This window comes from Salmo salar, unplaced genomic scaffold, assembly GCF_905237065.1.
Source record: "Salmo salar unplaced genomic scaffold, Ssal_v3.1, whole genome shotgun sequence".
NCBI lineage: Eukaryota > Metazoa > Chordata > Actinopteri > Salmoniformes > Salmonidae > Salmo > Salmo salar.
Window position 1 is genome coordinate 797,626 of NW_025550944.1, and position 72,089 is coordinate 869,714.

The 72,089-nt window shown below is 46.0% G+C and overlaps 1 protein-coding gene across 1 annotated transcript; it reads left to right on the top strand.

The window, feature by feature from the left end:
- The first annotated feature begins 5,670 nt into the window (after positions 1-5,670).
- Positions 5,671-33,696, top strand: b3gnt2b (UDP-GlcNAc:betaGal beta-1,3-N-acetylglucosaminyltransferase 2b). Its single transcript, XM_045714159.1, has 6 exons — positions 5,671-6,071; positions 21,946-22,080; positions 24,498-24,649; positions 25,124-25,133; positions 26,813-27,361; positions 29,825-33,696. The coding sequence occupies exons 3-6, from the start codon at positions 24,531-24,533 to the stop codon at positions 30,389-30,391; spliced, it is 1,245 nt and encodes a 414-aa protein (XP_045570115.1). The 5' UTR covers positions 5,671-6,071; positions 21,946-22,080; positions 24,498-24,530; the 3' UTR covers positions 30,392-33,696.
- Positions 33,697-72,089: the final 38,393 nt, after the last annotated feature.

The window sequence follows — 72,089 nt, forward strand, 5'->3', positions numbered from 1 at the left end:
CACACCTGTATTAACGAGAGAATCACTGACATGATGTCAGCTGGTCCTTTTGTGGCAGGACTGAAATGCAGTGGATTTTTTGGGGGGGATTTAGTTCATTTGCATGGCAAAGAGGAACTTTGCAATTAATTGCAATTCATCTGATCACTCTTCATAACATTCTGGAGTACCGTAATTTCCGGAGTATTGAGCGCACCTGAATATAGGCCGCACCCATTGAATTAAATTTGTTTTATTATTTTGAACATAAATAAGCCGCACATGTCTATAAGCCGCAGGTGCCTACCGGTACATTGAAACAATTTAACTTTACACAGGCTTTAACGAAACACGGCTTGTAACAAAAATAAATAGGCTTTAACGAAGCACGGCTTGTAACAAAAATAAATAGGCTTTAACGATACACGGCTTGTAACAAAAATAAAAAATTAGCAGTAAACAGTAGCCTACCAAGAAAGTCATTGGTCACTATCTTCCTCCTCCTGTGCACTGAAACCACTGAAGTCATCGGTGTCGGAGTTGAATAGCCTCAGAATTGCTTCATCCGACATTGGATCGTTTTCATTGTCGCTCTCGTCACTGTTTGACCTTAACCCGTTCGGCAATTTCATTGGTCTAATGAAAGCTTCAAGCCGGCAAAAAACTGAGCACGTCACAGAATGTGTTTTTTTGGAAGAATTTTTTTTTAAAGCGGGAATAATCCATATATTAGCCGCGTCATTGTTTAAGCCGCGAGGTTCAAAGTGTGGGAAAAAAGTTGCGGCTTATAGTCCGGAATTTACGGTATATGCAAATTGCTATCATACAAACTGAGGCAGCAGACTTTGTGAAAATTAATATTTGTGTCATTCTCAAAACTTTTGGCCACGACTGTACACTTGCCTCTCCCATCTGGACTAGAGGAACACCTAGTGTTGTGCCCCCCTGTGGTGCGGACGGGGAATGACACTTTGAGGCGTCAGCCACGGCCCACAACCAGCATATTTAGGCTGCAGCAAGCTAGGCTGCAGTGCCTCGCCCCGCACCTGAAGCCACTCAGCCTTGTTAGGCTGCAGTGCCACGCCTCGCACCTGAAGGCGCTCAGCATTGTTAGGCTGCAGTGCCACACCCCACACCTGAAGCCACTCAGCCTTGTTTGGCTGCAGTGCCACACCCCACACCTGAAGCCACTCAGCCTTGTTTGGCAGCAGTGCCACACCCCACACCTGAAGCCACTCAGCCTTGTTAGGTTGCAGTGCCACACCCCACACCTGAAGCCACTCAGCCTTGTTAGGCTGCAGTGCCACACCTCGCACCTGAAGCCACTCAGCCTTGTTAGGCTGCAACACACCTGGGGCTTATAAGGGGATGTTTCAGTTCAGCACAGGAGAAGCTCTTGGCTAGATGCTGAGCTTGCCTGACATTTGGCGGAAGCCCACGGGCATGAACTTATGACTGCAGAAAAGCCGGAAAGGACAATCGGTTGGATATCAGCCCAGCTATTTAGTCTTTTAAGTTAAGTTCCAGCCTAAGTTAAGTTTATCCCCTGTGTGTGGGAGTGTTTCGATTGACAGTTTTTTTTATCATCCTTGTTTTAAACCCTTTTATTTGTATAAATAAGGCAGCCTAGCTTGGTTTAAGATGTGGTTCTGTGTTGAACCTCTTGTCATTGTTCACAAAGATTGTCTATCATATTGACAAGATGGTCAAGTGACCGCTCTAACAATGGAAATGCATGTCCTCAAAGATGGAAGGGAAGAGGTGGGATCATTCTAGCCAATGTGAGGGCAGATGTTCATGTAGACAGGCCATAGAGATGGCGGATTCATCTTTGTATCTGTGCCATTATAGTGTCTGACAGCATGGGCAGTGTCATTAGAGGCCATCTCCAATTTTAAAGTAGTACATTTTCTTCATTGGTTGATTGCTCCCAACTCAGGAATCTCCACCCAGTTGACTACTTTAAAATGGTGGAAGCCCTCTATGGCAATGTCCATGTTAAAACAGGTTGTATCTATGAGTCCTCAATCTCTATGATAACCGACACTCTGATAGTCTTTTAAAAAGTTGCTAAAATGCCATGTGTCCACTTATATCAGTGCATTTGTAACAACTTTATATTCGATCAAATAAGCCTCACGTAGCAAATCTGTGAGTAAATAGAGCCGAATATATAAAAAGTAATCTTGTCCAAGAGAGATTGGCATAGTTATCAAAATGTCACAACAGAGTAAGCCTATACCAAACACTGTACTTATTTTAAGGGGGCAGACCTTACCGTGAGGGACGGGGGCAGACCTTACCGTGAGGGACGGGGGCAGACCTTACCGTGAGGGACGGGGGCAAACCTTACCGTGAGGGACGGGGGCAGACCTTACCGTGAGGGACGGGGGCAGACCATACCGTGAGGGACGGGGGCAGACCTTACCGTGAGGGACGGGGGCAGACCTTACCGTGAGGGACGGGGGCAGACCTTAGCGTGAGGGACGGGGGCAGACCTTAGCGTGAGGGCCGGGGGCAGACCTTACCGTGAGGGACGGGGGCAGACCTTACCGTGAGGGACGGGGCAGACCTTACCGTGAGGGCCGGGGCCAGACCTTACCGTGAGGGCCGGGGGCAGACCTTACCGTGAGGGCCGGGGGCAGACCTTACCGTGAGGGACGGGGGCAGACCTTACCATGAGTGGTCTTGAGCTTTATCCAAAGTATTTGCTTTCTATTTTGCAACTGATAATGTTTTTGTTGTGAAAATAACACAGGATGAGATGATAGTTCAACAGTCTTGGCGTAAATAAATAACTAAATAGACAATTAGAGTTTGTGCATATTGTCGAAATATGTTGTTTAATATAAGGCCTTGAGAAATTGAAAAGGATATCTTTAAAAAACTGTGCTTAAAAACTTGACTGAAATTGAAAAGCGTAAAATCCTTGGAGAGATTTGTCTCTGAAATGAAAGACAGTAGTGAAAATTCACAAGAAAGGTCTGTTGTTGCCCTCGTGTTGTGCAGCTGTGGCTCAGAGACCCAGAAGGGAGTATGCCCTCAGCACAGACTTCTTCCCCCAGAAGGTGCTCTCTGATTGGGGAAGCAGAGCGGGGGTTCCCCCCCTGCTGTGGGCCTGCCTACTACCCATGATGAATGAGAGAGAGAGAGAGAGAGACCCATCTGCCTAAAGGAAAAACCCATCTGCCTCAAGGAGAAACTCCCTCAAAACACACACACACACACACACACACACACACACACACACACACACACACACACACACACACACACACACACACACACACACACACAGACACACACACACACGAGTACTGAGAGTAGGCGTAGGCCTACTGTAAATACACAACTAATACAAACAGCCACACATAGAGGGTTGGTTGTTTAGCAACAAAACCGCCGCCTGTGTAACTTTGGGGCAAACCAGATGGGGTTGGCTTAGACTGCTGACAACATGTCAACTATATTTAGTCTCCTGTGTTTATTGAAAACATAAATCAAGTTGCACAATGAGCACTTGTTGTCTCTCAAATACATCGTTACAATTGTTGGTTAGCTAGCTAGCGAATTTTAGCCATTAATCAAACCACCTCAAAACAAGATGGGGCGGCAGGTAGTCTAGTGGTTAGAGAGTTGGGCCAGTAACCGAAAGGTTACTAGATCGAATCCCTGAGCTGAGAAGGTAAAAATCTGTCGTTCTGCCCCTGAACAAGGCAGTTAACCCACTGTTCCTAGGCTGTCATTGTAAATAAGAATTTGTTCTTAACTGACTTGCCTAGTTAAATAAATGTTAAATGAAGAACAAGATAAAACTAGCTGAATCGAGCCACTTACGATTCCCCACATGCCACTTTCTTGTCATTGTTGCTAGCTGTCTGGCCATTTAGAATTACAACACCACACGGCAACACCACATTTACATTTGTCTTTTTAAATGACTTGAAAGTGTCATTTCGATGTTAATGAGGCACCGAACTAATCAGGGACATTTGCATGATGGATGAGCATGTCATTGAGCTGGTATCACTGTAAATCTTTAGGCTATTGTCAATGTACAATATAGCTACTGGTCCTGGAATAAAACACACACAGGACTGCACGTTTTCTACCTGTATTTTTCGTCTGTATGTCCTTGTATATGTTAGATGATGTGTATTTATGTGTGCACAGAGCCACAACCAACATTTCCCCACAGGGATAATAAAGGCATTGTATTTTTTATAGACACATTCAAAACTGTCTAGTAGAGAGATGTGGTCTTCCAATCAGTCAGTGTGGTTTTGACAGAGGTGTTGTCTAACTGAAAATAACACCTACTTACTTTTCATATAGCAGTACACCAGAGGGTTATGACTGCTTCTCAAATGGCACCCTATTCCCTAATTAGTGCACTACTTTTGACCAGAGCCCTATGGCACCCTATTCCCTAATTAGTGCACTACTTTTTACATGATCCCTATGTGACCTGGTCAAAGGTAGTGCACTATATAGGGAGCCACGACCCACGTGTTCCCCCCACCACCACATTAGCATGACAGAGATAGTCATCGTAGCACACTGAGCATAGTGAGCACAGCCACGTGAATTTCAACATGTCCCTGTTCAGAGAGAGAGAGAGAGAGAGAGAGAGAGAAGGGGGGGAGGGGTGAAAAGAGAGCGAAAGGGAGAGAGAGAGAGTGAGAGAGGGGAGAGAGAGAGGGAGGAGGGAGAGGGAGGGAGTGAGAAAGAGAGAGGGGGGAGAGTGGGCGGAGAAAGAGAGGGGAGGGAGGAGAGAGAGGGGGAGAGGGCGAGGTGGGGGGGAGAGGGAGGGAAGAAGTGGGGGGAGAGGGAGGAGAAAGAGGGGAGGGAGGAGAGAGAGGGGGAGGAGGAGAGAGAGAGGGGGAGAGGTGGGGGAGAGAGAGGAGAAAGAGAGAGAGGGGGAGAGGTGGGGGGAGGGAGGAGAAAGAGAGGGGAGGGAGGAGAGAGGGAGGAGAAAGAGAGGGGAGGGAGGAGAGAGAGGGGAGAGGAAGAGGTGGGGAGGAGAAAGAGAGGGGTGGCCTACAACTTTATTTGGTGCTGTTCTAAAATCCCAGTGTGTTGCATGCTTTGGATTTGTTCTACCTGGGCATTACTTTGCGGTGAGGTACATGTAGTAAAACCACAGAACAAGTTGCTCGTGTGTAGCTTCGTTCTTTTTGTTGTGATGCCGGCCATGGAGTGTGAATACTAACGCCTCGATCACACCTACAGTGTCCTTGCGTTTTGGTACACCAGAAGTACATTCATTTCCAATGGAACGCTGTGTTAGCCTTGCAGCGTTGCAATGCAGAGGCAGTTGCAGTGCTTTCTGTGAGGTGCATACATTGGATTTATCTAACGTATGCATCAAATTGTGTGCGTAGACAGCTTGACAGAAATGGTAGCAGAAGGTGAATGTTGAACCTTTGTTGCCCACATATCCAGATGACGCTGCATACCATTTTGCGCAAAAACACTGTCGGTGTGATCAAGGTGTATGTAAAATGTAGTTTATGACGATAACCTGTGTGAATGCAGCATTAGCCTAGCACATATGTCCCTATAACAAATTATTACATCAAGGTATTTTTACTAAAACTCACTCCATCATTTTTGTTTTACTGCCTTTTGAATAAAAAAAAACAGTTTTTTTCCAACTCCTGAGGAGGTAAATAGGCCGAACAAAGGCAACGTCATACCTTTATTTAGGAGGAGTCTGGTTTTCCAGCAGTCAATCAGCAAATCTGTGTCACTGGTGCGAGTAGGAAGGGTAAGGAACTCCCGATCACACAATCTAAACTCGAAATTGGAATAAACATCGTTTGTCCTCAAGGTATTAGTGAACATTTCGCTTAAAATGTGAAGTAATCAACGGCGGGCTTGTAGCCTATTAATCATTGGACGATACGTCTACGGAAAGTTTGAACGCTACCTTTTACAGCACGGATGTCAGATGCGCCATCTCCATGCGCTACAGGGTTGCAGTTTTCTGAAGAAGTGAGAAGGAGAGTTTTCGGTTTTTTGGGGGGCGACTTGGAGACAATTCACTTCATGATGAGAGAACGAACCTGGGTTTAGGATTCAAAGACAAGGTAGCTATGATTGTTTACGATTATTAATGTGATTTATCAGCCATATTGAGAGTTTACTAATGTAGTTTCTCCAATATCCAGTCTGAACATTTAGTTTTTGTCAAACGTATTTCTGATCGCTTGACGCACGTCTTTGCTCTCTCCGTCCATTTCTGTTGAAAACCCGGAGTTCGCTTGTGCGTTGTGGTTGCAACTCAAACATATGCTATCTGGGGAAATCAGTCATATGGCCAAATATTTTCCTAAGTTAATACGCAGAAGTCTCGTTGACTTCATGGGCGTATTGTAAGTTTATTCTACTAAGTACGATAAAGAGGAGGAGCATAATGAAACCCGTAGTGGAAATTCCCTGCCTACAATAAGTAGTCTACGCTTCTAAAATACTGTCGAAACCGGCTGTAGAGTGAGTGGATTATCAACAGTCACTCACCAGATGGACAGTTCAGAGGGCAGCGAGTAGGACACAGATCGCTCACATAGAAAACCAACGTACAGAACCGTAAACAACAGGAGAGACCAGACAGACGCTCTATAGGCTACATTTCTATCGTCAGAATGTTGCATCCCACACAATAAGCAGCAGTAGTTTCGAGAGTTCAGGATCATGAAATGACGTTACTGTAGTAGACTGAGTGTCTTTGGTGCAGTGACTACAGAACTAAGATAATTTGTTGTTGTATAAACAGGCACAGTTCTATACATATAATCTCCTAAAATGTGCACCCCGTTGCCACAGTTTAACACCCAAATTGTCTGTTTTTTATGTTCTGTATAGGTTTCAATGGGGAATATCCCTTTTAGAGATAATATAGCATTGTCTTTTGGTGCCATTTTTAGGACCAAGGTCATTTTGTAACTTTTGAGTCAACCATTACAACTGGAAGGGCCTGGTCGTTTGGGGGAGTGTCTTGCATAAGTATCCAGGTTGGAATAGACTTGACACATATGTACCTAGTTACAAACCCAGAGTGGAAGTCCACTAGAGTGGATGTGCTGCATGAAGGGAGCTGTGTATACTGGTAGACAGAGACAGACTGATCTGCTACAGAGGTAGAGACGGAGACAGACTGATCTGCTACAGAGGTAGAGACGGAGACAGACTGATCTGCTACAGAGGTAGAGACGGAGACAGACTGATCTGCTACAGAGGTAGAGACGGAGACAGACTGATCTGCTACAGAGGTAGAGACGGAGACAGACTGATCTGCTACAGAGGTAGAGACGGAGACAGACTGATCTGCTACAGAGGTAGAGACGGAGACAGACTGATCTGCTACAGAGGTAGAGACGGAGACAGACTGATCTGCTACAGAGGTAGAGACGGAGACAGACTGATCTGCTACAGAGGTAGAGACGGAGACAGACTGATCTGCTACAGAGGTAGAGACGGAGACAGACTGATCTGCTACAGAGGTAGAGACGGAGACAGACTGATCTGCTACAGAGGTAGAGACGGAGACAGACTGATCTGCTACAGAGGTAGAGACGGAGACAGACTGATCTGCTACAGAGGTAGAGACGGAGACAGACTGATCTGCTACAGAGGTAGAGACGGAGACAGACTGATCTGCTACAGAGGTAGAGACGGAGACAGACTGATCTGCTACAGAGGTAGAGACGGAGACAGACTGATCTGCTACAGAGGTAGAGACGGAGACAGACTGATCTGCTACAGAGGTAGAGACGGAGACAGACTGATCTGCTACAGAGGTAGAGACGGAGACAGACTGATCTGCTACAGAGGTAGAGACGGAGACAGACTGATCTGCTACAGAGGTAGAGACGGAGACAGACTGATCTGCTACAGAGGTAGAGACGGAGACAGACTGATCTGCTACAGAGGTAGAGACGGAGACAGACTGATCTGCTACAGAGGTAGAGGGAGGAAGACTGATCTGCTACAGAGGTAGAGGGAGGAAGACTGAAGCTAACACAAGCTGTGAACCAGGGTTCCTAAACAAGGATAACCTGGGAAGACCCACATACGCTGAAGGTGAAACCAACGTCATAGTGCTGCTAACAGCTTCACTTCCTCCACTGTCTCCCTTAGTGGGATCAAACCAGTAGTTCTCTGACTGCCCTCCTTCACAACGTAGCAACATGTCATGCTATAGAAAAGGACCCAATTTGCTAGTTCCGTTAGCAACATTTCTAGTTAGCTGTGAAGTGGTCTGACAGCATGTTCTTATCTCCGTTCCAAAGGCAGACCCAGGTATATGTAGCGGTGATGTAGTAGTCTGGTGTGTTTAGGGCTGAAGAGACACCCTGACTGACACAGTGTGTCAGTGACGGGCTGACAGCAGCCGGGGACAGGTAGTTCCAACAGCCCTTGTGTCCTCATGCAGCTGGAATAGTGCCTTTTAGGGCGGGGCAGCTGGCTGCACTTCCATGGTCAACTGACTCAAATTCAGGAATTCAACATGATGAAGCAAAGGCAATTAACACCTGACAGAGAGAATATTGTCAGGGTTCTGTCTCTCTCACACACACACACGTTATGTTCTTCTATCCTCGTGGGGACCTCAAATATATTTCCATTCCAAATCCTATTTTCCCTTACCATAACCTAACTCCTAAACCTAACTCTTAAAGCTAACCCCTGGGAAATGTCAGCACGAGGGTTAATTTTCCTTATTTTACTATCCTTGTGGGGACGTTGGGGGATTTTATGTCCCAGAACCAGCAGACACACACACACACACTCCTTTTGTAGAGACTACTGACCTAGTGTCTGAAGTGTTGTCCAGTAGAGGTGCAGGTATCTGTGTAAAACACCACAGTAGGACTTTGGTCAGACGTTTTTAATCCAAAGATACTTCAAATAGAGTAGTGAGTGTGTCCATTTTTATCATGTGATCACCTGAGGGAATTGAACCCTTGACCTTTGGCTGCTAGCGCCACTCAGGACCACATGAGTACCACCAATGGGGCTGGGCGATATGGCCCAAATATCAGATTTGTCTTTATTTTGACTGTGGCGGTATGTTACTCTGTTCTTGTTTCTGAGTTAGTTTTATGACTAGTGCATGGACCCTAGAAGGGAAACAAATGAATTATACGTGTTTTTAAATGGTATTTCTCCATGCTGATGGGTTTTCCACTCAACCACGCTAGGACAGAACTGACAGTTAAGTAGTCCAATTAGTTGGACTTTTCAGATATTTACCACTGTATAAAAATACCATTTTCTAGAGGGTATTGAACCAACCTGTAGATCATACCTGTATACTGGGATTCATGATATATGGTATTCCTTGTATGTGGCTTTATTCCTGTGTATTTTATTCCTCCTGTTGTTCTTTGGGAAGGACTCATAAGGAAAGCATTTCTCGGTAATGTCTACACCCTTTAGATTCACCACGTGACAAATACAATTTTTATTACATTTAATATATTGCCAAGCTCCAGCCACCACTGTGTGCTCCTATCTGACTGCCATCCATAGAAGGCTTTGGCTATGCTGCACTAGATTGAGAGGGATGCTAACTGGATCAAACTGGATTTCTGCACCAGTCAGGTAGAGTATCCTAATGAGGAACACAGTGTGACCCGTTTTAGTTGTATTATATCAGACTAAAGGAACAGGGAAGTTTTAAAACGCCTGGTCAATCATCATCATTATAGCCCCATGTCGTTCCTCTTTTATACACGCAGACACACACACAGACACACACACACACAGACACACACACACACACACACACACACACACACACACACAGACAGACAGGAAGTAGGAACGGTTAGAACAGGACGTTTGGTGGCCGTTCTACTTGAACCAACCATCCTTATTGTTCTTAGAGACGACATATATGAGCTGTGTGTCTCGTCTAGAGTCCTGAAACACAGACACCTGTGAGGAGAGAGATGATGCTAGGAAATCCTGCTTCCGTGTGTTCTGGTAGAGAGGGTGTGGGAGAGTAACCTACAGTAACATGTCTTGTAAATGTTCATTTGAAAGGTGATTTTTTGCATTAGTCCAACCAACGTCTTCTAACAGGTTTTATCCAGTGGCTGTTGAGTGTCGTGTTTGACTGGCCTTCTACTCACTCACTCTGACTACTTCTGGGGCTGGGTTGAGGCAGCAGGATGTGTTTTGGAAAACACAAACACATTAGGAAGTGCAGTCAACACACCCTTTAAAAATGGCCAGACATGCTGCACAGAAGTTGCACAAACTGTGACAGCACACACACAAACACTTACTGGGCAGATCAGGCCACACACACCTTTGGAGCGGAGACAGTGTCAGCTATATCTGAAGTGTGATAGATGTATTGTGTGTATCCCAGGCTTGGTCCCAAATGGCATCCTATTCCCTAAATAGTGCACTACTTTTGACTAGGGCTCTAGGGCCCAGTTCCCTAGAACACGTGCACTGAGTGTACAACACGTTAACGCCTTCCTAATATTGAGTTGCGCACCCCCCCAGAACAGCCTCAATTCGTTGGGGAATGGCCTCCACAAGGTGTCTAAAGCGTTCCACAGGGAAGCTGGACCATGTTGACTCCAATGCTTCCCACAGTTCTGTCAAGTTGGCTGGATGTCCTTTGGGTGGTGGACCATTCTGGATACACATGGGGAACTGTGTGAAAAATCCAGCAGCGTTGCAGTTCTTGACACAAACCGGAGCGAGCGCCTGGCACCTACTACCATACCCTGTTCAAAAGCACATCATGTAAATTCCAGACTATACTCCAACTTTTTTCCCAGGCTTTGAACTTCGCGGCTTAAACAATGACGCGGCTAATATATGGATTTTTCCCGCTTTCAAATTTGTGGGTCCTGACAGCGTGGAGCATTGTCAAAAAATCCACTATCATCAACAGGTTTCGAAAGGCTGGACTGCTGCTTGTTGAAGAGGGCTCAGCGGGGGATTTGCCTCCGGATGAAAGTGACGAGAGTGACAATGAAAACGATCCAATATCGGATGAAGCAATTCTGAGGCTATTCAACTCCGACACCGAAGGAGATGGTTTCAGTGCACAGGAGGAGGAAGATGGTGACCAATGACTTTCTTGGTAGGCTACTGTTTACTGCAAATTTATTTTTTGTTACAAGCCGTGTTTCGTTAAAGCCTGTGTAAAGTTAATTTGTTTCAATGTACCGGTAGGCAACTGCGGCTTATAGACATGTGCGGCTTTTTTATTTTCAAAATATATATATTTTTTAATTCAGTGGGTGCGGCTTATATTCAGGTGCGCTTAATAGTCCGGAAATTACAGTACATCTTTAGTCTTGTCCATTCACCCTCTGAATTACACACATACACAATCCATGTCTCAACTGTCTCAAGGCTTTAAAATCCTTCTTTAACCTGTCTCCTCCCCTTCATCTACACTGATTGAAGTGGATTTAACAAGTGACATCAAGAAGGGATCATAGCTTTCACCTGGAGTCAGCTAGTCAGTGTGTCATGGAAAGAGCCGGTGTTCCTAATGTTTTGTCCACTCAGTGTCTAGTCCCCTAGAGATCACTGTTGCATCAACTTGCAAGGTGCCCATAACCATCTTTGGCCTCTGAAGTTGTTGAAGGGATGACTATTTCAGTTTGACTATTTCAGTTTGAGTGTTTCCTGGTCAGGTTTCCCGGTCAGCAAACTTCAGCCTTATGTAATTTTATATTGTATACTATGTTTTTACTAACATAAGTTATGAGCCCATGTAATTGTTTTATTTATTTGTTAATAATTGTATATATTTTTTACTTAACCAACAATGCAGTTAAGAAAACTGTTAAGGGCTTGTAAGTAAGCATTTCACTGTAGGGTCTACACCTGTTGTATACGGCGGCTGTGACATAACGATTTGATTTAAGTATTTAACATTAAATAATTTCTGGGATATCACGTGATCTCTTTCCCGGAGCTGATGGGCAGAATTCCAAAGGTTTTCTAGCACATTCCAGGAGTGTATGACTGCTTGTTGTGGTCTGTGTTTCTAGGAATACCATTGGGCCATGTCTGTACAATATTATGTCGTGTGTGTGTGTGTATTACTCTTGGTACATTTTTTTAAAAGACAAACCTTTTATTTTGTAATGGATAAAATGCCATCAAATTATTGTCCATATTAATCACAACTGTTCAGATGTAACGTTTAAAAACCGTTTTCCGAGACCATGAACATTTTGTTATAACGAGTTCTCATTACCGTAACATGTTCATAACCTGGATTAAATTTTTTTATTATTTATTTTTTAAACTATTATTCGTATAAAGATTGTTCTGTGAATGAACTCATCTGGATTGACTGACCTTCATGTCTTAAAGTAATGATGGACTGTCGTTTCTCTTTGCTTATTTGAGCTGTTCATGCCAAAAAGACTTGGTCTTTTACCAAATAGGGTTATCTTCTGTATACCACCCCTGCCTTGTCACATTTTTCTAGCTCAGTAAAGTTACTTTCAGATGATTTGACCCTGAAATGTGAAATATGGCATTATCATGGATATTTACTTCCATTGGGTTTGTTCTGTAACTTGTTGTCGAGGGTGCTTGTTGCACCCTCGACAACTACTATGATTATTATTATTATTTGACCATGCTGGTCATTTATGAACATTTTAACATCTTGACCATGTTCTGTTATAATATCCACCCTGCACAGCCAGAAGAGGACTGGCCACCCCTATAGTCTGGTTCCTCTCTAGGTTTCTTCCTAGGTTTTTGGCCTTTCTAGGGAGTTTTTCCTAGGGAGTTTTTCCTAGCTCACCGTGATTCTTTCAGATGCATTGCTTGTAGGCTGGGTTTCTGTACAGCACTTTGAGATATCAGCTGATGTACGAAGGGCTATATAAATACATTTGATTTGATTTAAATGCAACAGAGCTGGAGACAGTGACCAGGTAAACAACACCTAAGTATGGATTTCTGTAAACCAATATGTCCTTTGTGTGACCCCAAACAGTTAGAGGTGCTGACTAACAGAGTCAACTGTAGACTGTTAAAATAGACCCCGACAGAGGGTCAACTGTAGACTGTTAAAATAGACCCCGACAGAGGGTCAACTGTAGACTGTTAAAATAGACCCCAACTGTAGACTGTTAAAATAGACCCCGACAGAGAGTCTACTGTAGACTGTTAAAATGGACCCCAACTGTAGACTGTTAAAATGGACCCCGACAGAGGGTCTACTGTATAAGCTGCCAGTCATTTGTTCGGTTAATCTCCAATGTTTCAGCATCATCTTGTAGTCATCTTTTGAATTTCTGTGTAATGTCCCCGTTAACACAGTTTATATCAACGTTTTGTCAGATGTTTTCTGACCTCAACACTAGTGTTTATTTACTATTTAACCTTTAACTCGCCAAGTCAGTTAAGAACAAATACTTATTTACAATGACGGCCTACTAAAAGGCAAAAGGCCTGCTAAAAATATAGGACAAAATACACATCACGACGAGACGACACAACACAGCATTGGTGACAACACAGCATTGGTGACAACACAGCATTGGAAACAACACATGACAACACAGCATCATGGCAGCAGCAACACAACATGGTAGCAGCACAAAACAGGGTACAAACATTATTGGGCCCAGACAACCGCACAAAGGGCAAGAAGGTAAAGACAATTCATCATGCAAAGCAGCCACAACTGTCAGTAAGAGTGTCCATGATTACACTTAAGACTCAATGTCAAGAAGAGTCCACTTCGCAGGTCAACAATTACAACGTTGTGCTATATGCCTCAACACCCAATGAGGGATAAGATGAGCGCCACAAATCAGGAAATGACCTGGTGCTTATCTTTTCTAATCATTTAGGAATGTTGACACACAGCTGCATCTACTAAACAGATCGTCTAGGATGAGGACATTTGTTGACAGATCACCTTTTTTTTTAGTTCTGGAAACATAAAACGCTTGATTTAAGTGTATGTATTGTATTTTAAAGCCTCTAAATCAGGGAGGGCAACTTTTATAGGCCCACGGATCAATTTCCATAAACGGGTCCCCCGACCCTTGGAACTCAGTTAGAATAGTAGAATACACCAAGTGCCATTTAGAAATGTTTGTTCATCAGCAGCTTTTCTCTTATGTCAGTCAGTCATGTCAGTCAGTCATGTCAGCTAACATGTTTCTGTTGTTTATTGGTCAGTCAGTCAGGTCAGCTAACACGTTTCTGTGTTTATTGGTCAGTCAGTCAGGTCAGCTAACATGTTTCTGTTTATTGGTCAGTCAGGTCAGCTAACACGTTTCTGTTTATTGGTCAGTCAGTCAGGTCAGCTAACATGTTTCTGTTTATTGGTCAGTCAGTCAGGTCAGCTAACATGTTTCTGTTGTTTATTGGTCAGTCAGTCAGGTCAGCTAACATGTTTCTGTTGTTTATTGGTCAGTCAGTCAGGTCAGCTAACACGTTTCTGTTGTTTATTGGTCAGTCAGTCAGGTCAGCTAACACGTTTCTGTTGTTTATTGGTCAGTCAGTCAGGTCAGCTAACACGTTTCTGTTGTTTATTGGTCAGTCAGTCAGGTCAGCTAACACGTTTCTGTTGTTTATTGGTCAGTCAGTCAGGTCAGCTAACACGTTTCTGTTGTTTATTGGGTCAGTCAGGTCAGCTAACATGTTTCTGTTGTTTATTGGTCAGTCAGGTCAGCTAACATGTTTCTGTTGTTTATTGGTCAGTCAGGTCAGCTAACATGTTTCTGTTGTTTATTGGTCAGTCAGGTCAGCTAACACGTTTCTGTTGTTTATTGGTCAGTCAGGTCAGCTAACACGTTTCTGTTGTTTATTGGTCAGTCAGGTCAGCTAACACGTTTCTGTTGTTTATTGGTCAGTCAGGTCAGCTAACATGTTTCTGTTGTTTATTGGTCAGTCAGGTCAGCTAACATGTTTCTGTTGTTTATTGGTCAGTCAGGTCAGCTAACACGTTTCTGTTGTTTATTGGTCAGTCAGGTCAGCTAACACGTTTCTGTTGTTTATTGGTCAGTCAGGTCAGCTAACACGTTTCTGTTGTTTATTGGTCAGTCAGGTCAGCTAACACGTTTCTGTTGTTTATTGGAGTCAGTCAGGTCAGCTAACACGTTTCTGTTGTTTATTGGTCAGTCAGGTCAGCTAACATGTTTCTGTTGTTTATTGGTCAGTCAGTCAGGTCAGCTAACATGTTTCTGTTGTTTATTGGTCAGTCAGTCAGGTCAGCTAACATGTTTCTGTTGTTTATTGGTCAGTCAGTCAGTCAGCTAACATGTTTCTGTTGTTTATTGGTCAGTCAGGTCAGCTAACACGTTTCTGTTGTTTATTGGTCAGTCAGGTCAGCTAACACGTTTCTGTTGTTTATTGGTCAGTCAGTCAGTCAGCTAACATGTTTCTGTTGTTTATTGGTCAGTCAGGTCAGCTAACACGTTTCTGTTGTTTATTGGTCAGTCAGGTCAGCTAACACGTTTCTGTTGTTTATTGGTCAGTCAGTCATGTCAGCTAACACGTTTCTGTTGTTTATTGGTCAGTCAGTCATGTCAGCTAACACGTTTCTGTTGTTTATTGGTCAGTCAGTCATGTCAGCTAACACGTTTCTGTTGTTTATTGGTCAGTCAGTCAGGTCAGCTAACACGTTGCTGTTGTTTATTGGTCAGTCAGTCAGTCAGGTCAGCTAACACGTTTCTGTTGTTTATTGGTCAGTCAGTCAGTCAGGTCAGCTAACACGTTTCTGTTGTTTATTGGTCAGTCAGTCAGTCAGGTCAGCTAACACGTTTCTGTTGTTTATTGGTCAGTCAGTCAGTCAGGTCAGCTAACACGTTTCTGTTGTTTATTGGTCAGTCAGGTCAGGTCAGCTAACATGTTTCTGTTGTTTATTGGTCAGTCAGTCAGGTCAGCTAACATGTTTCTGTTGTTTATTGGTCAGTCAGTCAGTCAGGTCAGCTAACACGTTTCTGTTGTTTATTGGTCAGTCAGTCAGGTCAGCTAACACGTTTCTGTTGTTTATTGGTCAGTCAGGTCAGCTAACACGTTTCTGTTGTTTATTGGTCAGTCAGCGTCAGCTAACACGTTTCTGTTGTTTATTGGGTCAGTCAGTCAGTCAGCTAACACGTTTCTGTTGTTTATTGGTCAGTCAGGTCAGCTAACACGTTTCTGTTGTTTATTGGTCAGTCAGGTCAGCTAACACGTTTCTGTTGTTTATTGGTCAGTCAGGTCAGCTAACACGTTTCTGTTGTTTATTGGTCAGTCAGGTCAGCTAACACGTTTCTGTTGTTTATTGGTCAGTCAGCGTCAGCTAACACGTTTCTGTTGTTTATTGGTCAGTCAGGTCAGCTAACACGTTTCTGTTGTTTATTGGTCAGTCAGGTCAGCTAACACGTTTCTGTTGTTTATTGGTCAGTCAGGTCAGCTAACACGTTTCTGTTGTTTATTGGTCAGTCAGGTCAGCTAACACGTTTCTGTTGTTTATTGGTCAGTCAGGTCAGCTAACACGTTTCTGTTGTTTATTGGTCTAGTCAGGTCAGCTAACACGTTTCTGTTGTTTATTGGTCAGTCAGGTCAGCTAACACGTTTCTGTTGTTTATTGGTCAGTCAGTGAGGTCAGCTAACACGTTTCTGTTGTTTATTGGTCAGTCAGAGTCATGTCAGCTAACACGTTTCTGTTGTTTATTGGTCAGTCAGGTCAGCTAACACGTTTCTGTTGTTTATTGGTCAGTCAGTAGGTCAGCTAACACGTTTCTGTTGTTTATTGGTCAGTCAGTCAGTCAGCTAACACGTTTCTGTTGTTTATTGGTCAGTCAGAGTCAGCTAACACGTTTCTGTTGTTTATTGGTCAGTCAGGTCAGCTAACACGTTTCTGTTGTTTATTGGTCAGTCAGGTCAGCTAACACGTTTCTGTTGTTTATTGGTCAGTCAGGTCAGCTAACACGTTTCTGTTGTTTATTGGTCAGTCAGTCGTCAGCTAACACGTTTCTGTTGTTTATTGGTCAGTCAGGTCAGCTAACACGTTTCTGTTGTTTATTGGTCAGTCAGGTCAGCTAACACGTTTCTGTTGTTTATTGGTCAGTCAGTCAGGTCAGCTAACACGTTTCTGTTGTTTATTGGTCAGTCAGTCAGGTCAGCTAACACGTTTCTGTTGTTTATTGGTCAGTCAGGTCAGCTAACACGTTTCTGTTGTTTATTGGTCGGTCAGTGTCAGCTAACACGTTTCTGTTGTTTATTGGTAAGTTAGTCTTGTAGTGCTGAGGGATTAACCAACCTCTCTTTTGGCGGGGAGGGGTTATTAAACAACTAATTGACTGACATCGGTTCCGTTACTTGAATTCCATTTAGTTGTTTGTGTTGAGCCCAGCGCTTGATTTCATTCAGCAGAGCAAGTCAAGAACGATGTGGGACGCTGGGCTGAAGGGAGTTGTTTTCATTAAGCAAATATTCACCCTAGTTCAGTGTAGAAACTTTTTAATTCAATACAATGACCATAATCCATTGCAGCAGTTTTTCCTAGCTCAGAGAGGACGAGGCGACCCGAGAAGACGAGGCGACCGAGAAGTTTCACTCTCGCCAAAATCTGTCCTAAAAAAGCCCAATGCGTTTCTATAGGCTTATAGTGGACATACATTTGTCACCTGCCTTTGGTTAACTTCCAGGATACGTCCACCATATTGCTTAGACCGTCACGTGATTAACTTCCAGGATACGTCCACCATATTGCTTAGACCGTCACGTGATTAGCTTCCAGGATACGTCCACCATATTGCTTAGACCGTCACGTGATTAACTTCCAGGATACGTCCACCATATTGCTTAGACCGTCACATTATTTCCTATAAGTCCAGATGGAGAAGAGAAGAAGCCACTTTTGACTGATGCACAATGGGAGAATCTCAATTGCATACTCCTCCCGTCCTCTCATACTCTCTCTCCTGGCTTCCTTCTCAAAACCCATTGGAGGAGAAGGTCAGAGGGGAGAGACATCTGGCTTTCTCATCCAATGGGTTTTTGAGGAGCAGAGAAGACTTGTCTGACTGGACAACTCTCCTAACAAGCTTCATTCAGCATGACATTCTGCTTAGGCTCCACTTGCATTGCACACTATGAAAAATGATATTTGGCATTTTAAACTACTCCCTTTTTTATTTTTTATTCTTCATCAGTCAACAGTCTGAGCAGTATTATAGTCAGAGGTAATGAGGGTGTGTGTTTGAGTTAGACTTCCTTCCTGCTGTTATCTTGTATAATTGTTTAATGAGGTCTATGGCTGCGACTCCAGTCTTCAGACTGATTTAGGGCTTATTCAAATTGAACAGAGTTCTAGCAGAGGCACCGTGATGAGATTCAAATGTACATAATATTTACATCAACATTTCAATTTACATTAGCAACGGACTGCCGAGAGAGAGTTTGGGAGCTTGGCAACGGACATTCTTGCACTGTAGTTTAAAATGTAATGTAAATATCCCAGTAACGTAGGTAACTAGCCAGTAGCTAAGCATGCTAACAACAAACTATTCCACTATGCAAACAACTTTTCATCTCAACCATATTACACTCTTGAATAACGCAACAATTCACAAGCATGTGCAAACAATTAAAGGGTTTATATTCCTGTCGCTAACGTTTACACTCATTACTTTTTAGCTTCAAGACGAGAGCACAGTTACTACAGCGAACAATGTCTTCATCAAGTAACGTTAGCCGATCAAAAATGAATGATTAACTCCCCCTCTCATATCAAATTTATTTTTAAAGCCCTTCTTACATCAGCTGATATGTCAAAGTGCTGTACAGAAACCCAGCCTAAAACCCCAAACAGCAAGCAATGCAGGTGTAGAAGTACGGTGGCTAGGAAAAACTCCCTAGAAAGGCCAAAACCTAGGAAGAAACTGTCCTCTTCTGGCTGTGCCGGGGTGGAGATTATAACAGAACATGGCCAAGATGTTCAAATGTTCATAAATGACCAGCATGGTCAAATAATAATAATCATAGTAGTTGTCGAGGGTGCAACAAGTCAGCAACTCAAGAGTAAGTGTCGGCTTTTTCATAGCCGATCTTTGAGAGTATCTCTTCCGCTCCTGCTGTCTCTAGAGAGTTGAAAACAGCAGGTCTGGGACAGGTAGCACGTCCGGTGAACAGGTCAGGGTTCCAGCAGGTCTGGGACAGCAGGTCTGGGACAGCAGGTCTGGGACAGGTAGCACGTCCGGTGAACAGGTCAGGGTTCCATAGCCGCAGGCAGAACAGTTGAAACTGGAGCAGCAGCACGGCCAAAACCTAGAAAGAAACCAGGAGAGGAACCAGGCTATGAGGGGTGGCCAGTCCTCTTCTGGCTGTGCCGGGTGGAGATTATAACAGCACATGGTCAAGATGTTCATAAATGACCAGCATGGTCAAATAATAATATTCACAGTTGTCGAGGGTGTAACAAGTCAGCACCTCAAGAGTAAATGTCAGTTGGCTTTTCATAGCCGATCATTGAGAGTATCTCTACCGCTCCTGCTGTCTCTAGAGAGTTGAAAACAGCAGGTCTGGGACAGGTAGCACGTCCAGTGAACAGGTCAGGGTTCCATTGCCGCAGGCAGAACAGTTGAAACTGGAGCAGCAGCACGGCCAGGTGGACTGGGAGGACAGCAAGGAGTCGTCATGTCAGGTAGTCCTGAGGCATGGTCCTAGGGCTCAGGTCCTCCGAGAGAGGGAAAGAGAGAAATACAAATATAAATTACAGTAGGCCTACCTTACAACATTAGAACAAACCAGGCTTCATTTTTATCAATATCATGCAAGTCATTACATATGGTAAAGTAAGCTCTGACTGAAAGCGTGGGTAATTCGGTGTGAGTTGACAGCTGTTTTCCACGGCTCACTGCAGCCAGACAAAACACAGGTGACTCTTTTTTTTTTTTTTTTTTAAGCTACTGCAAAAATGTCAGAATGGAGCAGGCTGTTACTGCAATTTCAGTTAAAATCTCAATAAAACAACTCTCATATCTATACATTTTCAGCTGTTTCAAAAACCTTTACTCTGCTATTAAGATTTTTACTGTAGGAGTGTTGTGCTCAATGAGACCGTTCTGTTTCCGCTGCCCTGCTCTGAGGGGAGTGACTGGAGGAAGGCTCACCCATAACCTCCGGAGGTAGTAGTCGAGACGGAAGAAATGCTCAAGTTTACGTTACAGTAATGTGTCTCGGGTCTCCAGAAAGGACTAGTCGACTATTTTACAACTTGACGTTAGATGGTTCGTCATCCTGAAGGTAGTAGATGAACCAGGAGAAACTGTCATCCATGGTTCAGTTCTCTTTAAACAGTCATTACCAACTTCAGCTAACTTTAGCCACCGCTAGCTAACAATCCATGGACATGATGGGGGCATGGGGGGGACAACTAGGTGGGGACTAGAATGGAAATGGGTCTTTGCCTAAATTCACAAAACATCTCAGGGGGGGTGTCTGCCTCACTGCCATCAGTCTGACAGTGTGTGAATAGTGTTGTCCACTCTACACATTTTGGTGTGCTGACACAAACCTAGACCTCGGCCTACGTCTCTGTCACCCTTCGTCATTTGTGGACCTCGCTCATCTCTTCATACCATACTTATACACATGTATAGTAGGGTTATACACACATACACACGTACAGTAGGGTTATACATATACACAAACATAGTAGGCTTTAGGCCTGGGCGGAATACCGGGGTATTTGGAAATGGCCAAAGGAAAGATTTGTCCAATACCGTCAATAATGTTAAGTATTTCTTTTAAAGTATTATTTTTATAATTGTGAGTGCTTTTTAAGTAAATACCTGAAGTCAGCTTGTGAAATACTTTAGGAGATAAAGAAGATTGTGTCCTTCATTTCACGGATCAGTATTTTTCATTATGAAGCTTAGCGCCAATCCCCCGTCATGTGGTGTTTGTTTACAAGCAGACAACGAGAGACCGGAGCCTTGACACTCACTGTTGTGATGTAGTTACATTACGTTAATGGTTAATGCTAATGTTTGCCAGCTAGATTAGTTGATAACTGTCTAAAATGTGCTAAATGCTCTGCAGTTGTGCATTTTGGATTGCTAATTTAGTAGCTAGTTAGCTATCTAGCTAAGTGGTTAGCTTCTTCCAAAATCAAGTTTCGCTTGGTAACAGCAGATTATCCCCTCCTGGATCAAGAGCCTTCCTGTCTAGTTGTTTTGTGTGTGTGTGCAGCAATCTGTGAGTAGCATATTTGAGTTCCTTGTATAACTTTGAGCTGGGATGTCTGTCCTGCTAATCATTGCGCTCATTACCATTTAGTTAGCATTCTCTATGGGATTTTACATCACTTGTTAGCATTGCTAACCTTTGGATTACAGTAGCACCCCCTAGTGTTCAGTGCCGGTATTACCGGATATCCCATTATGGCACAAGGTCGGTATGACAGTCTGGATACCTCCCAAGCCTAGTAGGGATTAACATGGGTAACAGGATCACGGGACTGTCCTGGGGTCACTTTTCACATGTCCCACAGTGTGTGAGCTGCTGCCTGCTTTTTGTTCTTACTGATCCTTCTTGTTTGCTCAGAAAGCCAATAAGTTAATGATTATCACAGTTCTCTGTACCCCGCTTGTAGAGCATGAGAACAGGACCGTCATGCAACATGTCTAGGTGGCACTGAAATGGAGTCCACAGAATGTCTGATTGTCAATAACGGAAGCCCTCAGCAGGGGTAGAATGAAAGAAATGATGCAACAAATCCACAAGGCAAGACTCGTCTGAGGCCTTGGGTGGGAATAATATTTGCCTCGCTTAGTTGTGAACACGGTGTGTCTCCTACTGTTTCCTGGTCGTCTCTATTGTGAGGTGTTGACACCCAGCTGGTCTTTCTGTTCCTGGTCGTCTCTATCGTGAGGTGTTGACACCCAGCTGGTCTTTCTGTTCCTGGTCGTCTCTATCGTGAGGTGTTGACACCCAGCTGGTCTTTCTTTCCTACAGGTTGCTGCCACACCCCTCCCCCCTATGTGTCCCATTGGCTGCTGTTCCCCAGGGGGTGGGACTCAGTATGGGTTAAGAGCTGTGAGGCCAGACTGAGAGGACAGTGAAGGCTGACACACTCCACCCGCCGCACAGGTAAGACCTACTCCCGTTACACACAGAGAGAGACTCCACCCGCTGCACAGGTAAAACCAACTGTTATGCTCACTCACACACATACTGCCTGAAACACACTCCACCTACACAGGTAAAAGAACAGTAGGCAGTCAATGCAATAAAGATTGCTTGTGTACTATAGGTGTGAGGGGAGGATGGCTGAGAGGGAGAGAATGAAGAAGAGAGGGAGGATGAGAGGACACAGGGGGACCTGAAGGCACTGGTGCAGAATTGTTGCTAGGAGGCAGCAGAACTGAAACACAAGACGGTGAAAGGGTAGAATGAGGGAGAGATGAGGAAGCAAGATAAAGGACACCTGGAAGTAGTGAGAGGAAGAAATCAGAAATAGAGGAGGTAAAGAAGAGAAGGGGGGAGGATTATGGTGGGTTAGAGGTCATTGTGTTTCATTGAGAGAAGGCCTCTGAGAAGGGTTAGAGGGGGAGAGAGAGAGCCTGCTTTCAGCCTTGCTCAGCTGGGTTGTTCTGCTCATTCCAACTCCAATAGCAAGAGAAGAAGGTAAGTATTTAATTTAGTCAGAACAGGAATCCTGTCTTTTTGTGATGCCCAGGTGGTGACCAGGTCTTAGCAGCAGTTCAATACAACACTATGTTCATGTCAACAAAATCAAAGCAAACATTTAGCCTCAGCATAAATGCAAATGATTCGCCCATTTGAGCATTTCACTGGTGTCAGTGCAGACAATAACTAGTAGATGTAGTAACCCGGTGATGGTGTCAGTAGAGACAATAACTAGTAAATGTAGTAACCCGGTGATGGTGTCAGTAGAGACAATAACTAGTAAATGTAGTAACCCGGTGATGGTGTCGGTAGAGATAATAACTAGTAAATGTAGTAACCCGGTGATGGTGTCAGTAGAGATAATAACTAGTAGATGTAGTAACCCGGTGATGGTGTCAGTAGAGACAATAACTAGTAAATGTAGTAACCCGGTGATGGTGTCAGTAGAGACAATAACTAGTAAATGTAGTAACCCGGTGATGGTGTCAGTAGAGACAATAACTAGTAAATGTAGTAACCCGGTGATGGTGTCGGTAGAGACAATAACTAGTAAATGTAGTAACCCGGTGATGGTGTCGGTAGAGACAATAACTAGTAAATGTAGTAACCCGGTGATGGTGTCAGTAGAGACAATAACTAGTAAATGTAGTAACCCGGTGATGGTGTCAGTAGAGACAATAACTAGTAAATGTAGTAACCCGGTGATGGTGTCAGTAGAGATAATAACTAGTAAATGTAGTAACCCGGTGATGGTGTCAGTAGAGACAATAACTAGTAAATGTAGTAACCCGGTGATGGTGTCAGTAGAGACAATAACTAGTAAATGTAGTAACCCGGTGAAAAGGGAGTGGGTCTATAAGGGTATAACTCTGTTTTGAAAAGCCAAAATCTCCAGGATCCCATCCTCTCTTATTCAACCTGTTGAGTCACTCTGAGATGAGGTCCAGATTAGTGAGGGGTGTTTAGGGGAGAGGGGGAGGTTTAGGGGGAGGGGTGTATGTGTGTGTGCCCCCACATCCTTGTGGTTATGATTCCACCTTGGTTGGCTGTATCAGCTGTGGTCTTGCAGGGTTGGAAGCCAAACCTGCACAGCCAGTATCTGTCTTAGGTTGTGCAGTTGTCATCAGTCAGACCAGGACCACAGATTAGGATCATGAGGGCTCTCTGGAATATAAAGCACATGATCAGTGATTTGCTGCCTAGCAACATTGAATTTCCCTAAATAAACTTTCCAACTGTCCTGAAAGACTTTCTGGCCATTTCAAAATAAATATTTCAAATGTTCACTGTCCCAAAAGTCTCCATCTTAGAGTCAAGCAGAGTTTGAATAAATTGTAGATTTGAATAAACAAGTTGTAGATTTGCAGTCTGCATTAGCAACTTCAGCTGAATGGTAATCAGTCTGTGAAAATGGTTAAAGACATTCTGGAGCGTTGATTCTTAGACCCGTGTTCTCTTGAAGTGATGCCTAAAAGTAGAAGGAAATGTGGGCTGTTTGTAGTCATGTGTTTTTACACTAACTGGTCATATTAACTGAGGGGAGACTTCCATCCTATAAAATGTTTTAATGAAGAGTTGACCACTAATTAGTGTGTGTTAAGCATTTTGTTGCATTGTGTATATGACAAATAAAAAACTTTAATGTGTCCCTCGTCTCGCTCTCCCTCGTCTCGCTCTCCCCTCTCCCTCGTCTCGCTCTCCCCTCGTCTCGCTCTCCCCTCGTCTCGCTCTCCCCTCTCCCTCGTCTCGCTCTCCCCTCTCCCTCGTCTCGCTCTCCCCTCGTCTCGCTCTCCCCTCTCCCCTCGTCTCGCTCTCCCCTCTCCCTCGTCTCGCTCTCCCCTCTCCCTCGTCTCGCTCTCCCCTCTCCCTCCCTCTAGGTGGCTAGAGATCAGAGGTCGTAGCTAGAGGTCATGGCGGGCCTGAGGAGGAAGCTGAAATTTCTGGTGACGTTGATGACGGTCAATCTCTTCATCTTCATCCTAGTGTTCCACAGAGAGGAGGAGGAGGACAGGACAAGGGACACAACAAGGTGAGAGGGGACAGGACAAGGGGAGGAGGGGGCACCACAAGGTGAGAGAAGAAAGGGAAAAGGAGGGGGCACCACATGGGGAGGAGGGGGCACCACAACGGGTGGGGGGGGTGACAGGACAAGAGCGGACACAACAATATTCATTGTGATGTAGAACAGTGCTTCTCAAACCTCTCCTCGGGGAGCCCCAGAAGTTTCACTATGTTTTTGTATGACTGAACTAGCTCCCCTGATTCACACTAATCAAGGGCTTGATGATTAACTGTTGATTGGAGGCGTCTAGACTTGACAGTTCATGCAGCTTTAGTATTCTGATCAGCGTTCTGGACACATCATGTAAATGTGTCTAGTGGGTTTACAGTGTGTCCCAATCCCCTTTTCCTGCTCTATATTCCATTTCCACTATGCATTCTACCAACAGTGCCCACTGTACGCGCTTTCAGTAGCCTGATTCACGTCTGTTACGTTCCCCAGGTTCTGTGTTGTAGGTTTGTATGTTCATTTCAGGAAATGGCTTCCTGGATTCTAAGCAGCTGATTGGTCAGCCCCATGGCGGATTGAGCTCTGACCCCTCCCTCTCATCAGGGGATACAGTTGTCTCTGCCATTACTAACTCCTTCTCCAGCTTGATAAGCCAGTGTTCCTTCATCAGGGGAAAATAGCTTATTTTTATGTCCTGTGTTGATTGTGGCGGTCAGTAAAAGTTTTGTGGATATTATTTTGTAGCCGCTCCTTCTGGGGTATGTGTATGCCAATAGGTGTTTTTGGTTATTGAAATTGTTCACTTAAAGTATTAGTCATTTTTCTGTTTCATTTGTTCACGGGGACGCACCGTGGGAACGTTTAGGCAAGAGGCCTGCGGGCATACGTGACCCGTAGTATTGAATCTGTCTATGCACACTAGGTGAGACCTGGGTGAACCACCATTTGTATGTTGGTTAGCGCGCCAGGTGGTGCTTAAGGTTAGGTAAGAAGTGGGAAGGCAGGTCAGGTAGGAGAGGGGACTCTAGCTTTAACTTTCTTTCCTTGGTTCCATCCAGCCCCTTTTCCCCACCTTACCGTGTGAAGGAAGAATAAATTCCCTGTTAAACAGTATTTTTCTCTGCCTCTGTCGTCCTTCCCTGCACCTACGATCACCATACTGTTTCAATCCACGGGGAGTTGAGCTGTAGCAGGGTGTTGCGTTCCCTCCAACAGGCGTACGTAACAACGTCCAAAACCTCCTGAAGTGGTCAGCCAGATCGGAACACAGTCAGACCACAAAGCCAGTTGTGCGTTTACACCCGTATTTTCAATGTGATCCATGTATTCTGATGGCAGAAATTGCATGTAAGTGTCATATCTAGACACAAGCATACATGGAATGCAGTGGGGTCTGATGAGGGGGGGACAGCTCATAATAATGGCTGGGATGGAGCAAATGGAACGGCATCAAACACCTGGAAACCATGTATTTAAAACCATTCCACTGATTCCGCTCCAGCCATTACCACGAGCCTGTCCTCCCCAATTAAGGTGCCACCAACCTCCTGTGATGGAATGGCTGGGAGTCCCTGAGGTGAGGTCTGAAAACCACTAATCTAAAAGACTTAACTGATTCTACGCTTTGTGAATACGACGGGGCCTGTTGACTTGTCTGTGTTTTAGTAATATTTCCACACTATAACCATGTTTCACTTGGAGGATGAAATGACACTGAAATTGTGAAAATGATGATAATGCTCTTTGTGTAAGAGTTTTAAAAAATTAATTAATGCTTGGATTTATTTCGCATGTTTAGGTGGGATGGAGTTTTTGGCCCTCAGCATGACGTCACAATCTGATCTGATTATTCTGACCTATGACCAGTCATCTCTTATTTGCAGGGTAGGATCTCTGGAGTCAACACGCCCACACGATCAGACTGAGCAGTTCCATAGCAAAAGGAGGCTCGGGGGAAATAAATAATAAAACATAAATTTGGAGTTACTTTCATGAAATAAACAGTGATTTATTAAACGTACTTATGATTTAAAAAGACTGCACAGGGCTTTAATTGTAGAATTGTGTTGATGTATCATCTGTGTTCAATTGTCTTTTTTAATCCTCTTTTTTTATGTATGTATTGTTGTTCTCGGTTTAGGACAATATTTATTAATTTCGTCCTTCCTTCCTCCATTCAAGGTCCTTGTCCCCTCCAAGCGCTTCTGGTCCAAACTGGCTCCTAGTCAGGCCTACTGGAACCGCCAGCAACAGAGACTGGACCGCCAACACAACCCTATCCTCGCCTCCTCCAATAGTAACAACACTAGCGATGATGATGTCAGACCTGTCCCTGATTGGCTCAACGACACGGGGCTGAACCCTGACCCCTGCCAACCGGACTACAGAGTCACCACTCGCGTGAAAGACTACAATTCCCTACCTCCCCGTTTTAAAGACTTCCTGCTCTACATGCGCTGTCGGTCGTACCCTCTAGTGGTGGACCAGCCTCACGTCTGCCAAACGACCTGGACAGGGGAGCCGCCCTTCCTCCTACTGGCCGTCAAATCCCTTGCTCCGCACTTTGACCGCCGCCAGGCCATCCGCCAGTCGTGGGGTCGAGCCGGCGTCCTCGCCAACCGGACGGTTGTCACGGTGTTCCTGCTCGGCAACACCACGGCCGCGGACCACCACCCAGATCTGTCAGAGATGCTGCGCTATGAGAACGCTCACCACCGCGACATCCTCCAGGTATCAATAATATACAGGTTAACGTCCTCCGGGTGTCAATAATATATACAGGTTAACGTCCTCCGGGTGTCAATAATATACAGTACCAGTCAAAAGTTTGGACACCTACTCATTCCAGGGTTTTTCTTTATTTTTACTATTTTCTACATTGTAGAATAATAGTGAAGACATCAAAACTATGAAATAACACCTACGGAATCATGTAGTAACCAAAAAAGTATTAAACATCTAATAGTATATTTGAGATTCTTCAGAGGCCACCCTTTGCCTCGACAGCTTTGCAGTTTCATGAGGCGGGAACACATTTCAGTTAACAGGTGTGCCTTGTTAAAATGTAATTTGCGGAATTTCTTTCCCAGTGGCATCCTCATACAAGGGCAGTGTGAGTAATAAGGCAACGGAGGCTTTAGCTTTTCTTCAGCCTTTTTATGATTTATTACTTTAAAGAGGACTGGGATTGGTTACTTTAAAGAGGACTGGGATTGGTTACTTTAAAGAGGACTTTATGTGAAAACAGCCTAAAACATTGGGAGGGGTGGGGTTTATAAGATAACATGGAATTGTTTTAAGATGGTCATACCATGGATCATTTAGCTATTTGTTTTTTAATTTGAGGACCCCTTTAGGTATAAAAAATATATATTTTTAAAAGGATTTGATAAAATATTGTATTTGTACTTTTACTGCCAAATCCCATAGAAACGCATTGAATGACACATTCATAAATGCCAGAAAAGACAGACTAATCATAACGAACAAGGTTTTGAAGGGTCTGTCTGATATCAAGGAGCTATAAGAAAGCTCAGGAAATGTTAGATATTTGTTGTTTTTACATTTTTAACCCCCCTTTTTGTGTGCAAAACAGATCTCTATCTGAAACTGGCAGATTTTGATGGGCATTTATTTTATTATGTTACTTAGATTGACGCACTGGTTCATCAATCGACAAGGGGGTGTTTTTTAAATATAATATCGGATTTGTGTGGTAATGTATTATGTCTTTTGAACTCACTGAGGGGTCCACAATGTTGGTTTTGATCTGTAATACAGTTGGAAGTCGGAAGTTTACATACACCTTAGCCAAATACATTTAAACTCAGTTTTTCCACAATTCTTGACATTTAATCTTAGTAAAAAGTCCCTGTCTTAGGTCAGTTAGGATCACCACTTTATTTTAAGAATGTGAAATGTCAGAATAGTAGAGAAGAATTTATTTCAGCTTTTATTTCTTCACATTCCCAGTCGGTCAGAAGTTTACATACACTCAATTAGTATTTGGTAGCATTGCCTTTAAATTGTTTAACTTGGGTCAGACGCTTCGGGGAGTCTTCCATAAGCTTCCCACAATAAGTTGGGCCCATTCCTCCTGACAGCTGGTGTAACTGAGTCACATTTGTAGGCCTCCTTGCTCACACACACTTTTTCAGTTCTACCCACAAACAGTTCTATTTTTGTTTCATCAGACCAGAGGACATTTCTCCAAAAAGTACGATCTTTGTCCCCATGTGCAGTTGCAAACCGTAGTCAGGCTTTTTTATAGCGGTTTTGGAGCAGTGGCTTCTTCCTTGCTGAGCGGCCTTTCAGGTTGTCGATCTATGACTCGTTTTACTGTGGATATAGATACTTTTGTACCGGTTTCCTCAAGCATCTTCACAAGGTCCTTTGCTTCTGTTCTGGGATTGAGTTGCACTTTTCTCACCATAGTACGTTCATCTCTAGGAGACAATGCGTCTCCTTCCTGAGAGGTATGACGGCTGTCTGGTCCCATGGTATTTATACTTGCGTACTATTGTTGGTACAGATGAACGTGGTACCTTCAGGCATTTTGAAATTGCTCCCAAGGCTGAACCAGACTTGTGGAGGTCTACAACTTTTTCTGAGGTCTTGGCTGATTTCTTTTGATTTTCCCATGATGTCAAGTAAGAGGCACTGAGTTTGAAGGTAGGCCTTGAAATACATCCACAGGTACACCTCCAATTGACTCAAATCATGTCAATTAGCCTATCAGAAGCTTCTAAAGCCATGACATCATTTTCTGGAATTTTCCAAGCTGTTTAAAGGCACAGTCAACTTGGTGTATGTAAACTTCTGACCCACTGGAATTGTGATACAGTGAAATAATCTGTCTGTAAACAGTTGTTCGAAACATTACTTGTGTCATGCACAAAGTAGATGTCCTAACTGACTTGCCAAAACTATAGTTTGTTAACAAGAAATGTGTGGAGTGGTTGAAAAATGAGTTTTAATGACTCCAACCTAAGTGTATGTAAACTTCCCACTTCAACTGTATGTCTTGTCAAATGTTGCAGTATTGGTGAGTGACACTCTGGGACACAGGGATAAGATCTTCAAGTATGCTGACATATAAAATGGGATTGGATAAACAGTGGAATAATGAACAAAATACTCAAATCTGTATATAGTTTTTTTGTAATATATATATTTTTTTAACTCTAACCCCAGTGGGACTACCGGGACTCGTTCTTCAACCTGACCGTCAAGGAGGTGCTCTTCCTGGACTGGATGACCACGCGCTGCCCTGGAGCTCAGTTTATCTTTAAAGGGGACGATGACGTCTTTGTCAATACGTTGAGGATCCTGGCCTTCCTCAAGGGCCTCTCGGGGCCCCGGGCAAGGGACCTGTTTGTAGGGGATGTGATCACCAACGCAGGGCCAAACAGGAATAAAAAGGTTAAGTACTTCATTCCAGAGAGTTTGTTCGTTGGCAAGTACCCGCCATACGCGGGTGGAGGGGGGTATCTGTACTCCGGGGACCTGGCCAAGCGGCTGCACGGGGCATCGCAGCACGTACCGCTCTACCCCATCGATGACGTTTACACAGGGATGTGTCTGAGGAAACTGGGGCTGGGGCCGGAGAAACATAAAGGCTTTAAGACGTTTGACATTGAGGAGAAGTACAGGAGGAACCCGTGTGCCTATAAGGGTCTGATGCTGGTGCATAGCCGGACACCGCAGGAGATGATCCAGATCTGGACCTGGCTCAATGACCCCAACTTGACCTGTCAGTAACTACCCAGCCGGTGTCCATTTTGACTTGAGCTATCAGAAACCGGGGACAACAGGTGTCTGTGGCCGTCTTTGATTTGAGCTGTCAGTAACCAGGGAAGACGGGTGACTTAAACTGTCGCTAACTTCCTGGACCAGACACCACGACAGGCAGCCATTTTGTTATGTTGGTTGTTATAGTAACTCTGTGAGAGGTCAGTGGCCACTGTTTTGTGACACTTGGTAGGGTTGTTACGTTCTAAAGGTCAGACACCGTTTTGAGGGTAGGATTATTACTCTTGGAGGGTCAGTGGAACATTGGCAGCTTTAATGTTATTATCATGGTTGTTGGTGTTAGTTTACCATCTTCAGAGTTGAATCTTGGATAAACATTTCAGGTTTTCAATCCCAAGATAAAGATGGCATGATTGTGATGGCAGACCAACGTGTCTCTGAGCTTTCTAAATGGTCAAGATGGTGTTATGATGGTGAAGTCTGATGGACCTTTCATGATTCCCCACTGTGTCTGACGGCACAAAGAGCCTGTACCATGCTGTATTATGAGGGGTTGGAGACGGAGGTTGTGTGAATGAGCAGCCTGATCCCAGATCTGTTGGTTGTTTGTTGTGAAAATGACCATAAGAGTTGGCAAGACTGGCACAAACTGATCTGGAACCAGGCTAATGGATGAGTGCTCAGCTGGTCTGGGCCGTGCTAGATAGAAATGTCCAAAAAGATGTTTGGTCGTCCCTGTTGGATAATGTAACTTGGGAACATAAATAAAATAAAAAGAGCACATGTTCAACTTAAAAAACCAAACTTCTTCCAGTCTGAAGAGATCTGACGGATGGACCTTTATGATAATACTTTAACACCGTGTGTCTGACGTCACAAAGAGCTTTTAAAATGCTGTAAAACAGTGACTATAGGCTAAGTGCCAAATAAAGTAACGGGGTTGACCGTAACGGGGTTGACCGTAACGGGGTTGATTAGTTCATCTTAAATCAGCCATAAATCTCTGTGACAGGGGAATGGAAGCTTGTTGTATGCAACAGGGAGGGGCAATTGAAGGCAAGCTTTCTTTAAAAATGTCTATATTTCTGGGCAACATGTACCGTGTTATGCTCAACCCGCTCATTTTTCCACCACACAACACCAGAGAATGTACAGAAAGAGCAGGACCAGCTCACCTGCTTTTACACTGACTGGACTATTCAATGTTTCTTTTGGAAAAATCATATCACCATATTAAAGCGAGAGTTCAGTTCATTTAACAGGGTTGACCTTAAAATCAGGGACAGGTTAAAATAAATCACTAATCACATGAAATGAATTAATCTCTAGAAATGGCTTTGTCAAAGCAACAAAATAACTAGGGCTTTACAATGGTGGTGAAAACTTTTGGGGTTAAAGGTCAGCAGTTGCTACATTCATTGTTGATTCTTGAAGAATTGAACTGATAAATACCTTCCATGAGCTTAGTTCAACTGTCCCACCACTGTGTTCAGCTGTCCTTGCATCCATAGCCCTGTCTATGATGTTGACTGGTTACATTTCTTCAGCCCAGTCCCTCAGCTTTTTACCAAAACAGGGGCGGGGACTTAATGTATTGTTTCTACTGCTGATTGCAGCTTTAAGTGGGTTAAAATCTTGCTAGAGGTCAAAGGGAAATGCCAAAATACTGACTTTATGGCACTGTAGCAAGTCTTTTCATATTAAAAGTCAGAATTTGTGGTCGATATTAAAGGGCACTTCATTTAATATAGAAGGCTGTTGAAATACAGTGTTGGTGGACAGTTGTTACTTAAATATCAAAGGGATGCAAAAGAAACGTTTGTGGAACAACCCTGTTCAGCGTTGCTTCAGGTCCTCCTTATAAGCCAGCCATCTTCATTAACAAAGGAACTGTCAAGCTGAAATGGCTGGTTTAGCATATTTTCATATCGAACACCCCTCCCCCACAAACTATAACAAAGATAAAGCTAGAACCGTGAGCAAGGCGATTGGCTAGTGGGTCATTCATGTTTTTAAGCTTTTGTTTTGTAACTGTGTTTACTGCCTGTTTCTGAGTAGATCAGAGAGAGATACTGTTTTATTTATCCACAATAATTACTGTTCTTGTCAGATGGTAAAAAACCATGTCAAAGGTCAAATCCAGTATGTTCTATTCCACCGCTGCCTTAAAGGTTTATAGGAAGACGGGTGTAAGATTTCCTTCAATTTATGTCAGAGAATTTCCATTGTTGGAATGTTGATGTAACTAACATTTGATTTGCATCTAGGACGATCTAGCCTAAAGAGCTGTATGTTTTATAAGGTGTTTATTTATCAACTAATGTATTAATCAACTGTCTGCACAACTTCTTATTGGGTGGCAATTATAGTCCATTTTGTTTTGGTGTATTTTACTGTTGAAAGAAATGGATGTTGAATAAGTTACATAAATATATACACTGTGCCCAGGTCAGGAAAGACTTGCATCAATTAATATATCTAGATGCTGTACGTAGAGGGGCGTTGTGCCGGGAAGACGGGCTTTACGTAGAGGGGCGTTGTGCCGGGAAGACGGGCTGTACGTAGAGGGGCGTTGTGCCGGGAAGACGGGCTGTACGTAGAGGGGCGTTGTGCCGGGAAGACGGGCTGTACGTAGAGGGGCGTTGTGCCGGGAAGACGGGCTGTACGTAGAGGGGCGTTGTGCCGGGAAGACGGGCTGTACGTAGAGGGGCGTTGTGCCGGGAAGACGGGCTGTACGTAGAGGGGCGTTGTGCCGGGAAGACGGGCTGTACGTAGAGGGGCGTTGTGCCGGGTAGACGGGTCATTGTCTCATTCAGTATGCAAACCAAACGTTGTGGAGCGTTGCAGACATAAATATCATGAAGAGAGCTTTGATTCCTTATCCTGCAGGTCAGAGGCATGTTAGTTCTACAAAAAACATATCTTAACATTCCACAACAGTGTGCGCTGCTGAACGCAGCCTTGTTGTTTACAATTCATCTGCCACAGTGATAATGATCCATTCCCCCTGGGGGTGCGCGTTCAGCAAGACGCAATGTTGGGGAACGTTCAGATAGAAATATGCTATGTAGAACAAACATGCCTCTCTGACCTGTAGAATAAGGAATCATGTTGGCTCTATTTCTGGTGTTTCTATTTGCAAAATTTTGGCTGCTGAACGTGGCCCTGGGGTTCTATTGACGTAACCAGGAAGTGGGCAGGAAACAGTGAGGGCAGGGCCTCTGCTTCAAAGAGGGCGGAAGTCAGTCTCCAAAAACAACTTCTGTTAGACTGTCCGATGTGTACAATAAAAGAGTTGGTGCTGTTTTATTGAATATGCTGAATCTGTTCAACCGTTTTTATGTACAACGCTTGCAGCAAAACCAATCTTTCCCCGGTTTATCATGATTCTGCTGGCGAAAAGGAACCAATGAAATGACTCCCCTGTTTGCCTGGGTCAGTGTACAGGGCCATATTCCTCTGGTTACCCTGAAGACAGATCCTGTTTGCCTGGGTCACTGTACAGGGCCGTATTCCTCTGGTTACCCTGAAGACAGATCCTGTTTGCCTGGGTCAGTGTACAGGGCCGTATTCCTCTGGTTACCCTGAAGACAGATCCTGTTTGCCTGGGTCAGTGTACAGGGCCATATTCCTCTGGTTACCCTGAAGACAGATCCTGTTTGCCTGGGTCAGTGTACAGGGCCGTATTCCTCTGGTTACCCTGAAGACAGATCCTGTTGAATTCATCCTTCAGTCCTTTCTTGATTTCTATCTGGTCTGTCATGTGGTTGTTTTCTCTCCATCACATCAGTCAACAGACCATGTAAAATCAGAACAATTAGGAAGGAAGGAAGGTATAGAGGCATTTTGTAGAAAATATAACAGGGCTGCAGACCTGGTACAGCCTAATGGTGCCGAGTGTTCTCTGAACTGTACTGGTCCAATAACAAACAATTTATGTTTACGTTACAAAAGTTTTCAAAGCTATTATCAATGGTGTACCCTAATGAACACGCCCCAGAAGTGTAAGCTAAGAAGCTCGCAAATGAGTTTTTCCTATGAGATTTTGGGGCGAGATACTAGTTACCCCAGCCGTGAAGTCGTAAACCCTGCCCATTTCTTCAATTCATTTTCCTAAAATGTTATTTTAAACCTAACCTTAACCACACTGCTAACCTTATGCCTAACCTTAACCACACTGCTAACCTTATGCCTAACCTTAACCACACTGCTGACCTTATGCCTAACCTTAACCACACTGCTAAGCTTATGCCTAACCTTAACCACACTGCTAACCTTAAGCCTAACCTTAACCACACTGCTGACCTTATGCCTAGCCTTAACCACACTGCTAGCCTTAACCACACTGCTAACCTTATGCCTAGCCTTAACCACACTGCTAACCTTATGCCTAGCCTTAACCACACTGCTAACCTTATGCCTAACCTTAACCACACTGCTAACCTTATGCCTAGCCTTAACCACACTGCTGACCTTATGCCTAGCCTTAACCACACTGCTAACCTTATGCCTAGCCTTAACCACACTGCTGACCTTATGCCTAGCCTTAACCACACTGCTAACCTTATGCCTAGCCTTAACCACACTGCTGACCTTATGCCTAGCCTTAACCACACTGCTAACCTTATGCCTAGCCTTAAATTAACACCAAAAATAACATTTTTATAATATAGACAATTGACTTTGTGACTGCGGTAAAAACCTCCCTAGGAAAAACAAATATGCAAGCAGCTCTCACGACTTATGTCCTGTGAGTTCCAGTTTCCTTGGCGTTCATTGGGACTTACTGTAGCTCTCAGCACAAGTCAAACCAAAAAGAGTAACAGGATGTCGTCCACGCATGCTGTATCAAACCAGAAATATGCCGTGGCCTGTCAGGTGGTCAGAGTAGGGTGGAGAATGTTTACATGTGTAAATGTATACACAATGTATGTTATTTATAATCCTGATTTGTAAAGTCTGCTATGCCGGTATGATTCCAGCTACTGCATTACAGACGAGGCTTTCACTATATCACGTTGTTATTTATCTGACTGAGGCTTAAATTCAGGCACTTGGTGACTTCCTGTTAATATCACTTATTTTTCTCCCCCACCTTTCTGTTTCGCCTCTCTATTTGATCACTTGTCCTGTTTCTCCAATGGCCTTGATGAAAGACGAACATTAATTCATTCTCCTAATTTCTGTTTGAATGTAAAATATTCCTCTATTGTGACACAACTGAACAAAAATATAAACGCAACATGTAAACAATGACGTTATGGTAGCGATATTAACATTACATTCTCTGGCAACAGCTCTGGTGGACATTACTGCAGTCAGCATGGCAATTGCACACTCCCTCAACTTGAGACATCTGTGGCATTGTGTTGTGTGATAAACCGCACACTTTTACAGTGGCCTTTTATTGTCCCCAGCACAAGGTGCACATGTGTAATGATCATGCTGTTTAATCAGCTTCTTGATATGCCACACCTGTCAGTTGAATGGATTACCTTGGCAAATGAGAAATGCTCACTAACAGGGATGTAAACAAATTAGTGCACAAAATTAGAGAAAGGTTTTTGTGCGTATGGAACATTTCTGGGATCTTTTATTTCAGCTCATGGGAGCAATACTTTACATGTTGCGTTTTATATTTTTGTTCAGTATACATATTGGTACACTCTACATATCTAGAGTGTTGTTTATTTCCATGGTCCAAACCCTTGTTTCCCTTGGTTATGAAACATTACAAAATCATCAATCACATTATTGTTATGTCCCTTCTCCTGACCATAACATTCCTGTATCTGTTGGAATTGTGTATGATTTAGTGTAGCAAAATTCCAGTAACTTTTTCCCAAATTCTCCAGAAATCCAGGTTGGAGGGAACAAGAAGAAATCGAGCATCTTCCAACCAGGATTCCTGGAGAACCTGGAAATATGGGGAAAGTTAGCTGAAATGTTTTATTATTTTATTTTTCTGCAACACTACTTGATTTGGATGTATTCTGCACTGTAGATATCTATATATTATATACCAGTACATGCCTGTTGTTTCTTGTTCCCCATTTGAGTCGGTTTCATTTGATTTGTTTTTCACCTGTGATTTCTCAGAGCCATGTCATGTGTGGTTCTTCTGCTAGGACTAGATTTATTTTTCTTCAATAAAGAATATTTTGCTGTTTTTGTAGATGGGTTTTGGATAATGGTTTCATTATAGAAGAAATGCTATCCCTGTTTTTAGAAGATTTGTACAAACTTATAATAGCCCATATGTTCTGTTTGTATGTTTTTAAACCACACAGCTGGTGGTAAAGCTACTTCTAGTTATTTTAGTTCTATATTCAACCAGTGAAGAAGATAAGAAGCAGCTGAGTTTTTATTTAGTTTTATTTCACCTTTATTTAACCAGGTAGGCCAGTTGAGAACAAGTTCTCATTTACAACTGGGACCTGGCCAAGATAAAGCAAAGCAGTTCGACACATACAACAACACAGTTACACATGGAGTAAAACAAACATACAGTCAATAATTACAGTAGAACAAAAGAAAACAAAGTCTATATACAGTGAGTGCAAATGAGGTAAGTTAAGGCAATAAATAGGCCATGGTGGCAAAGTAGTTACAATATAGCAATTAAACACTGGAATGGTAGATGTGCAGAAGATGGATGTGCAAGTAGAGATACTGGGGTGCAAAGGAGCAAGATAAATACAGTATGGGGATGAGGTAGGTAGATAGATGGGCTATGTGCAGTGATCTGTGAGCTGCTCTGACAGCTGGTGCTTAAAGCTAGTGAGGGAGATGGGAGTCTCCAGCTTCAGAGATTTTTGCAGTTCGTTCCAGTCATTGGCAGCAGAGTACTGGAAGGAAAGGCGGCCAAAGGAGGAATTGGCTTTGGGGGTGACAGTGAGATATACCTGCTGGAGCGCATGCTACGAGTGGGTGCTGCTATGGTGACCAGTGAGCTGAGATAAGGCGGGGCTTTACCTAGCAGAGACTTGTAGATGACCTGTAGCCAGTGGGTTTGGCGACGAGTATGAAGCGAGGGCCAACTAACGAGAGCGTACAGGTCGCAATGGTGGGTAGTGTATGGGGCTTTGGTGACAAAACGGATGGCACTGTGATAGACTGCATGATGATGTTTGTAAACTACTTTTAGGCTGGTAGCAAGGCCCACACACGGAGATGATCCTACCTGAGGTAGAACAAAAATCAACCAAGTCACATCTCTCATTTATCAAATGGATGGTTCTGTAAAAATATTGAGGTTCAGTGGTTGTTGGTAGATCTAGTCTTTTGCGACCTCTCTTGGAAAGATGTGGTAATGTATTTAGTGTGACTTCATGGAAAGAGTGTATTTAGTGACCTCTGTTTGAAAGACGTGGTAGTGTTTTAATGTGACTTGGAAAGATGTGGTAATGTATTTAGTGTGACTTCTTGGAAAGAGGTAGTTGTAGCCTTACTGTCCCCAGCACAAGGTGCACCTCTGTAATGATCATGCCGTTTAATCAGCTTCTTGATATACCACACCTGTCAGGTGGATGGATTATCTTGGCAAAGGAGAAATGCTCACTAACAAGGATGTGCACAACATTTGAGAGAAATAAGCTTTGTCTGGAATCTTTTTTCAGCTCAAGAAACATGGGACCAACACTTCACATGTTTGTGTTTTATGTTAAACAACTTATAATAAAACTAAATAAACAAAAGAAATTGGTTCCAAACTGTTTCCACTGGACAGTTCTCACCACCAGGGGTCAGAAGTGATATGGAAGTGGATGATATTCACGTCAACAGACTATAGAGGAACATAGGACCAAAGGATTTCTCACATGTTCCCAAAACAGGTGGCTAGTTGATATGTCCCTAACATCCACAGCAATACCATCTCATCCTGTTCCATTTAGTTGTATGTCCCTAACATCCACAGCAATACCATCTCATCCTGTTCCATTTAGTTATGTCCCTAACATCCACAGCAATACCATCTCATCCTGTTCCATTTAGTTGATATGTCCCTAACATCCACAGCAATACCATCTCATCCTGTTCCATTTAGTTATGTCCCTAACATCCACAGCAATACCATCTCATCCTGTTCCATTTAGTTATGTCCCTAACATCCACAGCAATACCATCTCATCCTGTTCCATTTAGTTGATATGTCCCTAACATCCACAGCAATACCATCTCATCCTGTTCCATTTAGTTATGTCCCTAACATCCACAGCAATACCATCTCATCCTGTTCCATTTAGTTATGTCCCTAACATCCACAGCAATACCATCTCATCCTGTTCCATTTAGTTATGTCCCTAACATCCACAGCAATACCATCTCATCCTGTTCCATTTAGTTATGTCCCTAACATCCACAGCAATACCATCTCATCCTGTTCCATTTAGTTATGTCCCTAACATCCACAGCAATACCATCTCATCCTGTTCCATTTAGTTGATATGTCCCTAACATCCACAGCAATACCATCTCATCCTGTTCCATTTAGTTGATATGTCCCTAACATCCACAGCAATACCATCTCATCCTGTTCCATTTAGTTATGTCCCTAACATCCACAGCAATACCATCTCATCCTGTTCCATTTAGTTATGTCCCTAACATCCACAGCAATACCATCTCATCCTGTTCCATTTAGTTATGTCCCTAACATCCACAGCAATACCATCTCATCCTGTTCCATTTAGTGTATGTCCCTAACATCCACAGCAATACCATCTCATCCTGTTCCATTTAGTTATGTCCCTAACATCCACAGCAATACCATCTCATCCTGTTCCATTTAGTTATGTCCCTAACATCCACAGCAATGCCAACCTCATCCTGTTCCATTTAGTTGATGGCACCATGATGTCAGCTTGTATCATTACCATAACAGCAGGGTGATGTTCTCTGAGAGTAGAGCTGCAGTTACCTTCCCTGGCAATGACTCGCTCTCTACACACACACACATCTAAGTCCTTCATACACCTTCCTAACACCGTAGTTTAAGAAAATACACACACACACCTCGTCACCAGCCTCACCCTCATCACATCATTTTGGGAGGAGAGAGGTGGTTGCCACGACGACAGTCTCTAAGGACACTGCTAATTCACCCTGGTTCAGATGAACGAGCCCCAGAGCTCTCTCCTTTCTCTCTCCCTGGAATGTCTAAACAGCTGGAGGATGAGATAACAAGTGAATAAGGAACATGGATACAGTATGTTGGAGAGGTGAAAACAAACAGAAGCAAGGTCCTTAGTCCTTGTTGATCTGGGCTTCATTATCCAAGAGAAGCACAGATCCCTCTTCTCACAGCGCCATATTTTCCATCCTTCCTTTCTTGGAAGTTGATGTGGCTAGAACTCAATCCAACGCACCATAACGATGTCTTTGTTTTCATTACTAGGACTACAGCCTGTGTGACACACTCACAACTGTCTAGGATACCAACCTGCCTGCTGGCCACTGTACTTGTAGAGAATGGGAGGGACCACAGTTATTCCATCACTGTCTCGTATTCCACTGTCCTTTCCAACAGCCTTGTCTTTCTCTTCTTTTTACATTCACATTTAACTTGGCACACTGCGAAGGCTAGGAATTTAGTTTTGGCGCTGTGGCTGTTTGTGTGACTGGCTGTGCACCTTCCACATGGAATTGGAGGGCCTCACAGTCCCTCTCTTTCTTCCTCTTTCCTTGCACTCTCTCTGTCCCGCCCCTTTAAACGTGTGTGTGTGTGGGGGGGGCTATGAAAGGAGGTCAAGTTATATACACAGGAAATGAGATGCTGATCCTGATGCTTCAGTGGGACTTTCTATCTCTCTCTTCTCTCTCCTCTATCTCTCTGCACTCTCTACTCTCTCTTCTCTCTCCTTTGTTCTCTCTCTCCTCTGTTCTCTCCTTTCAATTCAATTTGCTTTATTGGCATGATGTAACAATGCACATATTGCCAAACGCTTACTTTGGATATTTACAATATTAAAATAATAAAATTCAAAACTATCAACGGTACAACAGTAACATCAATAACCAAGGGTCAAAATAACCATACATTCAACAATAACATAGAGGACAGGTGCAGGTTGGTCTGTCAGACACTGTCCCTCATATGGCAGGCAGCAATGTAGTGCGCTGCCAAGCCACAGCTCTCTGCGTCCTCCCCCAACAGGACGGGCAGTCTATCCTCATCAGAGAGGTCTTTGAAACCTTGAATACGAGTTTCAAATTTGGGGAAATGACACTAATTGTTTTATATTTTTACACATTTTGTCAGGAAATGCAGCTCCGTCTCAGGTTCTGCTGTTGTGCAGTGGTTGCACAGCCTTTCCTCTACAGGGAGCCAGGTTTTCCTGTCTCTACCCTTCTCAATGGCAAGGCTGTGCTCACTGAGCCTGTACTTTGTCAAGGTTTTTCTAAGGTTTTGATCAGTAACCATGGTCAAATAGTTAGCCACCGTGTACTGTTGATTTAGAGCCAGATAGCTTTGCATTGTGCTTGTGTTTCCCAATAGGTCATGTAGTTTTGATTGTGTTGTAATTTGGTTTATTCTGATTGATTGGATGTTTTGGTGCTGAGGCTTCAATGTGTTAGTATAACAGGTTAGTGAACTCAGCCCCAGGACCAGCTGGATGAGGGTCCTGAGGCTTCAGTGTGTTAGTAGAACAGGTTAGTGAACTCAGGACCAGCTGGATGAGGGTCCTGAGGCTTCAGTGTGTTAGTAGAGCAGGTTAGTGAACTCAGCCCCAGGACCAGCTGGATGAGGGTCCTGAGGCTTCAGTGTGTTAGTAGAACAGGTTAATGAACTCAGGACCAGCTGGATGAGGGTCCTGAGGTTTCAGTGTGTTAGTAGAACAGGTTAATGAACTCAGGACCAGCTGGATGAGGGTCCTGAGGTTTCAGTGTGTTAGTATAACAGGTTAATGAACTCAGGACCAGCTGGATGAGGGTCCTGAGGCTTCAGTGTGTTAGTAGAACAGGTTAGTGAACTCAGCCCCAGGACCAGCTGGATGAGGGTCCTGAGGTTTCAGTGTGTTAGAATAACAGGTTAATGAACTCAGGACCAGCTGGATGAGGGGACTCTTTTCTTTGCTCAGCTCTTGGCATTGCAGGGCTTGGTAATGATATGAGAGGGGGTCACTGTATTTGAGATGTTTCCAAAACTTAATTGCTCTTTTTTGAGTTTTTATTATTCGTGGATGTCGGCCTAATTCTGCCCTGCATGCATTGTTTGTAGTTTTCCTCTGGACATGTAGGAGAATCTTACAGAACTCTGCATGCAGGGTTTCAATGGGGTGTTTGTCCCATTTGGTGAAATCTTGTTTTGTAAGTGGACCCCACACTTTGCTGCCATAAAGTGCAATTGGTTCAATGACACATTCAATTAGTTTTAGCCAAATTGTAATAGGTATTTCAATTAGAATGAGTTTAATGGCGTAGAATGCCCTGTGTGCTTTCTCTCTCAGTTCATTCACTGCCTCATTAAGGTGTCCAGTTGAGCTTATTTTTAAACCTAAGTAATTGTAGTGTGTGCGGTACTCTATTTTGTACCAATTGAGAACTTTGGTCTAATTCCCTGAGATCTGGATCTTGGTATTTTTGCGGTTTACTTTCTCTCTCCTCTCTCGCTCTTCCTTTCATGATACATTCTTAGCACCTTTTATTCTATCTAGAACCTAAAGGGTTCTTCTGCTCTCCCCTTTGAAGAACCCTTTTTGGTTCCAGGTAGAACCCTTTTAGGGTTCCATGTAGAATCGTTTTAAGTAGAAGCCTCTGTGGAAACGATTCTACATGGAACCCAAAAGGGTTCTACTTAAAACCAATAAGGGTTCTACCTGGAATCAAAAAGAGTTCCCGTATGGGGACATGTAAAGAACCCTTTTCGTAGAGATGACTAACAACCATGTCAAGACATTCCTTACACCCTCTGAAGATGTTTCCACTTCCTGCTGTGCTTTGTCTCTGTTCCAAATGGCACCCTATTCCCGATCTAGTGCACTACTTTTGACCAGGGCCCTGTTCAAAGTAGTGCACTAAATCGGGAATAGGGTGCCATTTGGGACGTAGCTTTAGGGTGACGGGGCCATTAATCTACTGGGTTTAATAAAGCAGTTAATCTTGTTGTGGAGCCATCCTGATGACATCATCAGTGTGATGTCACGCAAGCTGGCAGAGAAATGCCATGATAAACCTGTAGTACACTTTAGATAAAAATGATAGGTGCTCTGTGAAGAGTTCCTCCTCTCTCATACACACACGGTTTATCTCCCTATACTCTCTGTCACACACACACACACACACACCACTCCGAGTCCTGAGAGGAAAGGGAGCAGCTCATTCATCACAGAGGGAATGTAATCTCCCAGCAGGAGCCATTCCTCCTCCTACTACCTCTTCCTGTCTGACGAGACTCCTATACAGCAGACTCCCATACAGCAGACTCCCATACAGCAGACTCCCATACAGCAGACTGCTATACAGCAAGCCTCTCAGCCCTCTGCCTTGACCAAAAAACAAGCTGCATCAAATCACATCTAGTACAATGACAAGGTATCTGGCATCACGCTGTGTCCCGTAATGGAAAGACATTAACAAGGTATCTGGCATCACACTGCGTCCCGTAATGGAAAGACATTAACAAGGTATCTGACATCACACTGTATCATGTAATGGAAAGACATTAACAAGGTATCTGACATCACACTGTATCATGTAATGGAAAGACATTAACAAGGTATCTGGCATCACACTGCATCCCGTAATGGAAAGACATTAACAAGGTATCTGACATCGCACTGTATCATGTAATGGAAAGACATTAACAAGGTATCTGACATCACACTGTATCATGTAATGGAAAGACATTAACAAGGTATCTGACATCACACTATCATGTAATGGAAAGACATTAACAAGGTATCTGGCATCACGCTGTATCATGTAATGCCAGCAACTAATGTACTTTGGCCAATACCTTCCTTGATAAATGATCACTTCAGCTAAGTTGAGGGTCAGTTTAGTTGATTAAAGTTCAACGTTAAAAAGGGTAAAGGGAAGTAACACTGAGTCTGCAGAAGTCAATTGATTCTGAACAAAATAAGTGCTTTTGACAGCTAGGAAAAAGTCCCCACCACCACCAACACCTGAGATGTGACTCCCTCTGTTTAGTCCATCCTACTGCTGTCTGTCTGAGAACAGCCTCTCCCTCTGTTTAGTCCATCCTACTGCTGTCTGTCTGAGAGCAGCCTCTCCCTCTGTTTAGTCCATCCTACTGCTGTCTGTCTGTCTGAGAACAGCCTCTCCCTCTGTTTAGTCCATCCTACTGCTGTCTGTCTGAGAACAGCCTCTCCCTCTGTTTAGTCCATTCTACTGCTGTCTGTCTGAGAACAGCCTCTCCCTCTGTTTAGTCCATCCTACTGCTGTCTGTCTGTCTGAGAACAGCCTCTCCCTCTGTTTAGTCCATCCTACTGCTGTCTGTCTGAGAACAGCCTCTCCCTCTGTTTAGTCCATCCTACTGCTGTCTGTCTGAGAACAGCCTCTCCCTCTGTTGAGTCCATCCTACTGCTGTCTGTCTGAGAACAGCCTCTCCCTCTGTTTAGTCCATCATACTGCTGTCTGTCTGAGAACAGCCTCTCCCTCTGTTTAGTCCATCCTACTGCTGTCTGTCTGAGAGCAGCCTCTCCCTCTGTTTAGTCCATCCTACTGCTGTCTGTCTGAGAACAGCCTCTCCCTCTGTTTAGTCCATCCTACTGCTGTCTGTCTGAGAACAGCCTCTCCCTCTGTTTAGTCCATCCTACTGCTGTCTGTCTGAGAACAGCCTCTCCCTCTGTTTAGTCCATCCTACTGCTGTCTGTCTGTCTGAGAACAGCCTCTCCCTCTGTTTAGTCCATCCTACTGCTGTCTGTCTGAGAACAGCCTCTCCCTCTGTTTAGTCCATCCTACTGCTGTCTGTCTGAGAGCAGCCTCTCCCTCTGTTTAGTCCATCCTACTGCTGTCTGTCTGAGAACAGCCTCTCCCTCTGTTTAGTCCATCCTACTGCTGTCTGTCTGAGAACAGCCTCTCCCTCTGTTGAGTCCATCCTACTGCTGTCTGTCTGTCTGAGAACAGCCTCTCCCTCTGTTTAGTCCATCCTACTGCTGTCTGTCTGAGAACAGCCTCTCCCTCTGTTTAGTCCATCCTACTGCTGTCTGTCTGTCTGAGAACAGCCTCTCCCTCTGTTTAGTCCATCCTACTGCTGTCTGTCTGAGAACAGCCTCTCCCTCTGTTTAGTCCATCCTACTACTGTCTGTCTGTCTGAGAACAGCCTCTCCCCCTGTTTAGTCCATCCTACTGCTGTCTGTCTGAGAACAGCCTCTCCCTCTGTTTAGTCCATCCTACTGCTGTCTGTCTGTCTGAGAACAGCCTCTCCCTCTGTTTAGTCCATCCTACTGCTGTCTGTCTGTCTGAGAACAGCCTCTCCCCCTGTTTAGTCCATCCTACTGCTGTCTGTCTGAGAGCAGCCTCTCCCTCTGTTTAGTCCATCCTACTGCTGTCTGTCTGAGAACAGCCTCTCCCTCTGTTTAGTCCATCCTACTGCTGTCTGTCTGAGAACAGCCTCTCCCTCTGTTTAGTCCATCCTACTGCTGTCTGTCTGAGAACAGCCTCTCCCTCTGTTTAGTCCATCCTACTGCTGTCTGTCTGAGAGCAGCCTCTCCCTCTGTTTAGTCCATCCTACTGCTGTCTGTCTGAGAACAGAATCTCCCTCTGTTTAGTTACACCCAAATGAGATTTACACCAAAATTAAACCAATTGTCTGAGGATGGTGCTGGACCATCTGTCATAACTATAAAAGGGTACAGTTTAATGGAAAAAGCTCTAAATAAAGGTAGAATCCAGGTCATGTGATGTGACTTTCCAAAACAGCACAGCACTGACCAGGAAGAACTCTTCACCATAGTTACAGCCTAATAACATAATGATGATATGATCATACATGCCACAGATGCTTTTATCCAAACAACTAAAGTTACACTGACTGAGTCAACATGTTAAATATGGCTAGAGTTTGTGATGAATGCTGGAATTGAACCCTGTCATGGTCTTGTTGCTGCATCATGTTCTAACCCACTGAGCCACATTACCACCTCTCTACAGTCTACAACCATCCTCTCACCCACTGAGCCACATTACCACCTCTCTACAGTCTACAACCATCCTCTCACCCACTGAGCCACATTACCACCTCTCTACAGTCTACAACCATCCTCTCACCCACTGAGCCACGTTACCACCTCTCTACAGAGTCTACAACCATCCTCTCATCCACATTACCACCTCTCTACAGTCTACAACCATCCTCTCATCCACATTACCACCTCTCTACAGAGTCTACAACCATCCTCTCATCCACATTACCACCCCTCTACAGTCTACAACCATCCTCTCACCCACTGAGCCACATTAACACCTCTCTACAGTCTACAACCATCCTCTCATCCACATTACCACCTCTCTACAGTCTACAACCATCCTCTCATCCACATTACCACCTCTCTACAGTCTACAACCATCCTCTCATCCACATTACCACCTCTCTACAGTCTACAACCATCCTCTCATCCACATTACCACCTCTCTACAGTCTACAACCATCCTCTCATCCACATTACCACCTCTCTACAGTCTACAACCATCCTCTCATCCACATTACCACCTCTCTACAGTCTACAAACCATCCTCTCATCCACATTACCACCTCTCTACAGTCTACAACCATCCTCTCATCCACATTACCACCTCTCTACAGTCTACAACCATCCTCTCATCCACATTACCACCTCTCTACAGTCTACAACCATCCTCTCATCCACATTACCACCTCTCTACAGTCTACAACCATCCTCTCATCCACATTACCACCTCTCTACAGTCTACAACCATCCTCTCATCCACATTACCACCTCTCTACAGTCTACAACCATCCTCTCATCCACATTACCACCTCTCTAAAGTCTACAACCATCCTCTCATCCACATTACCACCTCTCTACAGTCTACAACCATCTTCTCATCCACATTACCACCTCTCTACAGTCTACAACCATCCTCTCATCCACATTACCTCCTCTCTACAGTCTACAACCATCCTCTCATCCACATTACCACCTCTCTACAGTCTACAACCATCCTCTCATCCACATTACCACCTCTCTACAGTCTACAACCATCCTCTCATCCACATTACCACCTCTCTACAGTCTACAACCATCCTCTCATCCACATTACCACCTCTCTACAGTCTACAACCATCCTCTCATCCACATTACCACCTCTCTACAGTCTACAACCAGCACGTACAGTTTTGGAATAGGACCCCTGTGCTGTTGGTGAATGTCTTGTGCCTCATGAGCTTGCAGTCGAACTGTGTGAGTTTGTCTGTCTGTGTGTGCCGTCGGTTATCAGGACTCAGGAGATAACACATTGACTCACCAAGCCGCCGGTGATAACGAGTACTCTTAACGAGCGTTCATAATGAGCCTAACAAGCCTCTTAACGAGCTCTTGATAACAGGGAATATCATTACCCAGCTAAAGCCCAGAGACATGATTTTTAAAGGGGATAGTTCAGTTTTGTGCACTTCAAAAAGAAACACTGAATATTGTAACTGATTTTCTCCTGTACATTGAACTTTGACCGGAGCATCGTTGTCAAGTCCAAAGTTACTGCAAACATTAACCGGATACAACAAACTAGGACACAGTGGATGTGTCCCAAATTGCACAACTCGCTCTGCTCTAAAGGAGTGCACTACGTAGGGAATATGGGTCCATTTGGGAAGCAGTGTAAATTGGTGACTGTGTGGGTCCTACAGGTATAATAGAATGGTATGATGGATGATCTCTCTCAGTTTTAAAGAACATGGACGCTACAGTGAGGGCTAAGGAGCTATGTATAAGCTGAAGGTGTCTCCTTAGAGAGAGAGAGTTTTACGAACCTGGGAACCAGTGTGTATGTTAAGGTGTTGTGTATGAGTTGAGGAGATGGTGAGAGAAAGTCCCAGGTGATCTATAACTCAGGTTTTTGTTATCCACAGGAATAAAATAATCTATACATTCAGGATTACCAGTCATACTGGAGAGACTGTGATGTTGAAGAATGTTGACAAGCTACGCTAACTAATGATCTGGTCCTCTACTTGTCTCTCTCGCTCTCCTTCCTCTCTTTCTCTCTCTCTCCTTCCTCTCTTTCTTTCTCTCTCTCTCTCTCCTTTCTTTCTTTATCTCTCTCCTTCCTCTCTTTCTCCCTCTCTCCTTCCTCTCTTTCTCTCTCTCTCCTTCCTCTCTTTCTCTCTCTCTCCTTCCTCTCTTTCTTTCTCTCTCTCTCCTTCCTCTCTTTCTTTCTCTCTCTCTCCTCCTCTCTTTCTCTCTCTCCTTCCTCTCTTTCTCTCTCTCTCCTTCCTCTCTTTCTCTCCCTCTCCTTCCTCTCTTTCTTTCACTCTCTCCTTCCTCTCTTTCTTTCTCTCTCCTCCTCTCTTTCTTTCTCTCCTTCCTCTCTTTCTCTCTCTCCTTCCTCTCTTTCTCTCTTTCTCCTTCCTCTCTTTCTTTCTCTCTCCTTCCTCTCTTTCTTTCTCTCTCTCCTTCCTCTCTTTCTTTCTCTCTCTCTCTCCTTCCTCTCTTTCTCTCTCTCTCCTTTCCTACTCTCATTCTCTGCCACAGGTGTCCTCCTCCTCCCCTCCCCGTGCCTAGCAGGGTGACATTATCTGCTCTGTAAAGGAGACCGTTCCCTCCCTCTGTACCTAGCAGGGTGACTAGCTGCTCTGTAAAGGAGACCGTTCCCTCCCCGTGCCTAGCAGGGTGACATTATCTGCTCTGTAAAGGAGACCGTTCCCTCCCCGTACTTAGCAGGGTGACTTTAGCTGCTCTGTAAAGGAGACCGTTCCCTCCCTCTGTACCTAGCAGGGTGACTTTATCTGCTCTGTAAAGGAGACCGTTCCCTCCCCGTGCCTAGCAGGGTGACTTTAGCTGCTCTGTAAAGGAGACCATTCCCTCCCTCTGTACCTAGCAGGGTGACTAGCTGCTCTGTAAAGGAGACCGTTCCCTCCCCGTACCTAGCAGGGTGACTTTATCTGCTCTGTAAAGGAGACCGTTCCCTCCCCGTGTCTAGCAGGGTGACTTTATCTGCTCTGTAAAGGAGACCGTTCCCTCCCCGTGTCTAGCAGGGTGACTTTAGCTGCTCTGTGAAGGAGACCGTTCCCTCCCCGTGCCTAGCAGGGTGACTTTATCTGCTCTGTAAAGGAGACCGTTCCCTCCCCGTGCCTAGCAGGGTAACTTTATTTGCTCTGTAAAGGAGACCGTTTTCTCCCCGTGTCTAGCAGGGTGACTTTATCTGCTCTGTAAAGGAGGCCGTTCCCTCCCCGTGTCTAGCAGGGTGACGTTATCTGCTCTGTAAAGGAGACGTTCCCTCCCCGTGTCTAGCAGGGTGACGTTATCTGCTCTGTAAAGGAGACGTTCCCTCCCCGTACATAGCAGGGTGACTTTATCTGCTCTGTAAAGGAGACCGTTCCCTCCCCGTACATAGCAGGGTGACTTTATCTGCTCTGTAAAGGAGACCGTTCCCTCCCCGTGCCTAGCAGGGTGACTTTAGCTGCTTTGTAAAGGAGACCGTTCCCTCCCTCTGTACCTAGCAGGGTGACTAGCTGCTCTGTAAAGGAGACCGTTCCCTCCCCGTGTCTAGCAGGGTGACTTTATCTGCTCTGTAAAGGAGACCGTTCCCTCCCCGTGTCTAGCAGGGTGACTTTAGCTGCTCTGTGAAGGAGACCGTTCCTCCCCGTGCCTAGCAGGGTGACTTTATCGGCTCTGTAAAGGAGACCGTTCCCTCCCCGTGTCTAGCAGGGTGACTTTATCTGCTCTGTAAAGGAGACCGTTCCCTCCCCGTGTCTAGCAGGGTGACTTTAGCTGCTCTGTGAAGGAGACCGTTCCCTCCCCGTGCCTAGCAGGGTGACTTTATCTGCTCTGTAAAGGAGACCGTTCCGTCCCCGTGCCTAGCAGGGTGACTTTATCTGCTCTGTAAAGGAGACCGTTTTCTCCCCGTGTCTAGCAGGGTGACTTTATCTGCTCTGTAAAGGAGGCCGTTCCCTCCCCGTGTCTAGCAGGGTGACGTTATCTGCTCTGTAAAGGAGACGTTCCCTCCCCGTGTCTAGCAGGGTGACGTTATCTGCTCTGTAAAGGAGACGTTCCCTCCCCGTACATAGCAGGGTGACTTTATCTGCTCTGTAAAGGAGACCGTTCCCTCCCCGTACATAGCAGGGTGACTTTATCTGCTCTGTAAAGGAGACCGTTCCCTCCCCGTGCCTAGCAGGGTGACTTTAGCTGCTCTGTAAAGGAGACCGTTCCCTCCCTCTGTACCTAGCAGGGTGACTAGCTGCTCTGTAAAGGAGACCGTTCCCTCCCCGTGTCTAGCAGGGTGACTTTATCTGCTCTGTAAAGGAGACCGTTCCCTCCCCGTGTCTAGCAGGGTGACTTTAGCTGCTCTGTAAAGGAGACCGTTCCCTCCCTGTGCCTAGCAGGGTGACTTTATCGGCTCTGTAAAGGAGACCGTTCCCTCCCCGTGCCTAGCAGGGTGACTATCTGCTCTGTAAAGGAGACCGTTCCCTCCCCGTGTCTAGCAGGGTGACTAGCTGCTCTGTAAAGGAGACCGTTCCCTCCCCGTACCTAGCAGGGTGACTTTATCTGCTCTGTAAAGGAGGCCGTTCCCTCCCCGTGTCTAGCAGGGTGATTTCATGTGCTCTGTAAAGGAGACGTTCCCTCCCCGTGTCTAGCAGGGTGACTTTATCTGCTCTGTAAAGGAGACCGTTTTCTCCCCGTGTCTAGCAGGGTGACGTTATCTACTGTGTAAAGGAGACCGTTCCCTCCCCGTGTCTAGCAGGGTGACTTTATCTGCTCTGTAAAGGAGACCGTTCCCTCCCCGTACCTAGCAGGGTGACGTTATCTGCTCTGTAAAGGAGGCCGTTCCCTCCCCGTGTCTAGCAGGGTGACTTTATCTGCTCTGTAAAGGAGGCTGTTCCCTCCCCGTACCTAGCAGGGTGACTATCTGCTCTGTAAAGGAGACCGTTCCCTCCCCGTACCTAGCAGGGTGACTTTATCTGCTCTGTAAAGGAGACCGTTCCCTCCCCGTGTCTAGCAGGGTGACTAGCTGCTCTGTAAAGGAGATGTTCCCTCCCCGTGCCTAGCAGGGTGACTTTAGCTGCTCTGTAAAGGAGACTGTTCCCTCCCCGTGTCTAGCAGGGTGACTTTAGCTGCTCTGTAAAGGAGACCGTTCCCTCCCCGTGTCTAGCAGGGTGACTTGAGCTGCTCTGTGAAGGAGACTGTTCCCTCCCCGTGTCTAGCAGGGTGACTTTAGCTGCTCTGTGAAGGAGACTGTTCCCTCCCCGTGTCTAGCAGGGTGACTTTAGCTGCTCTGTAAAGGAGGCTGTTCCCTCCCCGTGTCTAGCAGGGTGACTTTAGCTGCTCTGTAAAGGAGGCTGTTCCCTCCCCGTGTCTAGCAGGGTGACTTTAGCTGCTCTGTGAAGGAGACTGTTCCCTCCCCGTGTCTAGCAGGGTGACTAGCTGCTCTGTAAAGGAGACCGTTCCCTCCCTCTGTACCTAGCAGGGTGACTAGCTGCTCTGTAAAGGAGACCGTTCCCTCCCCGTGTCTAGCATGGTGACTTTATCTGCTCTGTAAAGGAGGCTGTTCCCTCCCCGTGTCTAGCAGGGTGTCTAGCAAACATCCATTCTGCGAAGCTCCATAATCCCCCCCCCCCACACTGAATCAGTCCATGTTATTACACCTGCAAGCAATGAGAGAGCAGCTTACACTGGAGAGATCCAGAGGGGATATTACACTTGGCTTCCAGCATCTCTTTCTATTCTCTTTTATTCTCTTTCTGTATTTTGTTCCCCCTTTTCCTTTCTGTCTTGTTGGTTCCTCTCATCTATTTCTTACTCCTCCCCTATTTTTATTTATTGACTATTATCTCACTTATGCTCTCCCTACTATCTCTCTACTCTCTCCCCTCTCTCTCTCTCCCCCCTCTCTCCCCTCTCTCCTCCCCCTCTCTCTCTCACCTTTCTCTCCTTCTTTGTGAGCCAATCTGAACCGTGTGTAGAGGAGAAAGACAATCTGAACCGTGTGTAGAGGAGAAAGACAATCTGAACCGTGTGTAGAGGAGAAAGACAATCTGAACCGTACGTAGAGGAGAAAGACAATCTGAACCGTACGTAGAGGAGAAAGACAATCTGAACCGTGTGTAGAGGAGAAAGACAATCTGAACCGTACGTAGAGGAGAAAGACAATCTGAACCGTACGTAGAGGAGAAAGACAATCTGAACCGTACGTAGAGCAGAAAGACAATCTGAACCGTACGTAGAGCAGAAAGACAATCTGAACCGTACGTAGAGGAGAAAGACAATCTGAACTGTGTGTAGAGCAGAAAGACGATCTGAACCGTACGTAGAGCAGAAAGACAATCTGAACTGTGTGTAGAGCAGAAAGACGATCTGAACCGTACGTAGAGGAGAAAGATGATCTGAACCGTACGTAGAGGAGAAAGACAATCTGAACCGTACGTAGAGGAGAAAGACAATCTGAAACGTACGTAGAGCAGAAAGACAATCTGAACCGTACGTAGAGGAGAAAGACAATCTGAACCGTACGTAGAGGAGAAAGACAATCTGAACCGTACGTAGAGGAGAAAGACAATCTGAACCGTACGTAGAGGAGAAAGACAATCTGAACCGTATGTAGAGCAGAAAGACAATCTGAACTGTACGTAGAGGCGAAAGACAATCTGAACCGTACGTAGAGCAGAAAGACAATCTGAACCGTACGTAGAGCAGAAAGACAATCTGAACCGTACGTAGAGGAGAAAGACAATCTGAACTGTGTGTAGAGCAGAAAGACGATCTGAACCGTACGTAGAGCAGAAAGACAATCTGAACCGTACGTAGAGGAGAAAGACAATCTGAACCGTACGTAGAGCAGAAAGACAATCTGAACCGTACGTAGAGCAGAAAGACAATCTGAACCGTACGTAGAGGAGAAAGACAATCTGAACTGTGTGTAGAGCAGAAAGACGATCTGAACCGTACGTAGAGCAGAAAGACAATCTGAACTGTGTGTAGAGCAGAAAGACGATCTGAACCGTACGTAGAGGAGAAAGATGATCTGAACCGTACGTAGAGGAGAAAGACAATCTGAACCGTATGTAGAGGAGAAAGACAATCTGAAACGTATGTAGAGGAGAAAGACAATCTGAACCGTACGTAGAGGAGAAAGACAATCTGAACCGTACGTAGAGGAGAAAGACAATCTGAACCGTACGTAGAGGAGAAAGACAATCTGAACCGTACGTAGAGGAGAAAGACAATCTGAACCGTATGTAGAGCAGAAAGACAATCTGAACTGTACATAGAGGCGAAAGACAATCTGAACCGTACGTAGAGGAGAAAGACAATCTGAACCGTATGTAGAGCAGAAAGACAATCTGAACCGTATGTAGAGCAGAAAGACAATCTGAACTGTGTGTAGAGGGAATCACCAGAGCACTTTGCAAAGGTCACCAATTCTTAAGACATCCTTCTGATTTGAGCTGTTGGATGATTTTATGAGCTAAATAGGAGAGGAGAAGAGAAGAGAATGAAGAGGAGAGAGGAGTAACAGAAAGTTAAGGCCCACAAAAGTTGTGCTTCTTGGCAATTAGTGAAAGGTTTTCAGGCTTCGAGGCCTTCACACACTACACTTTCATATTTATATTTCAGAGATGATTTGTTTACATGCGCCCCACAGCGACTGCTGGGCATCGATAGAATATCTCCTTTTATCTTTTCTCCCAAAACACCAGAGATTTAAATCTAAAACCCAACAGACTCATATCTCTTTGTAGTCAAGAGTTTTCCCCCTCAGCCCTTTTACTTTGGCAGGCTGACAAAAAAGCTATTTGAAATATGTCTGATGGTAACCCCGGTCTCCCACCATGAGAGATGTAAGGATTCATAGAAACATTTCTCCCCCTCGCACTAAAAACAGTTGCAGACATAGATGATACACAAACACAAGACACTTTTGAATCACCTGTCGTCTCTCTCTCTCTGTGTGTATAGCGACAGAGACTGTGTGTTTGTGTTTGTGTCTACACTCCGACTAGCTCCCCAGAGGAATCCTGAGAGTGGGCCTGAGGCTTTGATGAACGAGCTATTTCTTAAAGGGAAGAATTTCACCTCGTTGTTAGCAGCAACACATTAGTTCTGTTTCTGCAAGCTGTTGCTGCACATTCTCTAAAGAGAGGGAGAAAGAACGAAAGAGACAGGGAGGGAGAGAGAGAGGGAGAGAGAGAGAGAGGGGGAGAAAGAAACAACAAGATAATGATTGCACCGTTGTTTCTACAGTGACTAATGTAATTCTGTTGACTCTCATCATTAAAAGCTGAAGCGTGAAATGAGAGAATTTAGATCCCTCAAAGTGTTGTCGGTCCATCTGTCAGGTTTTCAGCTTTTCTGCCAACTGGTTTTAAAACCTCTGTGTTAGGAAGTATTTTCAGACTAAAATCCCATTGTGATGGTAGGTGGTGGTGGCTGGGAACTGGCCACACACAGACGTGAAATAGACGTTGCATTGAAGTCTGTGGCATCCCTACATCCCCTCTATCTCCTCCTCCCATCTCTTCTCCAATGAGTTGTGAGAAGGAGGAAAGGAGAGGATGCAAGGAATTGAGGAAAGATGAATGAAGAAAGAGGCTGACTATTTGTAAATGAGGACATACCAGAAGAGAGAGTAGGGTCCATACTGGCTTACTGTATCACACTAGCCAGTGTCAACACAGTCTGCTTCCAGACACCTGATTCTGATTAAGCAAGAAGAAATATAGAAACACACATACTTCATTTCTCTCTCTCGCTTTCTCTCTCAATTCAATTTAAGGGCTTTATTGGCATAGGAAACATATGTTAACATTGCCAAAGCAAGTGAAGTACAGTTGTAGTCGGAAGTTTACATACACTTAGGTTGGAGTCATTAAAACTCGTTTTTCAACCACTCCACACATTTCTTGTTAACAAACTATAGTTTTGGCAAGTCAGTTAGGACATCTACTTTGTGCATGACACAAGTAATTTTTCCAACAATTGTTTACAGACAGATTATTTCACTTATAATTCACTGTATCACAATTCCAGTGGGTCAGAAGTTTACATACACTAAGTTGACTGTGCCTTTAAACAGCTTGGAAAATTCCAGAAAATGATGTCATGGCTTTAGAATCTTCTGATAGGCTAATTGACATCATTTGAGTCAATTGGAGGTGTACTTGTGGATGTATTTCAAGGCCTACCTTCAAACTCAGTGCCTCTTACTTGACATCATGGGAAAATCAAAAGAAATCAGCCAAGTCCTCAGAAAAGAAATGTAGACCTCCACAAGTCTGGTTCATCCTTGGGAGCAATTTCCAAATGCCTGAAGGTACCACATTCATCTGTGTCTCCTAGAGATGAACGCACTTTGGTGCGAAAAGTTCAAATCAATCCCAGAACAACAGCAAAGGACCTTGTGAAGATGCTGGAGGAAACAGGTACAAAAGTATCTATATCCACAGTAAAACGAGTCCTATATCGACATAACCTGAAAGGCCGCTCAGCAAGGAAGAAGCCACTGCTCCAAAACCGCCATAAAAATGCCAGACTACGGTTTGCAACTGCACATGGGGACAAAGATCGTACTTTTGGAGAAATGTCCTCTCGTCTGATGAAACAAAAATAGAACTGTTTGGCCATAATGACAATCGTTATGTTTGGAGGAAAAAGGGGGAGGCTTGCAAGCCGGAGAACACCATCCCAACTGTGAAGCACGGGGGTGGCAGCATCATGTTGTGGGGGTGCTTTGCTACAGGAGGGACTGGTGCACTTCACAAAATAGATGACATTATGAGGCAGGAACATTATGTGGATATATTGAAGCAACATCTCAAGACATCAGTCAGGAAGTTAAAGCTTTGTCGCAAATGGGTTTTCCAAATGGACATCTCAAGCATACTTCCAAATTTGTGGCAAAATGGCTTAAGGACTACAAAGTCAAGGTATTGGAGTGGCCATCACAAAGCCCTGACCTCAATCCTATAGAAAATTTGTGGGCAGAACTGAAAAAGCGTGTGCAAGCAAGGAGGCCTACAAACCTGACTCAGTTACACCAGCTCTGTCAGGAGGAATGGGCCAAAATTCACCCAACTTATTGTGGGAAGCTTGTGGAAGGCTACCCGAAATGTCTGACCCAAGTTAAACAATTTAAAGGAAATGCTACCAAATACTAATTGAGTGTATGTAAACTTCTGACCCACTGGGAATGTGATGAAAGAAATAAAAGCTGAAAGAAATAATAATTTCTACTATTATTCTGACATTTCACATTCTTAAAATAAAGTGGTGATCCTAACTGACCTAAAGTTGGGAAAAAATGAGTTTAAATGGATTTGGCTAAGGTGTATGTAAACTTCCGACTTCAACTGTAGATAATAAACAAAAGTGGAATAAATAATAAAAATGAACATTAAACATTACACTCACAAAAGTTCCAAAAGAATAAAGACATTTCAAATGTCATATTATGTGCAAATGGTTAAAGTTCAAAAGGGAAAATAAATAAACATAAATATGGGTTGTATTTACAATGGTGTTTGTTCTTCACTACTTGCCCTTTTCTGGTGGCAACAGGTCATGAACAAAAAGATACCTATTCTAATCACAGAGCAATTTCTCTCTGTCTCTCTCTGTCTCTCTCTCTCTCTCTCTCTCTCTGTCTCTCTGTCTCTGTCTCTTTGTCTCTCTCTCTCTCTCGCTCATTTGAAGAACACAAATGGAGAAACTTACGGGCTGGGAAAATGTAATATTGATTTCACCAGAGTTCTTTAATGAACAGAGCCTCTGACTTTGTCCCAAATGGCAACCTATTCCCTAGGTAGTGCACTACTTTTGACCGGGCCCAGGACCCATAGGGCTCTATAGCGTACTACCCCATAGGGCTCTGGTCAAAAAAAAAATAGGATTCCATTTGGGACACACCTGTGTCTTTATTAATTACTTCCTGAATCCCAAACTTTGATGGCTTAATTTGGCCACCTTGCAGAGTTAATTCATGAGTTAATAATGAAGGTAGATGACTGTGTTACATCTGGGGAGTTACAATAGAGAGGGAGGGAGGATAAAGAGGGAGAGAGAGAGGGAGAGAGAGAAAGAGAGACTGGAGACTATGGCATCTCTATCTCTCGCTATTGCTCACTCTCTCAATTCATTGGGGCTTTATTGGTGTGGCAAACATATGTTTACATTGCCAAAAACAGACTCTCTCTCTCCCTCTCTCTCTTAGCCTCATAGTCTCATTGTGCCTTTTATTCAGGTAATGTGAATGGGAGTGGAGAGTTCTGTACCAGAGAGGTGGACTGTGATGGGAGTGGAGAGTTCTGTACCAGAGAGGTGAAGGACTGTGATGTGAATGGGAGTGGAGAGTTCTGTACCAGAGAAGTGAAGGACTGTGATGAGAATAGGAGTGGAGAGTTCTGTACCAGAGAGGTGAAGGAATGTGATGTTTGGCCGGTGTAGGCCGTCATGGTAAATAAGAATTTGTTCTTAACTGACTTGCCTAGTTAAATAAAGGTTCAAATAAAATAAAAATATCTGTCTCTGTCAGTGGTGGGGAAGATAAACTACAGTGAGGGGAAAAAAGTATTTGATCCCCTGCTGATTTTGTACGTTTGCCAACTGACAAAGAAATTATCAGTCTATAATTTTAATGGTAGGTTTATTTGAACAGTGAGAGACAGAATAACAACAAAAAAATCCATAAAAACGCATGTCAAAAATGTTATAAAATGATTTACATTTTAATGAGGGAAATACATATTTGACCCCTCTGCAAAACATTACTTAGTACTTGGTGGCAAAACCCTTGTTGGCAATCACAGAGGTCAGACATTTCTTGTAGTTGGCCACCAGGTTGGCACACATCTCAGGAGGGATTTGGCCCACTCCTCTTTGCAGATCTTCTCCAAGTCATTAAGGTTTCGAGGCTGACGTTTGGCAACTCGAACCTTCAGCTCCCTCCACAGATTTTCTATGGGATTAAGGTCTGGAGACTGGCTAGGCCACTCCAGGACCTTAATGTGCTTCTTCTTGAGCCACTCCTTTGTTTCCTTGGCCGTGTGTTTTGGGTCATTGTCATGCTGGAATACCCATCCACGACCCACAGGTCTGGTGAATTAGGCAGGTCTGGTGAATCAGGCAGGTCTGGTGAATTAGGCAGGTCTGGTGAATTAGGCAGGTCTGGTGCCGAAAAAGAAAGGACGTTCTTGCCTACTTCACCCATATTTTATTTGTGTAAAGAAAAGTTTTATAATTCCAGTAGTTATCTACACCACAACATGACAATGTAATGAACTACTGAAAACACTTCCAAGATGTGAATTTAGTTCACTACTTTCCAACACTGGTCTCTACTGTATCACAACAACCATCCTCAACAAGAAGATACTGGTCTCTACTGTATCACAACAACCATCCTCAACAAGAAGATACTGGTCTCTACTGTACCACAACAACCATCCTCAACAAGAAGATTCTGGTCTCTACTACATCACAACAACCATCCTCATCAAGAAGGTACTGGTCTCTACTGTACCACAACAACCATCCTCATCAAGAAGATACTGGTCTCTACTACATCACAACAACCATCCTCATCAAGAAGATACTGGTCTCTACTACATCACAACAACCATCCTCAACAAGAAGATACTGGTCTCTACTGTATCACAACAACCATCCTCAACAAGAAGGTACTGGTCTCTACTACATCACAACAACCATCGTCATCAAGAAGATACTGGTCTCTACTGTATCACAACAACCATCCTCATCAAGAAGATACTGGTCTCTACTACATCACAACAACCATCCTCAACAAGAAGATACTGGTCTCTACTGTACCACAACAACCATCCTCATCAAGAAGATACTGGTCTCTACTGTACCACAACAACCATCCTCAACAAGAAGATACTGGTCTCTACTACATCACAACAACCATCGTCATCAAGAAGATACTGGTCTCTACTGTATCACAACAAGAAGATACTGGTCTCTACTGTATCACAACAACCATCCTCAACAAGAAGGTACTGGTCTCTACTACATCACAACAACCATCGTCATCAAGAAGATACTGGTCTCTACTGTATCACAACAACCATCGTCATCAAGAAGATACTGGTCTCTACTGTATCACAACAACCATCCTCATCAAGAAGATACTGGTCTCTACTGTATCACAACAAGAAGATACTGGTCTCTACTGTATCACAACAACCATCCTCAACAAGAAGGTACTGGTCTCTACTACATCACAACAACCATCGTCATCAAGAGGATACTGGTCTCTACTGTATCACAACAACCATCCTCATCAAGAAGGTACTGGTCTCTACTACATCACAACAACCATCGTCATCAAGAAGATACTGGTCTCTACTGTATCACAACAACCATCCTCAACAAGAAGATACTGGTCTCTACTGTACCACAACAACCATCCTCAACAAGAAGATTCTGGTCTCTACTACATCACAACAACCATCCTCATCAAGAAGGTACTGGTCTCTACTACATCACAACAACCATCCTCATCAAGAAGATACTGGTCTCTACTGTATCACAACAACCATCCTCATCAAGAAGATACTGGTCTCTACTGTACCACAACAACCATCCTCATCAAGAAGATACTGGTCTCTACTACATCACAACAACCATCCTCATCAAGAAGATACTGGTCTCTACTACATCACAACAACCATCCTCAACAAGAAGATACTGGTCTCTACTGTATCACAACAACCATCCTCAACAAGAAGGTACTGGTCTCTACTACATCACAACAACCATCGTCATCAAGAAGATACTGGTCTCTACTGTATCACAACAACCATCCTCATCAAGAAGATACTGGTCTCTACTACATCACAACAACCATCCTCAACAAGAAGATACTGGTCTCTACTGTACCACAACAACCATCCTCATCAAGAAGATACTGGTCTCTACTGTATCACAACAACCATCCTCATCAAGAAGGTACTGGTCTCTACTACATCACAACAACCATCGTCATCAAGAAGATACTGGTCTCTACTGTATCACAACAAGAAGATACTGGTCTCTACTGTATCACAACAACCATCCTCAACAAGAAGGTACTGGTCTCTACTACATCACAACAACCATCGTCATCAAGAAGATACTGGTCTCTACTGTATCACAACAACCATCGTCATCAAGAAGATACTGGTCTCTACTGTATCACAACAACCATCCTCATCAAGAAGATACTGGTCTCTACTGTATCACAACAAGAAGATACTGGTCTCTACTGTATCACAACAACCATCCTCAACAAGAAGGTACTGGTCTCTACTACATCACAACAACCATCGTCATCAAGAGGATACTGGTCTCTACTGTATCACAACAACCATCCTCATCAAGAAGGTACTGGTCTCTACTACATCACAACAACCATCGTCATCAAGAAGATACTGGTCTCTACTGTATCACAACAAGAAGATACTGGTCTCTACTGTATCACAACAACCATCCTCAACAAGAAGGTACTGGTCTCTACTACATCACAACAACCATCCTCAACAAGAAGATACTGGTCTCTACTGTATCACAACAAGAAGATACTGGTCTCTACTGTATCACAACAACCATCCTCAACAAGAAGGTACTGGTCTCTACTACATCACAACAACCATCCTCAACAAGAAGATACTGGTCTCTACTGTATCACAACAACCATCCTCATCAAGAAGATACTGGTCTCTACTGTATCACAACAACCATCCTCATCAAGAAGGTACTGGTCTCTACTGTATCACAACAAGAAGATACTGGTCTCTACTGTATCACAACAACCATCCTCATCAAGAAGATACTGGTCTCTACTACATCACAACAACCATCCTCATCAAGAAGGTACTGGTCTCTACTGTATCACAACAAGAAGGTACTGGTCTCTACTGTATCACAACAACCATCCTCATCAAGAAGATACTGGTCTCTACTACATCACAACAACCATCCTCATCAAGAAGGTACTGGTCTCTACTGTATCACAACAAGAAGATACTGGTCTCTACTGTATCACAACAAGAAGATACTGGTCTCTACTGTATCACAACAAGAAGATACTGGTCTCTACTGTATCACAACAAGAAGATACTGGTCTCTACTGTATCACAACAAGAAGATACTGGTCTCTACTGTATCACAACAAGAAGATACTGGTCTCTACTGTATCACAACAACCAGTACTTCCTCATCTAGAAGATCATAATAGTACATAGAATCTCTGTAGTTCTTTTCTAAAAACCCAAAGCTGCGTGGAAGCCAGACAGCGGGTCATTCCGAGATGGAGATCGCCCAGTTAAAATCATTAGATAGTGGACGTGAATCACTAACACTGATAGCCTCTATAAGTGTGTGTGTAACCTAGCTGTTAGATCACTGCTGCTATAAAGCGATGTAATTGACCACTGATTCTCTATGGTGTTATGGCTCAGTCTCACAGTCAGTGTAAAATGGGACACAAGGCTTTTTCACATAAACTATCATTTTCACCAGCAGCAAGCAGCCAATAGACAATCAGCAACAATGTCCTCTAAGTAGGGGAACACTTTAATGTACATGATTATATTCTGTACACAGTCTGGTCCTGTCTCAGTGGACTGCAGGGGGGTTCATTTCAACATATTCATCGTCCACAAAGATTACTGCAGTGTGCAGCCCCTTTCTGCTAAACAACTTCCTGCTGGTTTATGTTACTGAATGTTATTTTGACGTATTTGCAGTCCTGCCCTGTGGGAGAAATACATGATTTGAATTGAATAGTAGCACTCCTGTATTTCATTTGTGATGTGGTTCTATTTCCAAAACAGACACCTCTCAGACACTACTCCCCTCCTCTACCATCCCCTCCTCTACCATCCTCCCTCTACCATCCCCTCCTCTACCATCCTCCCTCTACCCATCCCCTCCTCTACCATCCTCCCTCTACCCATCGCCTCCTCTACCCAACCTCTCCTCTACCCATCCTCTCCTCTACCCATCCTCCCTCTACCCATCCCCTCCTCTACCCATCCTCTCCTCTACACTTCCTCCCTCTACCCATCTACCCATCCTCCCTCTACCCATCCTCTCCTCTACCCATCCTCTCCTCTAACCATCCTCTCCTCTACCCATCCTCTCCTCTACCCATCCCCTCCTCTACCCATTCTCTCCTCTAACCATCCTCCCTCTACCCATCCTCCCTCTGCCCATCCTCTCCTCTACCCATCCTCTCCTCTACCCATCCTCTCCTCTACCCATCCTCCCTCTACCCATCCCCTCCTCTACAAATCCTCTCCTCTACCCATCCTCTCCTCTACCCATCCTCCTCTACCCATCCTCCATCTACCCATCCTCCCTCTACCCATCCTCCCTCTACCCATCCTCCCTCTACCCATCCTCCCTCTACCCATCCTCTCATCTCCTCTACCCATCCTCTCCTCTACCCATCCTCCCTCTACCCATCCTCCTCTACCCATCCTCCTCTACCCATCCTCCCTCTACCCACCCTCTCCTCTACCCATCCTCCCTCTACCCATCCTCCCTCTACCCATCCACTCCTCTACCCATCACTCCCTCTACCCATCCTCTCCTCTACCCATCCTCTCCTCTACCCATCCTCTCCTCTACCCATCCTCCTCTACCCATCCTCCCTCTACCCACCCCTCCTCTACCCATCACTCCTCTACCCATCCTCCTCTACCCATCCTCCCTCTACCCATCCTCCCTCTGCCATCCTCCTCTACCCATCCTCCCTCTACCCATCCTCTCCTTTACCCATCCTCTCCTCTACCAATCCCTCCTCTACCCACCCTCCTCTCCATCCTCCCTCTACCCATCCTCCTCTCTCTACCCACCTCCTCTACCCATCCTCCCTCTACCCATCCTCTCCTCTACCCATCCTCCTCTACCCATCCTCTCCTCTACCCATCCTCTCCTCTACCCATCCTCCCTCTACCCATCTCTCCCTCTACCCATCCTCTCCTCTACCCATCCTCCCTCTCCCATCCTCCTCTGCCCATCCTCTCCTCTACCCATCCTCCTCTACCCATCCTCTCCTCTACCCATCCTCTCCTCTACCCATCCTCTCCTCTACCCATCCTCCCTCTACCCGTCATCTCCTCTACCCATCCTCCCTCTACCCATCCTCTCCTCTACCCATCCCCTCATCTACCCATCCTCCTCTACCCATCCTCTCCTCTACCCATCCTCTCCTCTACCCATCCTCTCCTCTACCCATCCTCCCTCTACCCATCCTCTCTTCTACCCATCCTCTCCTCTACCCATCCTCCTCTACCCATCACTCCTCTACCCATCCTCTCCTCTACCCATCTCCTCTACCCATCCTCCCTCTACCCATCCTCTCTCTACCGTCCTCCTCTTCCCGTCCTCACTCTACCCGTCCTCTCCTCTACCCATCCTCTCCTCTACCCATCCTCTCCTCTACCCATCCTCTCCTCTGCCCATCCTCTCCTCTACCCATCCTCATCTACCCGTCACTCCATCTGCCCGTCATCCTCTACCCATCATCCTCTGCCCGTCACTCCTCTGCCCGTCACTCCTCTCCCCGTCATCATCCTCCCTCTACCCATCCTCTCCTCTACCCATCCTCTCGTCTACCCATCTCATCCTCTACCCATCCTCTCCTCTACCCGTCCCTCCTCTACCAATCCTTCCTCTACCCATCCTCTCCTCTCCCGTCACTCATCTACCCATCCTCTCCTCACCGTCCTCTCCTCTGCCCGTCTCTCCTCTGCCCGTCTCCTCCTCTGCCGTCACTCACTCTGCCGTCATCATCTGCCCGTCATCATCTGCCCGTCATCATCTGCTCGCGTCATCATCTGCCGTATCTCTTGCCGTCATCATCTGCCGCTCATCCTCTGCCCGTCCATCATCTGCCCGTCATCGTCCTCTGCGTCATCATCTTCTGCCCGTCATCATCTGCCCGTCATCTCATCTGCCCGTCATCCTCTGCCCGTCACTCATCTGCCCGTCATCTCATCTGCCCGTCATCATCTGCTGGGTCACTCTCATCTGCCGTCATCATCCTCTGCCCGTCATCATCTGCCCGTCCATCACTCTGCCCGTCATCATCCTCTGTCATCTCTGCGTCATCATCTGCCCGTCATCATCTCTGCCGTCATCATCTGCTCGTCATCATCTGCCCGTCTCTCATCTGCCCGTCATCATCTGCCCGTCATCATCTGCCCGTCCTCATCTGCCGCGTCCTCCTCTGCCCGTCATCCTCTGCCCGTCCTCCTCTGCCCGTCATCCTCTGCCCGTCACTCATCTGCCCGTCATCATCTGCCGTCATCATCTGCCCGTCATCATCTGCCCGTCATCATCTGCCCGTCATCATCTGCCGTCATCATCTGCTGCGTCATCATCTTGCCGTCATCATCTGCTCGCGTCATCATCTGCCCGTCATCATCTGCTGCGTCATCATCTGCCGTCATCATCTGCCGTCATCATCTGCCCGTCATCCTCTGCCCGTCATCATCTGCCGTCATCATCTGCCGTCATCATCTGCCGTCATCATCTGCCCGTCATCATCTGCTGCGTCATCATCTGCGCGTCATCTCTGCCGTCATCATCTGCCGTCATCATCTGCCCGTCATATCTGCGCGTCATCATCTGCCGTCATCATCTGCCCGTCATCATCTGCGCGTCATCATCTGCCGTCATCATCTGCCGCGTCATCATCTGCGCGTCATCATCTGCGCGTCATCATCTGCCCGTCATCATCTGCGCGTCATCATCTGCCCGTCATCATCTGCCCGTCATCATCTGCCGGTCATCATCTTGCCGTCATCATCTGCCCGTCATCATCTGCCCGTCATCTCATCTGCGCGTCATCATCTGCCGTCATCATCTGCTCGCGTCATCATCTGCTCGTCATCATCATCTGCGGTCATCATCTGCCGCGTCATCTCATCTGCCCGTCATCATCTGCCCGTCTCATCATCTGCGCGTCATCATCTGCCCGTCATCTCATCTGCCCGTCATCATCTGCCGCGTCATATCTGCCCGTCATCATCTGCCGCGTCATCATCTGCTGCGTCATCATCATCTGCCCGTCATCATCTGCGCGTCATCATCTGCCGTCATCATCATCTGCCCGTCCTCATCTGCCGCGTCATCATCTGCCCGTCATCATCTGCTGCGTCATCATCTGCCGCGTCATCATCTGCCGCGTCATCTCATCTTGCTGCCGTCATCATCTGCCCGTCATCATCTGCCGCGTCATCATCTGCCCGTCATCATCTGCCGTCATCATCTGCCCGTCATCATCTGCGCGTCATCATCTGCCCGTCATCATCATCTGCCCGTCATCATCTGCCCGTCATCATCTGCCCGTCATCATCTGCTCGTCATCATCTGCCCGTCATCATCTGCCGGTCATCATCTGCGTCATCATCTGCCGCGTCATCATCTGCCCGTCATCATCTGCCGTCATCATCTGCTTGCGTCATCATCTGCCGCGTCATCATCTGCCCGTCATCATCTGCCGCGTCATCATCTGCGCGTCATCATCTGCCGTCATCATCTGCCGCGTCATCATCTGCCGTCATCATCTGCCGCGTCATCATCTGCTCGCGTCATCATCTGCGCGTCATCATCTGCGCGTCATCATCTGCGCGTCATCATCTGCCCGTCATCATCTGCCGTCATCATCTGCCCGTCATCATCTGCGTCATCATCTGCGCGTCATCATCTGCTGCGTCATCATCTGCCCGTCATCATCTGCCCGTCATCATCTGCGCGTCATCATCTGCCGTCATCATCTGCCGTCATCATCTGCCGCGTCATCATCTGCCGTCGTCATCTGCGCGTCATCATCTGCGCGTCATCATCTGCCGTCATCATCTGCCCGTCATCATCTGCCCGTCATCATCATCTGCCCGTCATCATCTGCCCGTCATCATCTGCGCGTCATCATCTGCCCGTCATCATCTGCCCGTCATCATCTGCTGCGTCATCATCTGCCGTCATCATCTGCCCGTCATCATCTTGCTTGCGTCATCATCTGCTCGGTCATCATCTGCCGTCATCATCTGCGCGTCATCATCTGCCGCGTCATCATCTTGCGCGTCATCATCTGCGCGTCATCATCTGCCCGTCATCATCTTGCGTCATCATCTGCCGTCATCATCTTGCGTCATCATCTGCCGTCATCATCTGCCCGTCATCATCTGCCGTCATCATCTGGTCATCTGGCGTCATCATCTGCCGTCATCCTCTGCCCGTCATCATCTGCCCGTCATCATCTGCGCGTCATCATCTGCCGTCATCATCTGCCCGTCATCATCTGCTGCGTCATCATCTGCTGCGTCATCATCTGCGCGTCATCATCTGCCGCGTCATTCATCTGCCGTCATCATCTGCGCGTCATCATCTGCCGGTCATCATCTTGCGCGTCATCATCTGCCGCGTCATCATCTGCCCGTCATCATCTTGCGTCATCATCTGCCGTCATCATCTGCGCGTCATCATCTGCCCGTCATCATCTTGCGTCATCATCTGCGCGTCATCATCTTGCGCGTCATCATCTGCCGGTCATCATCTGCCCGTCATCATCTGCCGCGTCATCATCTGCCCGGTCATCATCTGCTCGTCATCATCTGCCGCGTCATCATCTGCCCGTCATCATCTGCGCGTCATCATCTGCCCGTCATCATCTCTGCCGTCATCATCTGCCCGTCATCATCTTGCCGTCATCATCTGCCGCGTCATCATCTGCCGTCGTCATCATCTGCCGCGTCATCATCTGCCCGTCATCATCTGCTCGTCATCATCTGCCCGTCATCATCTGCGCGTCATCATCTGCCCGTCGTCATCATCTTGCCGTCATCATCTTGCCGTCATCATCTGCTTGCGTCATCATCTGCCCGTCGTCATCATCTGCCCGTCATCATCTGCCGGTCATCATCTGCCGCGTCATCATCTGCGCGTCATCATCTGCCCGTCATCATCTGCCGTCATCATCTGCCCGTCATCATCTGCCGCGTCATCATCTGCCGTCATCATCTGCCGCGTCATCATCTGCCCGTCATCATCTGTGCGTCATCATCATCTGCGCGTCATCATCTGCTGCGTCATCATCTGCCGCGTCATCATCTGCCCGTCATCATCTGCGCGTCATCATCTGCGCGTCATCATCTGCCGTCATCATCTGCCCGTCATCATCTGCCCGTCATCATCTGCCGTCGGTCATCATCTGCCCGTCATCATCTGCCCGTCATCATCTGCCCGTCATCATCTGCCCGTCATCATCATCTGCGGTCATCATCTGCCCGTCATCATCTGCCCGTCATCATCTGCGCGTCATCATCTGCCGGTCATCATCTGCTTGCGTCATCATCTGCTGGTCATCATCTTGCGTCATCATCTGCCGGTCATCATCTGCCGGTCATCATCTGCGCGTCATCATCTGCGCGTCATCATCTGCGCGTCATCATCTGCCGTCATCATCTGCCCGTCATCATCTGCCGTCATCATCTGCCCGTCATCATCTGCCGCGTCATCATCTGCCCGTCATCATCTGCGCGTCATCATCTGCCGTCATCATCTGCCCGTCATCATCTTGCCGTCATCATCATCTGCCCGTCATCATCTGCGTCATCATCTGCCGTCATCATCTGCCGCGTCATCATCTGCTGCGTCATCATCTGTCGCGTCATCATCTGCGCGTCATCATCTGCCCGTCATCATCTGCCGTCATCATCTGCGGTCATCATCTGCCCGTCATCATCTGCCCGTCATCATCTGCCGCGTCATCATCTGCCCGTCATCATCTGCGCGTCATCATCTGCCCGTCATCATCTGCGCGTCATCATCTGCCCGTCATCATCTTGCCGTCATCATCTGCTGCGTCATCATCTTGCGCGTCATCATCTGCCGGTCATCATCTGCGCGTCATCATCTTGCCGGTCATCATCTGCGCGTCATCATCTGCGCGTCATCATCTGCGCGTCATCATCTGCCCGTCATCATCTGCCGCGTCATATCTGCGCGTCATCATCTGCCGCGTCATCATCTGCCCGTCATCATCTGCCCGTCATCATCATCTGCCCGTCATCATCTGCGCGTCATCATCTGCCCGTCATCATCTGCCCGTCATCATCTGCCGCGTCATCATCTGCCGGTCATCATCTGCCGTCATCATCATCTGCGCGTCATCATCTGCCGCGTCATCATCTGCGCGTCATCATCTGCGCGTCATCATCTTGCGCGTCATCATCTGCGCGTCATCATCTGCCCGTCATCATCTGCGCGTCATCATCTGCCGCGTCATCATCTGCCCGTCATCATCTGCCCGTCATCATCTGCCGTCATCATCTGCTCGTCATCATCTGCTGCGTCATCATCTGCGCGTCATCATCTTGCGCGTCATCATCTGCGCGTCATCATCATCTGCGCGTCATCATCTTGCGTCATCATCTTGCCGTCATCATCTGCGCGTCATCATCTGCGGTCATCATCTTGCCGGTCATCATCATCTGCGCGTCATCATCTGCGCGTCATCATCTGCCGTCGTCATCATCTGCCCGTCATCATCATCTGCCGTCATCATCTGCCGCGTCATCATCTGCCCGTCATCATCTGCGCGTCATCATCTGCGCGTCATCATCTGCCGTCATCATCTGCGCGTCATCATCTTGCGTCATCATCTGCCGTCATCATCTGCGCGTCATCATCTGCGCGTCATCATCTTGCGCGTCATCATCTGCCCGTCATCATCTGCGCGTCATCATCTGCGCGTCATCATCTGCGCGTCATCTGCCCGTCATCATCTGCCGCGTCATCATCTGCCGTCATCATCATCTGCCCGTCATCATCTGCGCGTCATCATCATCTGCGCGTCATCATCTGCGCGTCATCATCTGCGCGTCATCATCTGCCGCGTCATCATCTGCGCGTCATCATCTTGCGTCATCATCATCTGCGCGTCATCATCTTGCGTCATCATCTTGCCGTCATCATCTGCCCGTCGTCATCATCTGCGCGTCATCATCTTGCGCGTCATCATCTGCGCGTCATCATCTGCCGTCATCATCTGCGCGTCATCATCTGCGCGTCATCATCTGCCGCGTCATCATCTTGCCGTCATCATCTGCCGCGTCATCATCTGCCGCGTCATCATCTGCTCGTCATCATCTGCCGTCATCATCTGCCGTCATCATCATCTGCGCGTCATCATCTGCGCGTCATCATCTGCGCGTCATCATCTGCCGCGTCATCATCTGCCGGTCATCATCTGCTGCGTCATCATCTGCGCGTCATCATCTGCCCGTCATCATCTGCCGTCATCTCATCTGCCCGTCATCATCTTGCGTCATCATCTGCCGCGTCATCATCTGCGCGTCATCATCTGCGCGTCATCATCTGCCGCGTCATCATCTGCCCGTCATCATCTGCGTCGTCATCATCTGCCCGTCATCATCTGCCGGTCATCATCTGCGCGTCATCATCTTGCCGTCATCATCTGCCGCGTCATCATCTGCGCGTCATCATCTGCTGCGTCATCATCATCTGCCGTCATCATCTGCCGGTCATCATCTGCGCGTCATCATCTTGCCGTCATCATCTGCCGTCATCATCTTGCCGTCATCATCTGCCCGTCATCATCTGCTCGTCATCATCTGCCCGTCATCATCTGCGCGTCATCATCTGCGCGTCATCATCTGCGCGTCATCATCATCTGCCCGTCATCATCTGCTGCGTCATCATCATCTGCCGGTCATCATCATCTGCCCGTCATCATCTGCCGCGTCATCATCTGCTGCGTCATCATCTGCGCGTCATCATCTGCCCGTCATCATCTGCCGTCATCATCTGCCCGTCATCATCTGCCGTCGTCATCATCTGCCGTCATCATCTGCCCGTCATCATCTGCGCGTCATCATCTGCCGTCGTCATCATCTGCCGTCATCATCTGCTCGTCGTCATCATCTGCGCGTCATCATCATCTTGCGTCATCATCATCTGCCGCGTCATCATCTTGCGTCATCATCTGCGCGTCATCATCTGCGCGTCATCATCTGCCCGTCATCATCTGCGCGTCATCATCTGCTCGCGTCATCATCTGCCGTCATCATCTGCGCGTCATCATCATCTGCCGTCATCATCTGCGCGTCATCATCTGCCGCGTCATCATCTGCGCGTCATCATCTGCCGGTCATCATCTGCGCGTCATCATCTGCCCGTCATCATCTGCCGTCATCATCTGCGCGTCATCATCTGCGCGTCATCATCTGCCCGTCATCATCTGCCCGTCATCATCTGCCGGTCATCATCTTGCGGTCATCATCTTGCGCGTCATCATCTGCGCGTCATCATCTGCTCGCGTCATCATCTGCCGCGTCATCATCTGCCGTCGTCATCATCTGCCGTCGTCATCATCTGCGTCGTCATCATCTTGCCGTCATCATCTGCGCGTCATCATCTTGCCGTCATCATCTGCTCGTCATCATCTGCCGCGTCATCATCTGCGCGTCATCATCTGCCGCGTCATCATCTGCCCGTCATCATCTGCCGCGTCATCATCTGCGCGTCATCATCTTGCCGTCATCATCTGCCCGTCATCATCTGCGCGTCATCATCTGCCCGTCATCATCTGCCGCGTCATCATCTGCCGGTCATCATCTTGCGTCGTCATCATCTGCGCGTCATCATCTGCCGTCATCATCTGCCGCGTCATCATCTGCCCGTCATCATCTGCCGCGTCATCATCTGCCCGTCATCATCTGCCCGTCATCATCTGCCGTCATCATCTGCCCGTCATCATCTGCGCGTCATCATCTGCCCGTCATCATCATCTGCGCGTCATCATCTGCCCGTCATCATCTGCTGGTCATCATCATCTGCGCGTCATCATCTGCCGCGTCATCATCTGCTGCGTCATCATCTGCCGCGTCATCATCTGCCGTCATCATCTGCCGCGTCATCATCTGCTGCGTCATCATCTTGCCGTCGTCATCATCTGCGCGTCATCATCTGCGCGTCATCATCTGCTCGTCATCATCTGCCGTCATCATCTGCCGTCGTCATCATCTGCCCGTCATCATCATCTGCCCGTCATCATCTGCCCGTCATCATCTGCGCGTCATCATCTGCCGCGTCATCATCTGCGCGTCATCATCTGCGCGTCATCATCTGCCGCGTCATCATCTGCTCGTCATCATCTGCGCGTCATCATCTGCGCGTCATCATCTGCCCGTCATCATCATCTGCGCGTCATCATCTGCGCGTCATCATCTGCCGCGTCATCATCTGCCGTCATCATCATCTGCCGCGTCATCATCTGCGCGTCATCATCTGCCCGTCATCATCTGCGCGTCATCATCTGCCCGTCATCATCATCTGCGCGTCATCATCTGCCGTCGTCATCATCTGCCGTCATCATCTGCCCGTCATCATCTGCGCGTCATCATCTGCCGCGTCATCATCTGCCCGTCATCATCTGCGCGTCATCATCTGCGCGTCATCATCTGCCCGTCATCATCTGCGCGTCATCTCATCTGCCCGTCATCATCTGCGCGTCATCATCTGCCCGTCATCATCTGCCCGTCATCATCATCTGCCCGTCATCATCTGCCGTCGTCATCATCTGCGCCGTCATCATCTGCGCGTCATCATCTGCGCGTCATCATCTGCCGCGTCATCATCTGCGCGTCATCATCATCTTGCGTCATCATCTGCCCGTCATCATCTGCGCGTCATCATCTGCCGCGTCATCATCTGCGCGTCATCATCTGCCGTCATCATCTGCCGCGTCATCATCTGCCGTCATCATCTGCGCGTCATCATCTGCGCGTCATCATCTGCCGTCATCATCTGCCGTCATCATCATCTGCCCGTCATCATCTTGCCGTCATCATCTGCGCGTCATCATCTGCGCGTCATCATCTGCGCGTCATCATCTTGCGTCATCATCTGCTCGTCATCATCTGCGCGTCATCATCTGCCGTCATCATCTGCCGCGTCATCATCTGCCGTCATCATCTCATCTGCCCGTCATCATCTGCCGTCATCATCTGCCCGTCATCATCTGCCGCGTCATCATCTGCCCGTCATCTCATCTGCGCGTCATCATCTGCCGTCGTCATCATCTGCGCGTCATCATCTGCCCGTCATCATCTGCGCGTCATCATCTGCCGCGTCATCATCTTGCCGTCATCATCTGCCGGTCATCATCTGCTTGCGTCATCATCTGCGCGTCATCATCTGCCGCGTCATCATCTGCCCGTCATCATCTGCGCGTCATCATCTGCTGCGTCATCATCTGCGCGTCATCATCTGCCCGTCATCATCTGCGCGTCATCATCTGCCCGTCATCATCTGCCCGTCATCATCTGCGCGTCATCATCTGCGCGTCATCATCATCTGCCGTCATCATCTGCTGCGTCATCATCTGCCCGTCATCATCTGCCCGTCATCATCTGCGCGTCATCATCTGCCGCGTCATCATCTGCCGTCGTCATCATCTTGCGTCATCATCATCTGCCGTCATCATCTGCCGCGTCATCATCTGCTGCGTCATCATCTGCCCGTCATCATCTGCT

Bases quoted from the DNA above. Each gene is read 5' to 3' on its own strand.
- b3gnt2b (XM_045714159.1), top strand. From the start codon at position 24,531: ATGGCGGGCCTGAGGAGGAAGCTGAAATTTCTGGTGACGTTGATGACG. The intron at 27,362-29,824 runs GTATCAATAATA...CTCTAACCCCAG, and splicing joins ACCACCGCGACATCCTCCAG to TGGGACTACCGGGACTCGTT.